A 71708-nucleotide genomic window follows, 5' to 3' on the forward strand; every position below is an offset into this window, starting at 1 on the left:
ACACATCATTATTTTCTCAGCTTCAGTCTCTCCTGCAATGTGGTCTGACAAGTTATCAATACTGTGTGAAATTCCTTCCAGAAGACCAGGTTCCCCCTCTAGCTGTCACCACATTTCAGCCATTTCCCAGCATGAGATCCCTCAGGAAATCTACTTGGGGACAGGACACATTGTTCCAATTGTCTGATAGCTGAAGGCATATGTCTGTCCCTCCTGGCTCCTGGTTATAGGAGGTTATAGCATGTATTTGTTGTCTGAAAGACTAAAGGATGCCCACCTGGGCTCTAATGGGTTGACAGCTCAGCACCACACCCTGTGCTGGCTTCCTCTGCCTGGTATTCCAGGAAGGCCCATTATCCGTGTCCTTGCTCCTGTGTCACCTGCGTTGTGAAAAATACAAACTGTTTTGGTGACTCATCTAAATGGAGCCCACCATCACAGGGGTAAGGTGAAAAGAGAAGGCACAGTCAGGATTCGCCCCCTACTGGCCAGTATGTAGCAATTCTTGACCTCTAATCTTGATTGCAGTTCTTTATTGAGACTCACAAAACTAAGAGATTTCATGAACCCGAGGGTTCAGCTTGCTGAAACCGCTCGGTGAGCTCTTTATAGATGCTGGATATACAGCAGGGCGCTCAGGACTTCAGGGCCTAACGTGGAAGTCAAGGTTGATCAAGATCATAAGGATATGGTCTGTACTTATCTTAATCTATACTTCTAATCAGTCCATCTGAAGACTTCAAACCTTCAAATAGCTAGCTATTTTGGAAAAAAAAGATTGTTAGTGCCAGTGGATCACAGAAAGATCTCAGCTATCCATTTATATTAATTGATGTTATTTTGGGGACCCAAGTACTTGTTCACATCTTTTACACACCCTTTCTGTCATCCCAACTTCTTTAAAATTGTCCATAATAATGGTAATAATGTTTCATTTTAGTTTTACTTTGTTTTGATTTATTTTATTTTTTACTCACTATGTACTCCTATCTGGTTAGAATTTGCTATGTAGACCAGACGTGCTGTGATTAAAGGTGTGCGCCACTACACCCAACTTATTTTGATATTTTGAGACAAGGTCTCATTATGTAGCCTAGGATGGCATCAAACTCCCAGTCTACCTGCTTGGATTTTAGGAAGGAGCAACCACTCTCAGCCTCATTTATTTTATAATTATATGTTTTCTGATCTCTTTATTATTAATGTGAAATACAAGGAATGAAAAATCAAAGTGGAAGAGTTACATTGTTCTCAATAGTTTTACATTTTGAGGCTTTACAATGTGTGTGTTTGGGACAATTGTAAAAGGCAGGGGTCCTTGTGCTCACAGATAGCACTAGGAAAACCAGGAATATTAAACTCTCAGGCTTTTCTCTTCAATGAAAAGGATTTACACGTGTTTCTGCCCAGAAAGCTGGGATTGAATGTAGTTAATAACCTGGTGATCTTTTGCTATCTGTAGAGCCAGGTGTCCCCCTGCCCCCACATACTGTTTATCCCAGACTTCTGAGCATTGTTTTTCGGTCAGTAGAACCCATCCTTATGAATAAGGTCCCAAGTACTTTGAAAATAGTTTACTATTATGTTTATTCCAGACCCTTCCTCCCTAGACCCTTGTCCTGAGCATTGCTTCTTAGTCAATAGAACCCATTCTTATGGAAGAGGGCACAGGTAATTTGCAAAAGGCATGTACTTTTCAAAGGAGTTTTGATGTAGTCTTGCCATAAGCTTTATAGTGGTAATTGTCATGAGGAAACTTTTTCCTAAAGTTGTACCATGTTTAAATATGTCAAAAACAAACTGCTCAAGGTCAAACTCTAGAAATTTGACCCAACATGGGCTGAGTTGTATTGAACCAGATTTCCTTCTTAACTCATGTGGATCTCCCTGCTGGCATTAACACTTGCAGATATCCCCACAGATAATTATTTTTTGTTTTGTTTTGTTTTTGCTAAAGGAATTTTGTGATTTGATAACTAACCAAAATTCTCTCCAAAAACTTGATGTTGCTAGGAATGGCCTGGGAGACAATTTTAAATTATGCCAACACTTCTATGTCAGAGGGTGGTGTCCTGGAAGACTATTTTAACTAGGTAAAGATGTGTTACATTTGTTTTCACTACAGAATATTACTTTAACTGTGTAAAGGTGTTACTTTTGTTTATGTTGTATTTGTTTAATGATGCAAGGTGTGTGTTTAATTGTGTAAAGATAGGTTGCATCTGCTTCACCTTGCCTACCTAAGGCACCTGATTGGTCTAATAAAGAGCTAAACAGTCAATAGCTAGGCAGAGAAGGGATAGCTGGGCTGCAAGGCAGAGAGAATAGGAGAAATCTAGGTTTGAAGAGAGAAAGAAGAATGAGAGAAGAGAGAAGAGAACAAGGGAGATGCTAGGGCCAGAAGCCAGTAAACTGCCAGCCACCCAGACACAGAGAAGTAGTGAAAGTTATACAGAAGAAAGTTACAAATCCCTAAGGCAAAAGGTCGATAATGTGCTTAATGTAGGTGAGCATTCAAAACTAATAATAAGTCTCTATGTCACAATTTGGGAACTGGTTGGTGGGCCAAAAGAAAAAGCCTGGTACAGGGTGGTATTATGGCTAATCATGGTTGTAAACTTGATTATATCTGGAATCATATAAAACGCGTGCAGCTGAGTATACCTGTGGTGGTTTATGGCCCCATAGCCCTCATATATTTGAATACTTGATCCCCAGTTGGTAGAAGAGTTTGGGAAAAGTTAGGAGGTGTGGCCTTAGTAGAGGAGGTGTGTCAATGGGGATGGACTTTGAGGTTTCAAAAACCCATGCCATTCCCAGTTAACACTTGTCTTAGGATTTCTGCTGCCATGAAGAAACACCATGACCACAGAAACTCTTATAGAGGCAAACATTTACCTGAGGGGGCGGCTTACAGTTCAGAGGTTCAGTTCATCATCAGGGAGGTGGCAGCATGCAGGCAGACATGGTGATGACTACAGCTTGATCAGAAGGCAAAAGGAAGTGGACTGTGACACAGGGCAGTATCTTGAGCATAGGAGACCTCAAAGCCTGCCCCCACAGTGTCACTTCCTCCAACAAGGCCACACCCACTCCAACAAAGCCGCACCTCCTAACAGTGCCAATCCCTTTGGGGATCATTCTCTTTCAAACCACCATGGCATGCAGACCCCTCCTCTATGTGTGTGCCTTATTGTTTCGATCTCAACATGTAAGCTCTCAGCTACTACTCCACTGATATTTCTGCCTGCCTGCTTCCACGACAGTCGTGGATTCTAACCTCCTGGAACCAGGAGCCCAAAATTAACTTTTATAAGTTGCTTTGGTCATGGTGTTTTGTCACAGCAGTAAAAAATAACTAAAACACCATCTGTAGGTGATTATTCTGGATTGAATCATTTGGGATAAGAAGATTCACCTGAACTCTGAACCACACTTTCATAAAAGAACAAGGAAGAAGGAAACATTGGCTTTTTTCCTGCCTGCTCTCACTCTCGCTGGCAAGTTCATTTATATTGATGCTGAGGCGTTCCTTCGCTAATATTTGTGTGTCTACTTTTCAGATGGCTGGCTCCTTCTCCCCTTGGGTTGTGGCTTCCCCTGGACCCCCTCCTCTGGCTGTTGCCACACTAGGTTAGCCACCTTGACAACCACTCAGACTTCTATCATTGTTGCAACTGCCACACACTCTTGATGGGGGATGTCCTGTATATGTGTTTCTCTTATTGGTTGATGACTAAAACACTGTTTGGCCAGTAGAGACGGGAATATAGGCAGGGCTGGGAGAAGAGGAGGATACTGGGGAGAGAAGCAGAGAGGCACCAGGAGGAGATGGCATGTAACCACCAAAGGAGTAACAGGTCCAGGCATTCTCTGGTAAGCCAAGACCAACAAAAATACATAGATTAGTAGTTATGGGTTAATAATTAAGAGAGAGCTAGCTAGTAAAAAGTCCAAGCCATCAGCCAACAGTTTTATAGTTAATATAGTGTCCATGTGTTTATTTGGGGCTGAAGGGTGGCAGGATCTGGTGGGACAAGAAATTCCAGTTACATACTCTCAGCTCCCAGATACATACAAGCAGCTGTACTTACCCACAAGCAGGCTGTGCACTGCCTGTGTTTCTGCCTAGCCATGATACACAGCGGCAGACAGCCTCACACTTCACTGTCATCATCAGCAGATCTGGTGAGACACCAGGGAATTCTTAAGAGGGAATTAGCTTAAAAGGGGGGCATCCCCCACTAAAAATGGGGAATATTATGATGCAGAGGGGTTAGGTCTCTGTATAGTTCCACAGCGGATGGTTTGAAAATGGAACAATTAAATAAAGGGATAATCAATTTAGCTAGGATTGATATGTCAGATATAATCATTATCATTTTGGGAATTCTTGTTTGAACCGTTAATAAGTTGTTTTATATCAGTAACAAACATGAGAAAATGACTGATAAGATAAAATACTTAGAAATAAATACTAATGAAACTAAGAAAAAAATTCATACACAGAGGAGTTTAGAGAAGAACCTACTGCACAATTGCATTATGAAACTGAAGAGGAGCAGCCCAAGGTTATTGGAAAACCAACCTTAATTTATCCAGTTACCATTCAAGAACAACTATAAGATGATAAATATCCCCAAGCATATTCAGAAGTTAACTGTGATCCTATAGAAATGTTAGATTTTAAGAGATTTAAGGAAGCAATTGTTTCATATGGTATGCATTCACCTTTTGTGAAGCAGATGTTAAATTCATGGGCCACTTGGAATAGAATTATTCCACAAGACTGGAAAGATTTAGTAACAGCAGTATTGGAAGTTGGTCCTCAGTTACAGCAGAGAACATGGTGGAAAGAGGAAGCTAGGGACACAGAACAATGAGGTAGGGCTAGAGGTTATGAGATTTCCCAAGGTCAAATGGCCATTATACTGATGTGGAAGGACAGATTACATTTGACAATCACACCTTGGTCCTATGCCAAGCTTTGAATGCTTGGGACAAGACTGAAGATTCAGGGAAGAGGACTGAGCCATTTACCAAAATTACATAAGGCCCAAATGAAGCCTTCACTGACTTTATAAAGATTGTCTTCAGCTGTAAATAGAATAATATCAGATCCAGAAGTTGGATGAAGATTAATTGAATCTTTGGCTTTTCAAAATGCTAATTCAGAATGTGATCAAGAGTGATAATGAGTCTCACTCTTATGATGATACTTGGATAGGAGAAGTGACTTCTAAAATTTCAAGCAAAATCAAAAGGTTAGATGCTTTAATTGTGGTCAACAGTTCATATGAAAAAAATTGTAGGCAAGGCATTCCCAGGAACAATGTTTTTTTTTTTTCTACAGATAATTCAAACAGAAGACCCCAGGCTTCTGGAATATACAGAAGGTGTAGGAAAGGTTGATATTGCACTAATGAATGCAAATCAATGAGGGACAAGCAAGGTAACCCATCAGCAAACACCATTAGAGGCCTCACACAGGTTCCCATGTAAATTTGGTTCAGTCATTCCCTGTCAGCATTGGGGAAACTTACTTCACTGGATGACAAAACAGCTTTAAAAGATAAAACAAAAATTTCAGGGGAAACCATAAAGCATTTTTTTTGCAAACCTCTAAAAATATCAAATTGCAAAGTTAAAAATACAAATAAATGACATTGTAATTGAGGGTTTGATAGACATAGGAACAGATATAACAATAATTGCACCAAAATCTTGGCATCCGAATTGGCCTCTTCAGGAGGTAAATGTTCAGCTTTCAGGGAATGGAACTTTAACTCAGGTAAAACAAAGCACAAGATGGATTGAGTGTATAGTACCAGAAGGAGAGATAGAAAAATTAATACCACATGTGACCATGTGACTAACATAACAATGAATTTATGGGGACATGGTTTGTTACAGCAATAGAATACCCAGATTAACATTCACAGCTGCTGATTTTTCAAATGCCCTACCTTTAAAATGGTAAACTGAGAAACCTGTTTGGGTGGAACAATGGCCTTTGACATCATAAAAATTACAGGCACTAGAACACCTGGTACAGGAGCAGCTAAATGAACAACATATTGAAGGATCAACCAGTCCTTGGAATTCTCCCATATTTATCATTAAAAAGAAATATGGAAACCAGAGAATGGTAAAGATCTGAGAACTATTAATAAGATGATTCAGCCAATGGGCCCCTCACTGTCTGGAATTCCCTTGCCTTCTCTACTACTTACATGATGGTCTATTATAGTGATTGATATAAAAGGTTGCCTTTTTACTATATATTTGCAAGAACAGGGTAGAGAAAAATTTGCCTTCATAGTGCCTACTTATAATGATTCCCAGCTTGTTAAAAGATATCAGTGGGAAATTCTTCCATAAGGAATGTTAACACAGCACTACCTTGTGTCAATATTTTGTACAATAGCCATTGGAAATAATTTGTATACCTCAATCTATAATTTACATGGATGATATGTTAATGACCGACTCAGATGGAGATACCTTAGAGAAAATGTTTGAAGAAGTAAATAAATTTTTGCCTTGTTGGGAATTACAAATTGCTCCTTAAAAAATACAAGGAGGAGATTCTATCAATTACTTAGAATATAAGATATGTTTACAAAAAATTCAACTACAGAAAGTAAAAATCATCAGAGATGAATTATGAACTCTTAATGATTTTCAAAAATTACTGGGAGATATTAGCTAACTACTTCTCACAATTGGATTGACAACTCAAGAACTAAGTAATTTATTTCAAACCTTACAAGGTGATAAGGACTTAAATAGTCCAAGATAATTATCAGCTGAGGCTGGGAGAGAACTGGTTTTGATAGAAAAGAAATTACAGGATGCACATGTGGATATGGTTCGGATCCACAGCCTGATTTTATTCTGGTCATTTTGCCTTCTACACATTTTCCTACAAGAATTCTAATGCAGGAAGAAGACAGTATCTTAGAATTGATACTTTTACGTCACAAACAGAGTAAAAACAAAAACAAAAACAAAAACAAAGACCCATGTAGAAAAGGTTTCTGAATTGTATTTGAAAGAAAAATTAATACTTTGCCATTTAGCTGGAATAGACACACAAGAAATTAGTGGTACCTTTTACTAATGCTGAAATTACCTCATTATGGGCAGAAAATGAACTTTAGCAAAAATCTTGCAGTAATTTTTTAGGAGAGATAAGCAACAAATATCACAAAAGCAAGAGACTTCAGTGTGGTTAAAGACTTTTCTCTGTCCTGCTGGTCCCCTTGGAGTAGTTTCTCTCCTGTTGTGGATCCCTGCAGCTGCTTATGAAATAATCACTCAGAGGCTAAGTTTAAATATAATTGCTTGGCCAAAGGCTCAGGCTTGTTACTGGCTAGTTCTTTCTTATAAATTACCCCATTTTAATAATCTGTGTATCACCATGTGGCTGTGGCTTACGGTAATGTTCTAGCATCTTACCCTTTGGCAGCTACATGGTGTCTCTCTGACTCTGTCTTCTTTCTTTCTTTCTTTCTTTCTTTCTTTCTTTCTTTCTTTCTTTCTTTCTTTCTTTCTTTCTCTCTGTTTGGATTTCCAGCCTAGCTATATTCTTCTTGGCCATTGGTCAAATCAGCTTTATTTATCATCTAATAAAAGCAACACATATTCTCAGCATATAGAAGGGCATCCCATATCACTTCAGTTTAAAAAGTGAACCATTTGGATGGCGAACACCAATTTCTGGAACCCCTACATTCTATACTGATACGAACAAATCAGGAAAGGTAAGTTATAAATCAGTAAATTTAAGTAAAGTGTCTCAAAGCCTTATGATTCTATGCAAAAGCCATGGATATATGGTGTTCTCATAGTATTATTAGATTTCACAAAGCTTCTTAATATAGTTACTGACTCTCAATATACAGAAAGAGTTGTTTTATTGAAGCCACTGAACTTATTTCAGATGACTCAGAATTAATTTTGTTATTTATTCAATTACAAGAAATAATCAGAAATAAAAAGTATCCCTTGTATATAGCACATATCAGATCCTATACAGGTCTACCAAGCCCTCTAGCACAAGATAGTGATGAAATTGATCAACTTTAGGTAGGAAATGTGCTTTGAAGCCTAAGAATTTCCTAAAAAAACATGTTAATAGCAAAAGGTTTGAAGAAAGATTTTTCTATCACTTGGCAACAAGCCAAGGAAATTATATGGAAAAATCCTACTTGTTCTTTGTATAACCAAAATTTACTACCTGTAGGAAGTAATCCAGAGTACTCAAGGAAATGAAATTTGGCAAATGAATGTGTTTCATTTTGCCGAATTTGGAAAGTTAAAATATGTACACTGTACTATGGACACATATTTAGGATTTTAATGGATAACTACTTTGAGTTCTGAAAATAGTGAGTCTGTAATTACACATTTATTTGAAATTATGATCATCATGGGTTTACTTGCACAACTTAAGACTGACAATGCTCCAGCATATGTCTCTAGTAAAATGAAACAGGTTTTATATATTATAACATAAAGCATATTGTAGGTATACCACACAATCCTACAGGACAAGCAGTTAAAGAAAGCTCTGATCATACCCTAAAATACATGTTTATTAAACCTAAAGGGGCTATAAAGACCACAAGTGATAGATTGCACAATGCCTTATTAACTTTGAATTTTTAAAATGTTAATAAAAAGGAATGACAGCTGTAACAGACATTGGATAATAGAGAAAAATTGGTGAATTAAATCAGCCTTTATCCTTTAAAGATGTGTTGACTTCAGAATGGAAACCAGAGGTTTTGCTTTTGTTTCCACAGTACAAGAAAAGCTATGGATACCTTCAAGGTTGATAAGGATTAGATTCAAACAGGAAAGACCTCTTAGCCGGGAGTTGGTGGCACACGCCTTTAATCCCAGCACTCAGGAGGCAGAGGCAGGCGGATCTCTGTGAGTTTGAGGTCAGCATGATCTACAGAACGAGTTCCAGGACAGCCTCCAAAACAATACAGAGAAACCCTGTCTCAAAAAAACAAAAACAAAAACAAAAACAAAAAAACACCACCACCACCAACAAAAACAAAACAAAAAAACCCAGGAAAGACCTCTTTATTAGAAGAGGAGGTAATTCACCCAAACAGCTTGGTCATTCAATCTAACTTACAAGGCTAACAAATGCTTTTCATTTGATCAGATATAACCTGCCAAAAAGGAAAGTCCCTAAAGTTAGAGTTGGGGCAGGGTTTTGTTTTCGTCTTTCCAGGAGAATAAAAGCATCCAACTAAGGAATCTGAAGACTACTGGACAAATGAGACATCTGAAGATAAAGATAAATCATCCAGAGAAAATGTCCTGTGAAAAAGAGTAAATTGGCCTAATGGTATAGCACATTTCCAACAGATAAAATTTCATAAATCTTCCCAAATGTTTGTTTCTACTGTTCTCTGTAGACATATAATGTAAATGGTCTCTTTGTAGTCCCAGTTCAATTAAAATTTAAAGCTGGTTTTTGGATTGGAGAATGGTTTTCTCCATCTCTAAACCCAAGCACGCTTGTAAAAGAAAATTCCAAAGTGTCTAAAGCCACCTTATATAGGGCAGAAGAAAAACCAAAATTAAGGAGCTATTCTATTGCTACTAATCTCATAATTCTTTGGTTTTATTGTGACTCTTTAAAACTTTTCTTAAGGTATAAATATTATCTTAAAATTTATAAGATTTATACATACACACACACACATTTAAACATTCTGTTTTGGTATTAGTAGCCACGTAGAGTACTAACTAATTCTAGAAAAAAGCTTCATCTAGCTTCTTGTACATGATTTCAGGTGTGAGTCTTTATCAGATAACTAGGAATTAACTTTATGAACTCTAGATATACTTAAATTGTGGTCCTTTAACCTCTCTGAGATCTACTGCATATGACATTTTAAATGTTTAAGTTTTCTGCAGTGAACTTTGAAGGCTCTAAAAGGATGATGGGGTCCCACAAAAATAATTCCACCTGGATTGTGGTAATACTTCTAAGCTGACAATCACCACCCAAAGATCAGTTTGGACTACAAACTGCTCAGGACAGTTTCAAGGTGGCTAGATGAGATGGTCCAGCCTCATGTACTACTTTCAGCCAAGACTTCAGATAAATCCTACACTTTCCTATTACACAGAGACTGGACAACAAATGATACAACTAGCACTCCCAGGACTTGACTATTATTTCAATTTTATCAGTGTCCCCTAGAGATGCCATCACCCCCCCAGACAACATAAAGCAATTAAGAAAACATGACACCCACATTCCCAAGTGGTAGCATGGGTGTCATTCAGTAGGTTATGAATATTTGTCACTGTTTAGGGGAGTTGGTTATAGTTGTTATTGGTAATGATCAGGAAAAAAATGAACAAAGGAGATTAGTTTCAGGGATATCATTCTGAAAAGAAAAAGGGGGATATAGAAATGATAAGAATAGCCTGTCATTGGTGGTGCACGCCTTTAATCCCTGCACTCAGGAGACAGAGGCAGGCGGATCTCTGTGAGTTTGAGGCCAGCCTGGTCTACAGAGCTAGTTCCAGGACAGTCTTCAAAAACAATACAGAGAAACCCTGTCTCAAAAAACAAAAAAAATTGATAAGATTATAGATTATTGAATCTACTTTTAAACCAAATAAGCAACTTCTAGCCTTTAATATTTTACATTGCTACAGGTTTTTGTATATTGATACACATTTGAAGTTGTTTTTTGTATATGTTTCTACTCTTACTTAAGATATTTTTGTATATTGTTACACAATTTTTGTTAGAACACACTGATGGGGGAAGTCCTTCTGTGTATATGTTTCTCTTATTGGTTGATGAATAAAACACTGTCTGGCCAATGAGGTGGGAAGATAAGCCAGACAAGGACGAGAAGAATTCTGGGAAAGGTAGGCAGAGAGACCTCCTGCCAGAACAGTCACTATGTGAGCCACCAAAGGAGTTAGAGGTCTGGACCCTTCTCAAGCACAGCAGGTCCAGCAGGGACAAGAGAAAAAGAACCTCATGTTACTATGTGCACATACATTTCTACTCTTGTTTAGGGTACTGCACTTATGCAGCTCATTTAATAATGTAATACATTATAATTTTATAATTACAATAATAATGTAATATAATGTAAATTTCTTGTCCTTGAAAGTTGTTATTACAAACTATTTAGGTTAATAAAGAAATGCAGGTTAGTAGTTAGTCACCTACTACAATCAAATTTGTAGTCATGTTAGGTATGTTTTCAAGGTCAAACATATTTTAGATAGACAGAGATCTACAGAATACAACATTTAAGATGGTTTAATAATATAAGGCATTTTATGGGAATGAGGCATGTCTGCTCCTGGCAGCACTTATCTACTTCAGAGAAGATGATGGGCATTGAAGAAACTCCATATGGACTCCCGATTTTGTTATTGATAAATAATAGATAAAAACTACAGGTATTAGAACCTATTTCTTCAGGATTCCAACTTATACTGAAGATCAGCTAAGCTATCCATCCTAGTGAACTGAACATCCTAGTGGAGCTGAAATATTGGATTCTTGGCCTTCCATTTGGAGATAGTCATTGATCAGTTAGCCAAACCACAGCCTGAAATCCACTCTAATCAATCCCCCTTTAATATATATGAATTTATTCTATCAGTTCTGTTGCTCTAGGGAACCTTGACTAATATAGGTAGATATAAAGTCATCTTGAAACTTGGAAGATGACTCAGTGGTTAAAGGTGATTGCTGCCCTTGCAGAGGACCAGAGTTTGGTTCCTAGAACCCATTCTAGGTAGATCACAACTATCTGTAACTCCTGTTTCAGGGTATCCAATGCCTTCTGTTTTTGTGTCTAAAACCAGGAGCTAACACTGAGCTGTTGTGAAGCAAATATTTATTTATACCTGAGCCAAACTTTCAGTTTCCCATAGTAGGAGAATGAAGTGGCCCAGAACAAGGCAGATTAGCCTCTTTATACCAGGAAAGCAACTGATTACAAAAGTGGAATTTTGCAGTTATTTGTATGATCATGGGAAAGGTACATGTTATAGATTTATGGTCAGATAGTTATTAGAACATACTATGAAATGTTTGGTGGCCAGTTGATTCTCAGAACATAATATTAAACAATGGAAACAATTTACGATATGAAATCACAAGGTTATAGAGGAAGAGCAAGTCAAAAAAACAAGTTGACCTTCAACTTGGGACATGATTAGAGACTAACATGTTTATTGAGGAAAGGAAAGAAAAATGGAGTCAACTGGCCATTAACATTCCCCACTCTTGTTAGGGATAGGTCTAAATGGCTAGAGATCATCATCTTTAAGAGGAATTTCTCTTAAGTATTCATAATTGGCTTCTCAGATCCATTACTTTAATGGAATTTAGTCGCTGGTTTACAGATTTTATAATTGCATTCAGAAGACATGGTCCGAAAGTGAGGGTGAAGAAAATACATAATAAAGGTCTTACCAAGGCACTAAGAAGGGTAGTTGACCTTTGGTACCAGGACAACAGAGACTCATACCAATTTAGGCTGCTTGAAATGACTGGTAATGTCATTTAATTCTCTGTTTAACTAGACTCAAACCTTTTCTGACTACTCCCTCATGATTAGCACAGAACAACATTATTCTTTGAGAGCCCTGTTGCATGGAGAGGAGGTCAAGTTGTCTTCAGTTCTGCAATATGCTCTCTGCCAGGGAGTTTGAAGAGGAAGTTGGGTAGAGAATGGATGTTTCCAACTCAGATAGATCTTGGTCAATCTGTTGGCTCTGGAGCAAGTATAGCAGTTCCCATTCCTACTGATCCTATTATTCCCAACGCAGCTACCAGGGGGACTGACACAGGAGATGCTTAGGTTGAACAAGTTCAGTGCAGAAATAGCAAATATTCTCAGCCTCTTTCTCCTGAATAGTAATACACTTGAGGAACCAAACCAACTAGAATGCAGAAATCAGAAGTCTCAGTAAAAATGAAGGAATCTAATAACCACCACCTTAATGGTACCCAGCCAGAAATTATCATCTAGTTAAGGTATCAATGATGCAAATCCAACAGCAATTAGCAGAAGCTGGAGGACCAAATGCCCTGTGATGACTGACATCAGAGTTACTACCTAGAAGGAGCCTGGAAAAGGACAGGGCACCAGTCAGATTTATTTTATCTAAGGTCATTTTGTGCAGTGTCTCTTTGAGTATAGCCAGATTATAATCCTGAATAGTTTGTATAGAAATAATATTATTTATTTATTTTTGAAACAGTTTCGTATAGCCTTGGCTGTCCTGGAACTCACTGGCCTTGAACACATAGAAATCCTCCTGTCTCTGCCTTCCAAATGCTGGGATTCAAGATGTGCGTCACTGCCACCTGACAACAATTTTTTAAAACTATATAATATCTCTTTGTTCTGCATAGAGCAGGTCAAGTGTCCAACCATAGTGTAATATATAATGAATTCTTGAGCATAGGATTTAGCTCCATTCCTCTGCCTGGTGCTCTTTTTCTCCTCAAAATTTATATTTTGTAATTTACCTTGCTCAGTTTGCTCCTCTTCATTACAAATCTTCCTTAGAGTTACCACTAATATCTACACAACAGTGTATCTACTAGGTTTGTTTTGAGATTTCTTCTGCCAATGGAATTAACCCAAAACTCTTCGCTTTTGAAGTCGACTGTCAATCTGAATGAAGCTTCAGAAAGGAAACCTCAAGCCTGCCCCCACAGTGACACACTTCCTCCGGCCAGGCTATACCTCCTAATAGTGGCACTCCCTTTGGGGGCCATTGTTACCAATGGTTCTTCCCACCAGCCTGGTCCCATAGCCGCCTCAGCCCCAATGAACACACATACGCTATATTAACTATGAAACTGTTGGCCGATGACTAGGGTTCCTTATTGGCTAGCTCTGTCTTAATAATTAACCTATAACTACTAATGTATGTATTTCTACATGATCTTATCTTACCAGAGAACGCCTATCGAATCCTCTCTTCCCGGATCACATGATGACTCCTCTGCCCACACCTTCCAAAATTCTCCTCATCTCCTAGACACACCTATCTTGCTGCCCTATTGGCTGACAGTGTTTTATTCATTAACCAATAGGATAAACATATACAGAACGACAACTCCATCAGGCCATTTTCTTTCAAACCACCACAGACGACAACCAGCCAATGTGGCAGTCTAAATGTGGTGGCAGGCATGCTTCTTTTATCCCAGGACAGAATCATGCCACACAGTTCCCTTAAGATTACCTATGCACAGACTTTTAATCACCAATCCAATGTTACAAGTTTTTAAGTTAATTTTTTGTTACAGATATTTCAGATTTTATAAGCCAATAATCCCTTTATCTGTTCTTCCTTTTTTACCGCTGTCTCAGCTCTTGACTCCAGACATAGAGACTTTAAAAGCATCCCTGGGTCTGCAAAAGGGTGAGCCATAACTCAGTTCCAGAGCTAGCCTTTTAGCAAAAGTAGAACAGCGTAAGACATCTTTAATATAATCCATACCCAATTGATATTTGAATCCCTGTTACAGTAGATTCAGTGTCCAGAAATCCCAGAGGTAAATTTGAAGCCCAGGCAACTGGCAGCAGAAGAAACAGCAAGCTTACACATTCGAGAAAAACCAGTCATATAAGAGAGACAGCAATATTACACAGTAAGTTCACACATTCAAGGAAAACTACTCAGAACACACTATATATCCACAAAACAGACAAACAAAACTAACTTTTGGTTCATTGGGCGGGGGGAGGGGACTGTAACATCAGCAGCCAAGGGACCTCATGACCTGCTGCAGTAAGTAGCTACAGTGTGTGCACTGGAGTTGAAGTTCCAGTGGAACACACACATTAGTGTTGCAACTGATGCTCACTGGAGCTGCAGCTGCACTAGCCGAAGCAGGGCCTGTTAGTATTCAGGCATCTGTACCGGCCTGTCCTTGGGGTTCTGACAGGACATGTCCTCAGCTGCAGCCACTAAGAGTACCACCTGTGCATATTCACTATGTTCCCTTTTAAAAAGGTCCTTGCCCACCTCCCGTCCTTCTCTCTCTTTCTCTCCCTCTCTCTATCTGTCCCCCCCCCGTCTCTCTTCCCCCTTTCCTCTGTCTCCACCTCTTCCCTTTCTCTTTTCTCCTGCTGCTCCTGTCTCTGGAGGCCAGTTTCCCCTCTTCCCTTTCCCCCTTTTATGATCCCTTTTCCTAATAAAAAAAACCCTCTAGTAGAACCCTGTGGCATGGTGTCTTTCTTTTGAGTACTGCTTTTCTTGAATTGCAGCAGGCCCACCCTCCTGATCCTGAATGGTGCTGGGGGTTTGTCTTCTTCAAAGCTGCCCATCACACTCCAAGCCTGGATCTGGGCATTGCATTCTGTGACATAATGGCATCAAAACCCATGTCCCAAAAGCCCCACCGTTTCCAGAGTGACCTAGTTACCAGCCATATGTCTATCTAGTCACCTGGAGTCAGAATTATATAATGATAGGTATAGCCTCATGACAAGAAACAGAGTCAAAATGAAAACAGAAAACACAACAATGAGCCTGGCGTTGGTGGCGCACGCCTTTAATCCCAGCACTCGGGAGGCAGAGGCAGGTGAATCTCTGTGAGTTCGAGGCCAGCCTGGTCTACAGAGTGAGTTCCAGGACAGCCTCCAGAGCCACAGAGAAACCTTGTCTCAAAAAACCAAAAAAAAAAAAAAAAAAGAAAGAAAGAAAAAAAAAAGAAAACACAGCAATGCCATTTAATAACTGGAGTCCTCTGCTTCAGAGGCTCACCAGTCTGACTAAGAGAAATTAGGCATTGGAACCTTGCTAAATGACTCCAAGGAGAGGGCTTCTCTGTGTTCTTTGGCTCCTTGAATCACCAGGTAGCCCTCAGGGATCCAGGGATGGTCAGAGGAGAAAATTGGGTGGCTCTGTCTGAACTCCATAAAACCAGCAACAGCTTGACCAAGCCCAAATTCCCCAAAACCAAATGAATATTAGACTCGGTACCCAAATGGTCTCAGAGGAAGTCTCCACCACCAGCCTACAAGGGGAAATATTACTTTGTCTAGTTTTCCACCTAGAATCTTGCTGACAGCCCAGAACATATGATGCATGCAAGATACAGACAAGACAGAGACATACTTTTTATCTTGCAATTCAGTGGAGAAAGGACTATAGTGAGGCTGAGTGAGGAACCTCTCTTAGTGGCCATCCCCTGGCCCTTCCTACCCCAGATGGTCCATTCACATCCTGTGGGTCCTCTAGATGTTTTGGTATCAAAAGCCGGAAGCTAACACCAAGATGTGGTGAAGCAAAGATTTATTTACAGCCAGGCCAAACTTTCAGTCTCCTGTAGTGGAAGAATAAAGTGGCCCAGATTCAAGGCAGAGTAGCCTCTTTATTCCAGGAAAGGAACTGATTACAAAAGTGGATTTTTGCAGTTATTTTTATGATGATGAGAAAAGTACATGTTATGGGCTTATGGTAAGATGATTACTGGAACATATCATGAAACATTGTATGGTCAGTCAATTCTTGGAGTGTATTATGACACAATGGAAACAATTTATGACATGTAAATCAAAAGGTTATAGAGGAAAAACAAGTCAAAAAACAAATTGACCTTCAGCTTGAGACATGATAAGAGACTTCATATGATTTCTTTTTTTTGTCTTATTAAAAGTTAAAACTCAGGAATAAATATTAGGAATAAACCTGAGATATCCAATGAGCAAAGGAGCCGTGAACAATACCTCTCCCTGAACACCTGCCTCTTCCCACTTCCAGAATGGAAAAGCACATGAAACCTCTTGGCTCCTCCTTCTTCTCCTCTGTGTGTAATTAGTTTCCCTCTGAGTCCACCAGGAAACTCTGTGGTCCACTCAGGCCAAACTAAATGTGGACTCTGCTCTCCAAACTGAGGTTGGACTTTATTGGTGGTCTTGGAGCAATCAACACAAACAAATCTCCCCCAACAGAGACTAACATTATGTTTAGCTAGGAAAACGAAGAAAAATAGGTCATCTGTCCCTGAACACCTTCTTCTGACCTCCATGGACTCCCACACATGTGGGCATATACTAACACAGACATAAATAAAATAAATCTTAAAAATAAAGGTCTTGAAAACTCCGATGGGTAGTCTCTAGTCCCTTGTCCTCTGGGACACTAAGACAGCCTGTTGAGATGGTCAAAGAATAAACTACTAAGGATTTCATTGGAAATCATGAGTGATGTCTGAACTGGCATCAAGAGACATGGGCGTGTGGGGATGGGAGAGAGCAGGTAGGCTAATGGAAATTCATGGGAGGACATATTGGTACAAGGGTGGACATTAGTTCACAGGTGAAAATTAGTGAGCTACATTCAGTTGTGTTATATGAAGGTGACTTCATGGGGAGCAGGTATCTGACCAAGGCAGACAGATGATCTGGAGAACTGTAGCAGCATCTGAGAAGAAATGAGCTGTCAGTCAAATCTACACTCTAAAATGTATAGGGATCACACACACACACATACTCACAAACACACACACATGATTTTAAGATCCTTGAGCAGCAGCTGGCCCTCATACTTCCTTTTAGTTCAGCTTTCCACTAGGGTTTGGATTATCTTAAATTTTATTTGGAAATATAAAAAGGGGTATGTTTGTGCCCTGGCTTTGGAATTGAATTGACACCCTTAATCATTACTCCCTTTTTTTGTTAACGCTATTGACCCTCACAACTGACTCATTGGAGGTCACCTGGCAAGGGAATCATGGTTGGTCCTCTTTCAGCCCCTGTTGCTATAGTCTTCTGTTTACCAGTAGTGGCTTCCAGATCCTGGAAGCCTCTACTTCCCAGGCTTTCTTTGCTGAGGTCATGCTCCCAAAAGACACATCTCTGAAATGGCCAGTGGTGCCAGCCTGAGTGCCTCCCTGATGGCATCATGCAGGCACCCTTGTTCTCTTGTCCTGGCAGAGAAGAAGTTCAGTTTCATAGGGCTATCTCTTTCTCCTCTCAAGGCCTGTCCTGCCTGTCCTGCCTGCTTGCCGGGCTCCATGGCTGAGACTTTCAAAATAGATGTCTCCCTGCTCCCTCACCCCCAGACATAGTTTCTCTGTGTAGCTTTGGCTGTACTGGAACTCACTTTATAGACCAGGCCTGCCTCTGCCTCCCGAGTGCTGGGATAAAAGGCATGTACCACCACTACCCAGTCAAAATTAATGTCATTAGGTCCTTTAGAGGGGTCATTGTCCCTGATTCTTGCTTCTACAAAATCCCTGCCTAGATCACATTACAAAAGGATGCCTGTCCAAGGGTGGTGCAGACCTGTAATCCCAACGCCTAGAAGTAAGAAACAGGAGAATTAGGAGTTTTAGGTCTTCCTTGGTGTCTTAGTCAGTGTTCTGTTGGTGTGAAGAGACATCATGACCATGGCAGCTCTTACAAAGAAAAGCATTTAATTGGGGCTGGCTTGCAGCTTCAGAGGTTTTGGTCTATTGTCATCATGGTGGGAAGCATGGCAGCATGCCAGCAGACATGGTGCTGGAGCAGCAGCTTGAGAACTCTACAACTGAATCCACAGGCAGCAGGAAGAGACTTCTGGACCTGGCTGAGCCTTTGAAACCTCAAAGCCCATCCCCCAGTGACACACTTCCTCATACATGGCCACACTTGCTCCAACAAGGCCATACTTCCTAATCCCTGTCCGTAGTACCATTACCTGATGACCAAGCATGCAAATATATGAGCCAATGGAGACCATTCCATTGGCTATATAGCAAGTTTGAAGTTTGTCTGGGCTACAGGACACACACACACACACACACACACACACACACACACACACCATGGGGGTTGATAGAGTCTTGTCTAGCATGCATAAAGCCCTGGGTTCAATCCCAAGCATTGTATCAACTGGGCATGATGACACACACCTGTAATCTCAGCATTTGGGAGGGGAAACCTTGGTGTGGTAGCTAATCTTGGTTATCAACTTGACACCTGGGAAGAGAGCCTCAGTTGAGGAATTGTCCTTATCAGATTGACTTGTGGGCATGTCTGTAGGATATTTTTTTATTTTATTGCTAATGTGGGAGATGTGGGAGAGCCCAGCCCACTGTGGGCAGTGTCATCCCTAGGCAAGTCTGCCTGGATATTTAAGAAAGATAGCTGAGCATGACCTAGGGAGAAGCTAGTAAGGAGCTCCTTTGTGGTTGTTTTCCTTTCTTTTTCTTCCTTTTTTTTTTTAAAGACTGATGGGGGAAGTCCTGTACATTTGTTAATAAAGCACTGCTGGCCAATAGGAATCTAGATAGGTGGGACTAGGAGTCCAGGAGGATTCTGGGAAGGAGAAACACAGGAATTCAAGATGTAACCGCCATGGGGTAGGAAGCCCGGAAGGTCTCCGGTAAGAGAAATACATAGATTAACAATTAGGGGGTAAATACTTAAGTCAGAGCCAGCCAGTAAGAAACAAGCAAGGCCAACAGCTTCATAATTAATATAGCCTCCTGTGTGTTTATTTGGGACTGAGAGGAGATGTTGGGGAAGTCCTGTTATTTGCCTGTTATTTGTCAATAAAGTACTGTTGAGCCAATAGGAATCTAGATAGGTGGGACTAGAAGTCCAGGAGAACTCTGGGAAGGAGAAACACAGGGAGTCGAGATGTAACACCATGGGGTAGGAAGCCCGGAAACTTCTCCGGTAAGAGACATACTTAGATTAACAATTATGGGGTAAATACTTAAGTCGGAGCCAGCCAGTAAGAAACAAGCAAGGCCAACAGCTTCATAATTAACTCCTGTGTGTTTATTTGGGACTGATGCGGCTCTGGAACCAGGCTGGCAGGAAGGCTTCTCTCAAAGAAAAAGCTTCCTTTTACAAAAGACAGAGTTTCTCTGTGTAGTCCTGGCTGTCCTGGAACTCACTCTGTAGACCGGACTGGCCTCAAACTCCAGAGACTCGCCTGCCTCTGCCTCACTGAATGCTGGGATTAAAGGCATGAACCACTGCCACCTGGCACTTTGAGGCTGTTAACTTCAAGCTCTTGACTTCAGTTCTTGCCTTGGCTTCCTTTGACAACAGCTTTAACTTATAAGATGAAATAACCGCCGGGCGGTGGTGGCACATGCCTTTAATCCCAGCACTCGGGAGGCAGAGGCAGACGGATCTCTGTGAGTTTGAGGCCAGGCTGGACTGACAGCCTCAAAAACAATACAGAGAAACCCTGTCTCGAAAAACCAAAAAAAAAAAAAAAAAAAAAAAAAGATGAAATAACCCTTTCCTCCTTCAGGTTGACTTTTTTTTTTATCATAATGTGTGTCATAGCAACAGAAAACAAACTACATCACAGGGGTATCATATATTTAAGGTCCTCCATAGCTACACAGGGAATTTGAGGCCAGCCTGGGGTACATGAGACATTGCCCTCACTCAAATGTTCTCTTCTAGACTTGAGAGGGAAGGCTGCAGGCAGGGATGGGCAGTCAACAGGAAGAGAAGAAAAGGTGTTGCTCCTTGCCTGGAGCCTGCCTGGAACTGCAGTTGAGCTGCAAAGCTGAAGGATCAACATATGGGGCAGCAAGATGGCTCAGGGGATAAAGGCACTTGCTGCTAAGTCTGACCACCTGAGTCTGATCCCTGTACCACATTAGGCACAGCAGCATCCAGTGCTTGCCTAGATATGGGCTCCTCCTCCCCCTCCTCCCCTTTTTCCTTCTCCCCTCCCTCTCCTGCTTCCCTCCTTCTCCTTCCCTCCTCCTCCTCCTCCCCTTCTCCTCCTTCCCTCCCTCTCCTTCTTCTCTCCCCCTCCCTCCCCCTCCTCCTTCTGTTTTGTCCCTTTCTCCTTCCTCGGTGGCACTGGGACAACACAGGCACTATGGCACTCTGCTCTCAGTTACTGACCACCATGGGTAAGTCATTCCCCAAGATGAAATGTGACTTCCTAGAGAGCCAGGGATGCTTATTATAATTAACCTGGGGAGAACTGAGGCTCTTAAAGGTTAAGAATGTAACTGATTACTGAGTGAGGAAGCTGGTACCGGCGCCCAGCCCACAGGACTGTCAGCCAATTAATTTTTGCCATCACCCCTTGCGCACTGGGGCTGAGCAGTGTGGGCCAGTGAAGAGAAGAGGCGTGGCAGGACTGGGAGAGGCTCGGCTTACACTTGGAATCCTTTGGGATCCTGAAGGCAGCTATGGAGCACGGGTGCATCTGGGTGATGGGGGAAAGACTTGGGAGGGGGTGCAGATTACAAAGGAGTTTTCAAGCTGGAGAAAACAATTGAGAGTAACCGGCATGCTCCCCTGCTCTCCCCTCTCTAGGTCATTTGTCCTAACCCAAGATGGCCAGGTGAGAGTCCAAGTTACAGTCTTTGCTCTCAGCACTTTCAGAGCTGGGGGCAAACAGTAGGGAATGGAGACTATTAAATATTTACAGACTAGTAGAACTTGGAGTTTGTTTGCTGGCAGCCCCAGGGCTGAATCTGGCTTAAAGACAGATTTGTTGGGTCTGGCTAGTTCTTTTAAAACATTTAAAAATATTTTTAAATGGAGAAATCTCACGGAACAGATTTCTTGTCTTTCTTGGAAACTAGAAATCTCTCACAACACTGGGCCATGTTTCCCTTGGCAGCAACTGAGTACCAGCTTCTTGTCACCCCAACCTGTGGTAGCTGGCACTGCCTCTCATCCACCTGACTGGCCTCTGTGGCCTTGACATTGTCCCCATGGCATGCTGCTGGCCCTCAGGATTCGAACTCTAGGCCCCTGAAGGATACAGGAAAATGCTCACCCTTTTGAGTAAAGGTATTAGAGATACCAACCGGAGGTGGCCGGGTGCTCAGAAAAAGAGGGTGGGCACCAGAGTCAGGACACAGTTTCTCTAGAGAAATAAACACCTGTGTTTGTTTGTGAAAGGGTCTCACGTAGCCCAGGTAGGCCTGCAGCTTGCTATGTAGCTGAGGATGGGTTTGAACTTCTGCCCCCCCTTCCTCCCCCTCCTGACTTCTGGGAATACAGATATACAACACTGTGCTCAGTTTCGTGTGATTCTGAAAGCAGGGCTTCCTGTACTCTGAGCAACACTATGCTCTGAACTACATCAAAAGCCCCCATCTTACCATACTAGGCACAGCAGCACCGCAAGCTTGACTGGATATGGGCTCCCCTGCCTAGCCCAGTTGACCCTGTGGTTAAGAGGAAGGGAGGATGGTGAGTCAGAGTTCCATGGGGATCTGTGATGACTGCAGAGGTGAGCCCACAAGGAGAGGTTTCGATGGAGTGGGAAGGAAGAATGAGTGGATTGTAGAGGAACGGGCAGGCCCTGGGAGTCCAGCTGGGCACGTTGTAGGCGACTCTTTCCAGATATTTGCTAAAGAAGGGTGTTAAACTGATCATTGAGGAGGGTCATCTCTTTTGGGTTTGCACTTCTCGTCAAATAACGAGAGAGAGAAGGCAGTTGAGAGACAAGGCAAATAGAGAGAAAGAGAGAAGGATTAGGTGTAGAATTTCTCTCGAGGATAGAAAAAGAGGTCTTCCTTAGCAATGGGTCTGAAAGAAAAATGCAGCTTCCATGAGGGCTGCCAGGTCACCGGGGCAAAACTCTGGTCATAACACTCAAGGATGGCAAGGGCATGTTCTAGAAACTTCTAAAGGATACTCTTTCTTTTGATTGTCCTTTTTTTCTTTAAGATAAGTTCTTGAGTCTATGGCCCTGCCTGCTGCTTCAGCTGGGATTACAGACAGGAGCTACTGTGCCTAGTTTAGAAGGTGCTTTCCCCTGCCTCTGCACAGCCCTGGAGGTGGCTTCCATTTGCATCTGGAACTCTACCCCACTGGTCCAAGCTGCTGGGTCCCAGCACCTGTGGCTGCCTTACCTCCTACTGGGTACAGCGTGGGCACCCTGGAGTCTGTCTGCCACTCTATCCCGGGATCCTGTCCTCCTCCTCCCTCTGCTTAGCATTCTCCCCTAGGGCTGAAACAGCTCTTCTCAGTTGCTACTGGTTCATCCTGTGCACAGGAGTATCAGAAGTCCTAGGATTGGGGACATGCCCAATCACACATATGCATACATGAAGGAATTCTTAAATTTTGTTAAAGTCAACAAAGTTTAATTGGAGAAGCTGAGATCTTTATACCTCTACTGCTATTACTGTTGTGTTTATTTTGGATTATGTATCGAAGGAGGCTCATTATTTTTTCCATGCTCAGGGATTCCCAGAGCTAAATGCAGCCCTGCTCTCACACCCTGAATCAGAGCAACTTCAGAACTGGGAGGATGTGGCAGGAGGCACAGGGCCAGCCACAGGCAGAGCAGAGCAGGAAGGGCGTGCCACGAGGGAGTGTGTACCTGCCTGAGCTTTTGCTTCGCTCTCAGAAAGTTCAAAATGTGCTGGAACTGGGGAAGAAAGGTATTTTGCCCTAGTGACTAAGACATGTTCGAGCATTTTCTCTCAGGCTCCTGCACATCCCGAAATAAACTGCTGGCCCGGATCTTGGCTGCTGGCATGTGATTACATTTGTATAATGTTACAGAATGGCAAGCAAGCAGGTGGGTCACACTCACAGGGGTTTGTAGGGAGTGCTCCACCCACAATGGAGTTCCTGGCTAAGCTCATGGGCTGGGGCAAAAGGACAAACACCATAGGCAAACGCCACGGCAGTAACAAGTGTATTCACTAGGCTAAGGAAAATACCTAAAACAACTGTGTGTGTGTGTGTGTGTGTGTGTGTGAGAGAGAGAGAGAGAGAGAGAGAGAGAGAGAGAGAGAGAGAGAGAGAGAGAGAGAGAGAGAGAGAGAGAGAGAGAGAGAGAGAGAGAGACTAGAACTGCCCCTAGGGCCCTGCACATGATAAGCAGGGCCTTGTGGCCATTGAGTGCATCTGTGAACTCAGACAGGGACAACACTTCAAATAAGGAAGTGTTGAGATGGACCTGCCTCCCTTTAGGGATTTAGTCCTACAAAGGGAATTAGTGAAGATGTCTAAAGAGCTAGAAAACAATCAGGTGATGCAATTAGGCCAAAGGACAAGAAAGCAGGAGAAAGAGCATAAGGCCCACTGGAGGAGGGATCTATAATGAACTGGGCCTCAGGAGGGACAAAAGAGAATATGGGGTACAGGGTAGGAACGGCTGAAGGAGAGGGTGGGAGCAAAGAGGTGGGAAGGAGATGCAGCAAACCTTGGAACCGCACTCAAGGATGCCGGGAGCTCACATCCAGACTGCCCGTGGCTTTCAGTGTAGATGCCATCACTAAAAGATGCTCGACTTAGTACCAGTCACATCCCAGACAACCTATGTCATAAGCTGTAGAGACAGGCTCAGTGGTTAAGAGCACCCGTACCTGGCAGCTCACAACTGTGTGTGTGTGTGGTGAGATGGGGCGTGGAAGGCTAAGATGTCTTGTTTGCATCTGTATTTTATATGTATGGGTGTTTGCTGACATTCATGTATGCATGTGTATGTGCACTCGTGAGTGCGTGTATCTGATTCCCTGGAACTGGAATGAGTCATCACACATGCAGGTGTTGGGAATCAAAGCTGGGTCCTCTTGAAGAGCAGCCCATGCTGTTAGTCTCTAAGCCATTTCTCTAGCCCCCAAATAAATACTTAAAAAGAAAATGTGTTTACTTCATCTAGCCTTCTGAACATTCTGGCTTAACAATACAATACTACAGAGCACTGCGGGGCTGGCCATTTTCTTCGTGTGATGGTGTGGCTGACTGGAGCTGTGGCTCACTGCCCAGCGTTGCGTCGCCGCCAGCGTTAACACCGAATTTGTACCACAGATCACTAAGGCAGGAAAAGATCCAAATGCAATATCTGAAGTATAGCTTCTACTCAGTGCACCCTGCATTCCTACACTGAGTCAGGTTGTGGTAAGCTGAAGACCATCTGCAGTCGGGGATACCAGCTGAATCTGGGAGACAGGAGAGAATCCCACAGGATTTTAAAAGGTTATACTGAAAAACCAAATGCTCTGAGTTTGGAAGAAGTAAGAGATTCTCAAACTTCAGTGGCTCCTTGGCAGTCCTTTGCTGCTTGGTCACTGTGGTGATTAATCTTGTTAGCTTCATGGGTTTAGTCACCATGAAAACATACCTCTGTGCACTCCTGTGAGAGTTTCTAGATTCTTTTGATTGAAGTAGGAAGACCTACACTAAATCTTGGTGGCAGCATTCTCTGGCATGGATTCTGGAACTGAAAACACAGCCTTGAGCTGAGCATAGTCACTCGTTTTTTTTTCCTGCTTCCTGATTGTAGACACAAAGTGATCGGCCACCTCAAGATTGTGCTACCAAGTCTTCTCCACCAAGAAGGACTGTATGCTGCATGTGTGAGCTAGAGTCAACACTCCCTTCCTTAATTTGCTTGTGTCAGGTATTTTGTCACAGCAGTGAGAAAAGTGACTAATCCAGCCACCGTAGTCCACTGGGCACTAGTCCATGAGATGCGAAGGCGTGGATCTCTATACAAATTCCACCTGCTCCTGGCTGCATGGCCGGCATTGGTTCCATCTATTGAATGAGGATGCTAATTACAATTAACCTTGTCATCTGCCAGGTGCCACTTTCTGTTCTTTGCCTGTTTGAATTCATTTAATCATTTCCCTATTTGTAGATGAGGAATCTGGGGATGGAAAGACTCTCTGTAACTGGTCACTGTCTCAAAACTGTGTGCACACTGAAGCTGTGATTTGGACTTGGAGCTGCTTTAGCCTGTGCTCTTAACTACAGCGCTCTCTGGCTGGTACTGGGGTTCAGGAAAAGGAACCAAAGTCCCCTGATACCGGATACACAGCAGTGCTACTTGTCCCCCCAACTCCTAAGGGGTCAAGACAACTCTGTTTCCTTGCAGCCAGCAGTATGCTTGGTCTCCTTGCAAGATCCAGGACTAGGACAACCTTTAACTTGATGTCTACACTATATCAGGTTTGGATGGGCCCAAGACTGAGACTGACTCACAATGATTAATGGGTATGTATCTGTGTATGTATGTATATATGCATGTATGTATGTATGTATGTACATATGTATGTATGTATATACAAGTCAGTAAAAACTCAAGGGGCCTCAGTGTCTGGGTGGTGTCCTTTTCTGTCTTTAGTTCATTTACAAACACGGTCAGACTAGGACTCTAGCTCAGTGGACACAGCACATTTGAGGCTTCTGGTTTGATCTCCAGTCCTGGGAGGTGGATGGGGGGAGGCACTCAGCAGGCTTCATTCTCTGTTTATGTTTGAGTTTCTAGAGTCACTAGCACATTGGCTTGTCCTCCCCCAAGTGAGTTCACTCAGGAATGAAGCTGGCAGAATCCCATCAGAATGACTTCAGCCTTTCTCAGCAGGCTAAGAGTGGCAAGTACAGCAGTGTGTATTTTTGTGTAGCATCGTCAGGCCCCAATATTAAACTCGGGATAGTCATGAGCAACTCAGCTTGGGGCTCTTAAGTTCGCATACTCGTATGTTCCAATGTCTCAGGCCCCCTCTTCCTTTTCATCCTCATTTGGCAAGCGGGGGTGGGGTGGGGAGACAGAAAACTGAGCACATTTCCACACACGGGGTGAGGGTGAAGGTGACTACGGTCTTTCCCAAACTTTGATTTTACTTTTTTTCTTTTCTGATTATAAGCACATTTCTCCCTTCCTTTTCCTCCTTCCAAGCCCTCCCATATACCCATTTGCTCTTTCAAATTCATGACCCCTCTTTTCATTGTTATTGCATATATAAAACCTGCTTGGTCTGTTTAATGTTATTGGATAACCAACTGGTGTGCTCTTCCCTGGGGAAGATTATTTCTGCCATTCTCAGAATTCCTTGGTTGCTTTTAGTTCTTTGTGTTGAGGCATCAAGAGCTTTGCCCTGTCGACTTTGGCATGTTTATTAGTGTTGTACTTGTTCAGCTCGTGTAGGCAGTCTTGTTGGTGGGACTTTATGGATGTAGTTTCTGAGATTACTAGGTATGGTGGTTGATGAAGGGTGAACACTACACTTATCTGTGGGTATAAGGAAAAATGTTTAAAATGCAGTTAATGATTATGCAAGTTTAGTGAAGCAATTGTAGAGTTTCTGTCAATAACCATGACATCATTAGCGGTGAGTAGCTGGGTAGGTTTCCAGTACCAGGCAGGGTTTTTCTTCTGTTGAGCAGGTCTTAAATCCAATTAGAGAGCTGTTGGTCACCACAAGATGCGTGCCACTACTACAGCTTTAGGGTTATTGTGTCATGCTGGTCACTGATATGGTTCATAGGCATCATGGTTGGGTAGGGCTATTGGTTGCCTCCCTCCTTTGGAAGTTTGCATGATACCATGAGAGCCAGTCCCCTGGGATGGCCATTCAGGTCAGTTCCAGCTTAGGAGTCTCTGGGCCCTGTGTCTGAAGCGAGTGGTGTCTTCAGCAATAGGGACTCACCTTCTACCTCTGGGGACAACCAAGGAAAACAGCAATATGCTGTATGTTTGGGGAATCTCTTGGGTAGCTGAATTTATTTTGAGACAGGTCTCTCTCTCTAGCCTTGGCAGTCCTGGAACTTGTTATGTAGACCAGGCTATCCCCAAACTCACAGATTCAGCTGCTTTTACCTCCTGAATGCACCACCATGACCACCTAATTTTATTACATCATATGTGTATGCATGTGTATCATGGCCTGTGTCCTCTGGGGTCAGAGGACAACTTGTAGGAGTCAGTTTCCTCCTTTACCATTGGTCCCAGAGATGGAACTCAGGCTCTTAGACTTGGTGGCAGGTGCTTTTACACACCAAGCCATCTCTACAGTCCCTCTGGAGCTTTAACTTCATGGGCACAGAAATAATCTGATCCTAAAGGCTTCTAGGAAGCTAATCTGAGGAGAGAAACCTGGTCCTGCCCAGCTCGGTGACTCAGAAGTATCAAATCAAGATACTTTCATGATTCTCCGAGCACATTTCCAATCTCCAGTGACCTGGACTCCACACAGCCCTTTGTTAACAGTGAGAATAGGCTTCCTGGTGCACTTGTACAACATCTCAGTCCCATGGTGATGCCTGAGGCCAGGTGAGTAGAAACACTGATGTGGCATTTGACTGTTGACAGTGTGATCTGAAGGAGCACAGGAAGCATATTCCACCACCTGAGTCGACCGTCCTGAGTCCTCCCATGTTCCAGCTAGAGAGAGAGAGAGAGAGAGACCAAGACTTGTTCTCTCAGGGGTCAGGCAAATCCCAGAACTAACTTATAAATTCATCTATCATTTGACTAAAGTCAGTAACAATCTTTCTCTGTGTTTTCATATATGTGTACATAACCCTGTGAAGAGGCCAAGAGGTCAACATGGGATGTTGCTTCAAGTGTTCTCTATCTCATTTATGAGACAGGGTTTCTCATTGAGCCTGGAGCTCACTGGTTCAGCAGGACGGCTGGTCTCTGTAAGCATTCTGGCACTGGGGAGCCAAAGAATACTGAGTGTTACAGCTCAGGTGGAAAGGTATTCCAGCACTCAGTGGTCAAGGAATACCAAAGGTCACAGTAAGCATAGCATCTTACAGCCCTGCTTCAGGGAAAGGTTTCCCCAGTGTAGCAGCTCTGCTCTGGCAGGAGAGGGTTTCCTGGGCGAAGTTGTTACAGTTTGACTCCAGTCCCCCAGAGAGCAGAGTGTAACAACTTCACTTACCAGGGGAAGGTTTCCCTGGGTGAAAAGTGTTACAGCCCTGCTCCCTTCTGCTCTGGGTCGTCTCTGCTCAGGCAAAAGATCTTCACCCAAACCTCATTCAAGAGATTTATTGGGAGGGAAGAATTCAGGAGAGTGGCAGCCTAAACAGCCACAGGGTTTATTTAGGGATTCATAGGGGGTGGAGTTTTTCCAGGGTGGGGATTGGTCAGATTTCACTGGTGGCTAGATCTGCTTGAGGATTGGTTAGTTTTCTGTACAGGTTTAGGGTTAGATTTGGCTCTGGTTTCAGGGCCAAAGTGTGTTTCTTTCACTGGTCCTTTTAGCCTTTTGGCTCTAGTTTTAGGGTCAGGGTGCATTTCTTTCACTGGCTCTGATTCCAGGGACAAAGTGTGTCTCTTTGGCTCTGCTCAGGGTGTGTCTCTTTGGCTGGCCCCCTTTCCCTACAGTCTCTGCCTCCCTAGCACTGGGATCATATGATAGGCCAGTGGGACTGCCTGTGCCAAACGTTTTATATGTTCACCCACTGAGCTCCATCCCCAGTCCTGAAACAACCTTGACGGTATTTATTTGCCACTCTCACAACTTTTAGAAACCACAAAAACCATCTTGAGAGTTACATAATTATTTTATTCCCCCCCCAAATGTAACATTAAAGTCTTTCCAACATACAGATATTCCTATGGCTCCTTGCACATCTCATTTTGGCTAAAGTTAGATATTTCAGTAATGAGATGAAGATTATCCATCAAAATGTCAACATGTCTCAAAAATGGGTTTCATATTCCTGTAACTCTCTGCCTCTCCCCCCCAAATCCCTTCAGTCCAGAGTTACAGGAAGATAGCTCACGGCCATGGCTAACTCACCGTACTCATGCACAGAAAGGGTTCTCAAACAAGCAGCAGGGTTAGATTTCTGAAACAGGCAACTTCTTTATTTATACAGATAATACAGAAGAAAAGCTCCCTTTGTTAGTGCTTTCTCTCTTCCCCAAGTAACTGCATACCAAGCGGCTATGAATAATAAGAACCAACTGACTGCAAGTCCCGCAGTGCATGCAACTTAAAAGTCTCTACAGCACACTGTCAGTCCCAAGGCTCCACGTGGACCCTAGGGAGTCGCTGGATTGACAGCTGAGTCTGCTGTGCTGCTGGGATTTGGAGGCGAGGCTGCTTTGGCTTCTGGCTGTTGGCCTTCAGTTTGTGGATCTTCGTTTCCAGGACTTTTCTTACCCTTGTCAGCTGCCACGGCACCCATGCCCATGATTTCCTGCAGTGGCTGCTCCGACTCAAGGTTGCTGGGCTGGAGTTCATAGACCTGTACTTGACCTGGGACATCGATTGCTTTCTGCTCAAGTTTTTCCAAGATGGTCTGAACCTTCCTGACGCCATCTCTCCTGGCCTGACGCACATCAGCGCGCCCTTCGGGGTCTACAGAATCCAGGGCCAGCAGCTCTTTGGTCAGATACTCTTCGATCATCAGGTACTTTTTGTCAGTCTTCTTGCCTTCAAAGTTGTCTACAGCCTGCTCCAGGCCTTGCACCTTCTCCAGGATGGCTTCCACTTTCAGCACCCCAGGATGTTTAGGTGGGGCTTCGGCTTCTGGTTTGGGGGCTGCAGCTTCTGCAGGGGCAGGGCTTGGGGCTGCCTTCTGTTCTGCAGCCACATTCTTGGGGGAAGAAGGAACAGCTGGAGGGGCAGGGCTGGGAGAAGGACAAGGAATTGGGGCAGAGGAGACCTTTACTTCCACCTTCTCAGCAGCAGGCGGTGGCTTCTGGGAAACAGGCTTGGAGTCTGCCTCCTTGCGGATCACCTGAATGGGAATGTGTCCTGGAGGGAGATCTGGGCCTGGCTTACTTTCTGCTTTGTTTTCAGGTTGGGTGACAGGTGGAGGCTCTCGGTGGGTCATGGGCTGCTGGAAAAGAAGACACAAACTTTTAGTAGCTGTCTGGAGCAATGATTTGTAGCTAGTACCAAGCAGGAAGAAAACTGGAAATAGCTTTTTTATTGAGTATGTGTATGCAGGCACTTGTGCTACGTGGGTGTTGGAGGACAACTCGCAGAGTTCTCTCCTCCTACCATTCAGGGAGTTCCGGGAACTGAACTCACCAGGCTTGCACACTGCACAGCAAGCTCCTCTTTACCCACTAAGCCTAGAAAATGACTTCCATAAAAAAGACTTTTTAAATTTGTTTCTATTTATGCGTATGTGATCTGTACGTGTCATGTGCCCTTACAGGCCAGAAGAGGGACTCAGATCTCCTGGAACTGGAATTATGGGCATTTATGGGGTGCCCTACCTGGGTGCTAGGAAACTCAGATCTCCTGGAGCTGGAATTACAGGCAGTTATGGGGAGCTGTACCTGGGTGCTGGGAAACAAGTGCTCTTAACTGCTGAGCCAGCTCTTTAGGTCCATAATGAGATTGTTTTTAAGGTCAGCCAATAGCCAAACAACAACTGGGTATTAATCATAGTGACCAAATTATCTGCTAAGCCTCCAATGGTCAGTTTGTTTTCTGTAGATGACATTCCTATGGCAAGGAAAAGCAAGCCACTGTGATTCTCAAAAGTGAAACAGCACTCTGGCTGCTCAGGGGTTTGCTCAGAGTATTTTCTGAGTGACTCCAACTATGCCCTCGGCCAGAGACACTGCCTAAGGTCCAGCCTATCCCTGCTGTACTCTCACGGGTGATCTTTCAAAAGCCTGTTCCAGCCCAGTGGATTCTGCTCAGACCAGTTTTTATTCGTTTTGCTTTTTTTGAGAATAAGCAAGATGCTCAAAATAGTTAACCCTGGAAGAATTTGGCCCCTGCATGCTGAAGCTCTGTGATGACACAATAGCTACTCTGGCATCTGGCTGCTCGGTCCTTCCAGGGTCTGGAGGTCATGGTCATATTTTTAAAATATGAACTATGCTCCAAATGGAAACTGAGTAGGGCTCTACTAGCATCTAAATGAATACCTGGACTCTAAAATCCTCTCATGCCCTGGATTAATCAACTGGGGAGAAAAGTTGCACTATTCTCATCCCAAGTAAAAATATTGATTCTACCTTAATGTTCAGGTAAGTCAAATTCTTTTTTTTTTTTAAGATTTATTTACTTATTACATATACAGTGTTCTGCCAGAAGAGGGCACCAGATTGAATTGTAGATGGTTGTGAGCCACCATGTGGTTGCTGGGAATTGAACTCAAGACCTCTGGAAGAGCAGTCAGTGCTCTTAACCTCTGAGCCATCTCTCCAGCCCCCATAAGTCAAATTCTTGAAAGCTCTAAAAGTGGTTCTTTGAAAGGCTACCAAGATCATGGTCAACAGAGGTCAACCTAGGGTTAAATGCTCCCCACTGACTACGGGAAACACAAGGCAAGCCTGAGGGAAATTCTCACCACAAATGGGCTCTTTCCTAGGATAACCGAATCCAAGTGTGGATCCTAAGTGGCATGGCTATCTCACTGGCAAGCTCCTTTTCCTCCAAATGCCTCTTGTCCTATGTCAGCCCGCACCCTCATCATGCCTCCACACAGCCACCCTCCACTTTGGGTTTTAAAAGCAATGGAAGGCTGGGTAACGAGAAACACTTCAGAAAGGGCGTCCTGAGCAATTCAGAAATGTCAAGGTCATGAACATCGAGAGGCTGGGGAACAGTTCCAGAGACTAAAGAGAAGTGACGTTTGCAATCCTGGATCAGATCCCAAAAGGGAAAGTGCTGGTAAGGAAATTTAAAGTGGATAGCATAGTGGATACTGCTACTGTAATAATATTACATGTCTGGGAACTGGCCATTCTGTGGTTGTGTTCCTTACGGAATTATTTGCCAAAGTATTCAGAAGGAAAAGGGCATGATATTTGCAAATACTTCTCGTGCAGTTATAAAGTAGATGATACAGAAAAATAAGTGACAGAAAGTGAAAACACCAAGCATTAATGGGGGGTCATGGGGTACTGGGGTGTAACTCAGTTGCCAAGTGTTTGGCTAGTATGTAAAAGGCTCTGGGGTTCATACCAACACATGAACCTAACACAGTGGTACACACTGTAACCCCAGCACATGAACCCAACACACACCGTAACCCTAGCACCAGGGAAACAGAAACAGTAAGATCAGAAGTTCCAAGTCACCATCAGTTATACAGCAACTTTGGAGCCAGCCTGGGTTGCATGAGAGACTTGTTAACAAAACAGAGTAGTAAGCATGGACTTCTCTCTGTATGAGTCTCACAAGTCTTCTAGAGGCTGAACTTACTTCCAAATAAAAAAGCTAAAGACAGGCTGGATGACTCAGGAGGCCAAATATCTGCTGCACACATGTGAGAACCAGACTGGATCCCCAGGGCCCACAAAATAGCTCGAATGGGTGTGGTGGGCCACCTGTAACCTGTAATCCCAGGGCTCAGGAGGGAGAGAGAAGGTAACCCCCCCAAAACATGCTGGCTCGCTAGACTAGTTGTACTGGTAAGCTCTGTGATCAAGTGAGAGGCCTTGCCTCAGTATAGAAGGTGGAGAGTGGACCACACCTCACAGCAACCGTAGGCCTCCACAAGGACGTGTCTACATACACAAAACATGTATCATACCTATGCATGCAATCACACCACACACATGCAGAAGCAGCAAAAGATGACGGTTTTCTGTTTCAGGGACTTGGATAGTATCACTGCTTGTAGGCGATTTCCTTTTAAAACTGGTAATAATTCAGCTGCTCATGTTGCAGCCAGAGGAGGCCAAGGACACCGAGTGTCCCGCCTCTAAGCAGCAGACTGTTCAGTTTCAATAACATCTCTCCCCAGCTTCCTGGGAGGACGAGCAGGGTTGCACCCCCGCTATCCAGACCAGGATGGCTTTCTACCACTGCCCGCCAGGGCATCAGTCAAGCACCACAGCACCCTACTGTAGGGAGAGAATGTGTCAGACATGGCCCCTTTTGTCAGGCTCAAGCTTAAGAGATAAGAGGCCCATTCGGTATGCACGAAATCACCAGGTGCTGGGCCCTAAGGGAAGAAAGGAGTTGGCTTCAGAGAACAGACTAGCCGGGCCAACCCCTTGGAGGGCAGGGGCACGGGGGACTGTGCAGGTGTTTTATGGATCCGGTCTAGCCTGAGCAAACTCCCAGAGTGATCAAGAGAATGTATACTAGAAAAAGGAAAATGGTGTACCTCTTAAAGGGGAGAGCACACTGTGGTTGGAGTGCGAAGGGGGCATGGGGAGACCAGGAAAGGTGTGGTGAGCATTAAGGAACAAGACCCTAGGAGTCGAGAGTGACAACCCTGAGTGACAGCATTACCCAGCTCTCTCCTCTGCCCCTGGAGTGGCTGCGATGAGAAGCGACCAGGTGAGCAAAAGCTGTGAAAAGTACCGACGGTGCAATGGCCCTGTGCTTTCGTAAAGGACCAGCAACTTCTAGAATTCTGCTTTCTCTAGCTGTGCCTACGCTGACTAGGCAGCACTCTGAAATAGCCCACGGCACCTGCAGAACCCCTTAGCCTGCTACAGCTCTGAATTTCCGCCAGCCATACCTGAGGCCTGTCCACCACAGTGTGCACACGGATGGGCGATGGGGAGTGAACCGGTGTGCCACTTCTGGCTGGAGAGCCTTCCCGGCTGGATGCACCTCGGACCGGTGACCTGAATGGGGAGGCTGCCCGAAGAGGCCTGGGCTCCCAGTCATCCCCCTGGATCTTGTGGTACACAGGCTGGTGGGTCTGGTATTCACCCTGCTGAGCTGGGTAGTGGGTCTTCTGGGCTTGGTGGAAGGAGGGCTGGGCTGCCGGCCGGGTGATGTTCTGTTCATGTATCACGGGGATGGGTATGTAGCCCCGAGGGAGCTGGTGGCTACCCAGACTGCTCCTGCCGGAGGAGGGCAGGCTGGCTGAGGAGGACGAGGATGAGCAGTCAGAGGCAGCTGGAGACTGAGACCGCTGCAAGAAACACAGAGCAGAGCATGGTACCATTAATGACCCTGCTGTCCTGGCACTCCAAATTTCCATCAGGCCCCGCCTGGCCAGGACAACACACTTCGCAAAGCCCTCCCACTATTTCCATTTTCAACAGTTCTCTGAGCTTCACCTGAATTATGGCAAAAGGATAGCCCGCCTGCCTGCCTCACTGGGCTGCTTTAGGGATTACTGAATATGTCAGTGCCCACGCCTCGGCAGGCAGCTTTGTGCACAGGAAGGGCGTGGCCCACTCTCTGGTTGTTATGTTTCTTCACTTCCTCCTAACCACTCACTGGAGAATGCAGTGGAGCATCTGGGAGCTGCCTGTGTCTGGGTGCAGACCAGGTCCCTTTCTCTTCTAATCTACCTTTCAGTCATCTAGAAAGTGAAGAAGCTGGTGGCTCTTCAGGTAGCTCACCACTAAAATTTTCTAAGATCTCTGACCAATGTGCTGGGTTGACTTACATACTGCAAAAGCTTTACAAACCTAGCAACTGCATCTCCCAGGAAGGAGACCTCCAGTAAGACTTTCCACCCCGGGCTGGTGAAGACAGCAGATGCAGGTGTGGAGATGCCATCAGGATGCTGATACAAGCAGGAAATGGGGGCTTATACCCAAGAACAATGCCAAGGCTCCAGGGGATGAGCTGCTTAGGAACCCTACCAGGTCTGCTGGCCGCAAGTCTCAGCACAGAGCGGATGAGCTATACTCTTTTGAGCTTCAGGGCTCAAGCCCAAGTCTAAAGCTGTTGCCCTTCTGACTTAAGCTGTGTTTCCTTTAGTGGCACACTCTGAAGACGGAGAGGCTGACCTGACTTCATGCCCAGCCTAGGTCCAAATGGTTGGTGTGTATCTGGAAGGACCGAAGAGAATAACTTAGGGCTCTCAAAAACAGAGCCCAGTGTGAATAGAGAGCACTGAGCCAGGAGGCCAGGCAGCTGCTCCTAGCTCTCTTGCCTCTACCTCTATGCATTTTGACCATGCAGCTGCCATCTGGGCACCAATTCTTTTACTACATAGCAAGCCGGACCACCTGAAAAACACAGGTGTAAGACAGGGAAAACTATGAAGCTGCCACACTGTCTCTGCAATGAAGACACATTGAGGCGGCAGGCAGGCAGGGCCGGAGCCCTGTGCACTACCAGGTATCTGGCCCAGCAGGAGCCAGGTCTCTTACCTCAGGTCCATGGGCAGCCGGGGGCTGAGCTGCTGCCGCTGTGGGCACCTGTGCACACTGCTTATCTGGCTGGGTGGTTTCTGTCACACTGCCACGCAAAGGGGACTGGGACCTCTGAGGAGCGGCCGCTGCTGCCTCGGTCCGAAATCGCTGCACCCCAGGCTGGGAGTAGGCATGGAAAAGGTGTGGCTGCCGATTTTCAGAACCTTCATGGAGGACAGGAATGGGAATGTAGCCTGGTCGGAGCTGGGGGTATGCGGAGTGGCCTTCCCTAGTGGGCAGCAGCCTAGAGCCTTCGCGAGAAGGGCCATTGGCAGAGGATGCAGTTTCCTAAGATAAAGTAAGAAGAAACAAAGACTGGTTAGAAACAGCACCTGAGAGGGAACGGTGGTGCTGAAGGCCCTGATCCTCGAGTGACTTGAGCCTCACAGGCCAGACGGGCTAACTGAGCACAAGGTGCCAGACTGTTCCACTGGCTCTGCTTTTTTTTTTTTCTAGATTCCCAGAGACTGCTATGTGACCAACAGTTTAAGATTTAGGGGTACTGGGAATGGTGGTGCATGTCTTTAAGCCCAGGCCTTGAAAGGCAGAGTGAGAAGATCTCTGACTTTGAGGCCATCCTGGTCTACATAGTGAATTGCAGGCTAGCCAGGGCTATATAATTAAACCTGTCTAAGAAGAAAAAATAAAAATAAAAACCATGAATCACATCTGGAAGTCAAAATATGAGTTTAGAGAACAAGAGGGTGTTATGATAACCAGTGTTATCATAAAGCGAAAGGAACCCTGGCGTATTCCATGGCAGGTGAGGTTGACAGAGGCAAGGACAAACACGCCGGGCAGACAGAGCTTAAGTGAGAAGTTTTATTAGATGGGGAAGCGGGGAGAAGGAAAGAACAGAGGTAAAAAAGACAGAAAGAGGACAGAAGAGAAGAGGGAGACAGGACAAGTCCTGTCTGCCCCAGGGGGAACAGCAGGAAAGGGTGGGAAAGAGCGTAAGTGAGTGGGAAGGGATCTTTCTTTTAAAGAGGTCCTTTGCATTGCATGCAGACTACGCAATCATGGAACCCTGGGCTGACCAGGATACTGCCTGAGTGCATCTGCCAGGTGACGGGCAGGTCAACATAATGCCTGAATCCTTACAAGGGGTCTCACTGTCCCACAGTGGGGAGACAAGTTTTTTTCTGGGTGACAGCAAGGCAGCAGTGTAGGACAGCAGACAGCAGCTAACTAACTGCCCCTGCCAATCTTCAGAGGCTGAAACCAGGAGGTTATCCCAGGAAGACTCAGCTCTAACTACTAGAGTGCATCAAAACTTTTCAGCTTCCAATAAAGCTGTCACGTTTCCCAACCACACAGTTTGTATTTGATCCAAACACAGAACGTAACTTAAAAGGCTTTCTGGAGAAGCATGTATGATTGTGTACTGTGCGGGCATTTCAGGGGCTAGCTCCTTGGAAATATTTTTAGAACAAGCCTCAAGAAAGGGAGATGCACAGGCATGCAGAAGCACTGCAAGAAGAGAACAAAACCCGGGGATTAATTGTCCAGTCTCACAAGGCCAACTCATGCGAGTCTGACTGACTAGACGTTAGAGCAAGGCTACGGAACTTTTTCTCCTAGCCCATCTGTGCATTTCCTTGTAAAATCCAGTTACTGCAAAAGAACAGCTGAGCCAGGTCAACCACAAGCCCTCCTTCCTAGGCCACCATGGTGGCTATCTGGTCAGGTTTCCAGCTCTGCCCCACCTCCAGGCCTCCCCAGGAGATAGATGTCTGACCACCCTTGGCTTGTGAGAACCCTGCTCGGTGAGCTTGGTCAGAGTCCCCTTTGCCTTTGAGCAGCTTTCTCCTTTGAGTGATTTCTACCCACACGCCCACCCCGTGCCTTGTCTGTGCTCACTGAACTCATCTCTCCTCACAGCAGCATCTATCTCAGTGGTCCCAATACATTCTCCTTGTCGTGCTCTAACAAGTATCACAGAACACTTCCTCCTTTGGTACAGTAAATCCTGTTTGGGCCAAGAGCAGTTGGGGGTCCTTCTCATGTCCTCTCACAAAGTTGTCCCTTTAGAGGCCTGGCTATTTTGGGACCCTTGAGAAGGCCAAGTTCCAGATGTACAGAGCTCTGGGGAAGATCTTATTTCAGACACTGAGGCCGGCCAGCCACACCTCTCTCTAACCAGCGGCTGTGCCACAACTTAGCCTCCAACCGTCTCCTAAACAGAAGAGTCCTTCCACAGCACAGAGGAGCTGGGCTTCGTCACTTGCACATAGCCAAGTAGGTCATTATCTGGGAGTCAGCCTTCCTCAGCGAGGTAGTTCTTTCTCTGACTAGAAAACAAACGTCAAAAGCTGGGAATCGGAGCTCACAGTGTAATTTCTACAGCTGCAGAACTGGGCAAAAGCTAAGGACGGTTGATTTGCATTTTGAATGAAAAGGCCATTAATTCTGCTATGTTTTATATGTATGTACAGGTCTGGACACCAGGTGGCTGGCCCTGGAATGTGGCCTTTTCGAGCTCACCCACGGCCTCTCACCTGCTGAGACCTTGCCCCTGGAGGGCCTCCAAACTACAGAAAAGGCAAGGGTGTCACTGTGTCCTTGGGGAGAGGGGCAGACAGGCACTTGGTACTCTCAGATTAGAATACCCACGTGCTCAGGACACCAGCATTATTTTAGCCTGCTTAACTCTCAGGTCACCCAAGAGCTGGGAGCAGATCCAGGCCTCACAGACAGAAACCAATTCTGGCCATGAGGCAGGCACCATTGGGAGCCGCCAGGGCACAGCCAATAATCATGCTATAACACATTTTCTGAGCAATGTGCTCACTCACTGGGACAGGCACCTTTCTTTGCAGTTGAAGTCAGATTTTGCATGGACCTGTCATATGCTTTGGGGGACTGTCTGTGACATTGTTTCTTCTGGCATGAACAGAGCCTCAGCCACTACCTACTCCTCAGAGCCAGGCAGCTTAGCAAGCCTGAGCTAGCCTCATCTAAAACTTTTAGTGGACATCAAGCCACCACTCAGATGAGCCCCAGGGGTCATCAAACAAGATATGACCATTGCAAGTAAGGATTTCTAAGACAAGCAAAAGGGCTGGGGATGTATTTCACTTGATAGAGTGCTGGCCTAGCAGGCAGGAAATCCTGGATTCGATCCCAAGAGTCATATAAAACCAGGCACAGTGGTGCACACTTATAATCCCAGCACTTGGGAGGTAGAGGCAGGAGGATCACAAGTTCAAGGTCATCTCCAGCTACATACTGAGTTTGAGGTCAGCCTGAAGTTCATGAGAGCCTGTTCAAAAACCAGATACGTGAATGCATGAAACAAAAGGAACGATGTCTACCTGAAAAAGCAGTGGTGGCTGAGGTATAAGGAACACTTGGGGCTTTTCCACAGTGGAGGCTGGTCTAGCTAGGAGCCAAGCTCATTCTCACCACCATTAGTCAACAGTTCAGTGAGCAAGGAGGTTCCCTTTCCCCTGTAAGCCTTCATTTCCTTTTCTATAAAGCAAAGCAGGCAACAAGCGCCCTGCAGAACTATGGTGAGATTGTTTGTTTGTGACAGGCCCTTACACGTAGCCCAAGCCGCCAGGGTACGGGGATTACAGGTGTGATGCCAGGCCTCACTTTCTGACCCCCCCCCATGTTTAAATGTTTTAGTGTTTTCCTTGCATGAATGTGTACCATGTGTGCATAGTACCCTCAGAGGCCAGAAAAAAACACTGGATCACCAGGGACTGAAGTTACAGACAGTTGAGGGCTGCCATGTGGATTCTGGGAATCAACTACCAGTACTCTGGAAGAACACCCAGTGCTCTTAACTGCTGAGACATCCCTCCAGGCCTGAGTTATTTTGTTTTTTTAAAGACTGAAATTCACTCAGGCTGGCCTTGAACTCAGATCAGATTGCCTTTGCTGGGATTAAAGGTGTGTACCACCACACCTGGCCTTTAACAAATGTATAGTGGTTAGGATTCGGCGCTCTCACTGCCACACCCTGGGGTTCGATTCCCAGTCAGGAAAGCCCTCTCTTCTAGCCGGGCGTTGGTGGTACACGCCTTTAATCCCAGCATTTGAGAGGCAGAGGTAAGCAGATCTCTGTGAGTTCGAGGCCAGCCTGGTCTACAGATCGAGTGCCAGGATAGGCTCCAAAGCCACAGAGAAACCCTGCCTCAAAAAACCAAAAACAAACAAACAAACAAAAAATTGAATATGTGGGAGGCCAGAAGGTGGCATCAGATCCCCTGGAGCTGTGGTTACAGGCAGTTAGGTGCTGGGAATGGGATGTGGGTCCTCTGCGAAAGCAGTAGGTAGTCATAACTGCCGAGCCATCTCTGCAGCCCAGAGGGATGAGCAGAAGGCCCAGAACAGATCACGGTTCCCTCCCTAAAGAGGCACAAGAGGCCACACGTGAAGCATTGAAGGGCAAAGCTAACTGATGGTGACAGAAATCTCCATGTGGTCACCTATGAAAGCAACTTGGAAGGTTCTGGGAGGAACCTTGAGTTAAAACATTCTCTGCATCTGGGTGGTGTATATGTATACGGACCCCACCAAACACTATACTTTCCTGCAGCCCCTCACTGCCCACTCCTGTCACAGCTCACTCACCCCACCAGCCCTATGCCCTTCACAGACAGCCTGATTGTGGGGGCTTCTCCTAGGCACAGCCCCTGTATCAAAGGCACTGAAGACATTGCATCTTGTGCAGCTCACCTGTGCTCTGACCTCAACTGGAAAGGCAAAGGGAGAGGAAGAGGAAGCCCCATTCAGCTCACACAGGGACCTAGGCAGGTGAGGCAATATGTACCCTGAGTCTTTCCAGAGGTGTTAGGTCTGGACCCAGGGAGGAAGGGCTGTGGTAACCACAGGCAGATAAGCAGAGGCTAAACTGTGGAAGACAAGACAGGAGGGAGAGGGTTATCAGCAGACACCTCAACAAGACAGGAGGAGCCAAGAAGGAGAAATGAAGGTGTGTAAAAAAGGAGAAACTAAGGCATAACGTGACGTGTAGGAAGAAGTCAGAGGTGAATGAGGAGTGGGGGACACAGGGCAGGGGTGGGTGGGAGGCATAAAGGGTTAGGGAAGTGAGCAGGGGGTAGGGAGCCCTCCGTAGCTGGAAGGACATGAGAAAAAGCAGGAACCTCCACCAGGACTCTGGCCTTGAGCTTGGAGTCCACTGGAAGTGGCACTGCTGACTGGACTAGCCTGGCCCAAGGCCGCTTTTCCTTGCAGTCCTGAGCCTCCTGGGTCTGAATGAGTTAGTCACCCACACTTCCATTTGATAGAAACCCATCACCATCAAGAATGCTGTGCCCTAAAGAAGTTCCAGGCTCCCCTCTCAGAGTCTCAATAGCAAAAGTCTGTTTTCATTAAGAAAAAAGCACTGCCTAGAAGAGATGCAGAGTTCATTCTAACCTGTGATGTTCTCATGACAACGTGTGTATGTGTGTGTGTAAAGAGAACGTGTAATATTTGTAATTCAACTTGAATACCATTTATATACATCTCCGATTCACTCAGAGCTATTCTCAAGTTTAAGCTCATGTCCACAGGTGACTCAGGGTCACACCAGCATCTTTCAGGGAAGACTCACCACCTCTACCATCCTGACTGCAATGGGGACCCCAGAAATCCTACCCATCGTGTGTCATCACACAATAAGGGCTGGGCATAAACACAGCTACCAAGCAGATGCCTGCAAATCTTCACCTCTTCCTGGTGACCTCCCTGCAGCCCAGCTCATTACCCCTATCTTTGGTGAAGACATCAGGAAGACATGGTAACTCTGATTAGGAAATGAGCCTTGGGGCTGACTTTCACTTACTTTACTGCATTGATTTATAAATGAAGGAGCTATTTTACTCTGTTGTTTGTATATTGCAAATATTAAAATCCCGAGGCTGTCTTAAGGTACAAAACAACTCCATGAGATGGTCAGGAAAAAAAATCAAGAATAAAAAATATTAAATGCGCCAAAATGTGCCCTTTTAGGCATAAGACATTACTATTAGAGAAAGCCTGAAGACAGGCTCTGAGCTTGGTGAGTGATAGACTTGTCTACAGGTCTGCAATAAGTGCAAAAATACAAAAGGGACAAAATACTGACAAAAAGACTGCTGATTGGCTGCTTCCTGCCCCACCCATGTGTTACATGAGCAGCCTGCACCCCCTCCTTAGACCCCAGTTTTTCTTATCTATAAAATTCAGAGACGACCCAGAAATATTCTATACCAGAAATATTCTATAACGTATTGGTTCGCAGTCTGAAGCGAGCACCCAGGAAAAATAAAAATAAGAGGCATGTACCAGAAATTGCTGGAACTCATCTATGTCCATATCACTACAAGCATGCCTTAATTTGTCAGAAATCGCTGGAACTCAAAGTACCCCCAAATTTCATATCCCAAATTAAGACAAGGCGAACCCCATCCCACCCCCATATATTAGAAGCAGCAGGGTTGGGAGAACAGCTCTCAGGCACATTTTAGGTGGGTACTCAGCAAACCATGAGCTGGCACATTCAGTTTCACAGGGCAGAATGAAGAGCAGACTTCCACTCAACTGCAGCTGGTGCCCTTTGAAGCCGGAAATGAGCCTCCAACCTGGCTCTTAATGAAGTGGGCTTGCCACCTAAAACCACAGTTCCCATTACTATGGTAACAGTAGCAATGGCGGCTACCAGCACTTCCAACTCCAGCCCTGGAATTTTAAGTAGAACACCAATTCTATTAACTGGGTTTTTAGGCCAGAAGAGCTTTCACTCAGGTCAGCTGTTGAGTTTTACTAACAATACTTTAAACTTCTAACACCAATATAAAACACAGATGTTTGAAAGAGACTGTGGAGCTCCTGTGGAGCCAGGGCCCGGGCAGAAACTAGCAGCTTGGCTCACTCCTCTCAGGTACCTACAACAAAACTTTCACCTGAGCTTCAGTGACCCATCACAGCCTTTGGTCTGGTCCAATAAGTCACATAAATGACTTATTATGGATGTGATACCCAAGCAGCCATGCATTCTGGGAGCCAAGCTCAAAACTCTTGCTCCCGAGTTGTGACACTGGATCTCTCCGCTTCTGGAGGACTTAAGAGATTCTGGGCAAATTCGGGATCAGAAGCCCGACACACATGTCACTCAAGTCTATTCACAGCACTTCTGAGGAGACAGAGTTTGTTCTGGGACTCCTGGTGAGACAAAAGGTCCAGTGCTGAGGACATGGCTCAGGAGAACACATACCGCCACTGAAGAGGACCAGGGTTAGGTTCCCAGCACCCACATCGGTGTCTCACAATAGCCCGTAATTCCAGTTCTAAGGGGTCCAATGGCCTCCTGTGGCCTCTGCCAACGAATGCACTCACATGCACAAATCCACTCACAACACATACACAATTAACAACAAAAATAATTACGAAAAAGTCTTGAAAATAAAAGATAATAGGTCTGTGTTGACCACAAAACTGTGAGTCATAGGTCATGAGTCACAAGTGATCAGAGGCCTGCTCTGATATTCCTGTTATTCAAACAGTAACACTTTATCAGTCAGACATAGTGGCATAGGCCTTTAATCCTAGCACTCAGGAGGCAGAGGCATGGATCTCTGAGTTTGGGGTCAGCCTGGTCCACAAAGTGAGTTCCAGGAAGCCAGGGCTGTTACACAGAGAAACCCTGTCTGTAAAAACAAAAACAAAACAAAAAAAGATACACTTTATCCTGGGATTAATAAGAGGGATGTCCCTATGTGTTTTAGGAGATGAAATCTGTACTGCTTGTCTTTGCAGCTGTGTCCAAATAAATAAGACTAAATGTGAATGAGCCCTGGCCTATATAAGCTGCCACCCTGGGTTCCAAGCCTTCCCGGTAGCTCATTAGCCTTGGACAGAACAGCCATAAAATTTCCTTACCTTCAGGGGGTTCTAAAGGTTTTTGTTGTGTTTTAAATAGGTTCTTAGTGTAGTTTAGATTGGCCTTGAACTTGCTATATATCTGAAGATGGTCTTGAACTCATGTTCTTATATAGGGATTATTGGCATGTGCCACCTCAACTGGATGTTATTGAAAGACATTAGTGGAACAAGGCATGAGAAAGCCTTTATAAACACTGAGCTACACCCTGTGCTGAGCTACAATCATGTCTCATCATTTCATAGTTATTGATGGACTACGGTTGGGTCTATCATTGCAAAGTCCAGTTCCTTAGTGGCTCTTAGCAGATTGGTAATAAATCTGTTAGAGCTAGAAGCCTTTTTATCTCAGTCTAAAGATACTAGTTAGCAAGAATGCCAGGTCTACTCTGAGAACTAACTTGGAAGTAAACAGGGCCAAATAAATACCCTAAAAACCTGAGCCCTGAGCTCTTCTTTCAAAGATGCTAGTCATCTACTTGGGGGAGGAGGCTTACAGACAGAAAACCTCACTGCTGAGAGCTTGGTCACACATCCAGAGACCGAGGGGAGGAAAGCCAGGTCAGGTCAGGCCAGGGTACATAAAGGTTGGCTTAGGAGCAGAGCATCTGCTGCCACCACTGATGGGAGAAGTCGTTCTGTGTATGTCTCTCTTATTGGTTAATGAATAAAACACTGTTGGCCAATAGGGAAGCAAGATAGGCGGGACTAGGAGAGGAGGATTCTGGGAAATGTAGTCAAGAGTGGAGAGTTGCCATGTGATCCCAGGAAGAGAGGGTGCAAGTCTGGCACTCTGGGCAAGATAAGACCGTATAAAAATATATATTAGTAATTATGGGTTAATAATTAAGTCAGAGCTAGCCATTAAGAAACCATAACAAACGGCCAACAGCTTCATAATTAATATAGTGTCTCCTGTGTTATTTGGGGTCCGAGACAGCAGCGGGACCCAGGCAGCTGGCGGGAAAGAGTACACGTTACACACCGCCATCTCAACATCCTCACTGTATTCGTCAGAAGAGCCCACACATGGTCTGAGGATAAGTGTAACTATTATCAACCGCTGGACAGGGTGCTGGGACCCACAACCAGCTCCAGCCTCCCCACTTCCCCAAGCCCTGGAACCTTCCTCCGGTTTTCCACCTGGCAGATAAAGGAATGGGAGGGCTCCCACGTCACACGGGAAGCACAGCTGTGTGGAGAACCCAATCAAGAGGCACTCAGCTCCTACACTCACAGCTTCAGGGAAAAATCAAGTACTTACTTCCTCTTGGGGAAAAAAGAAAAAGAAAGGCCACCTGCTTTAATCAATGCAGGTGGAAAACTACCTGAATCTCCACTCTGGGAAACAAACTGAATTTAAAAAGGTCAAGAGGGGCGTCCTTGTGCCTGCAGCATTTCCACAGCCTTCCCAAGAAGGCAAACACAAAACGGTCACAGGGCCTTTCATCTGCATCAACATTCTCAGCCACTCAACCCCTGCCCTGGACCAGGCTCCTGGTTCCTGCCTGGCATTGTTTTCAGAACGCAGGGACAACTTCTAAAGGAATCAGGATGGAATGATAAAGTGTTCAGTGCAGCACAGTGCAGTGTCCCCTCTCTTGTCTGTCCCGGGTACAGAGACAACAAACCCTGGGAGTTCAGAGGCCTGATGGAGGCCCCAGAAGGTGCCTGAGCCTTCTTCTGATCCCCTACTGTGTTCCAAATTACCGTGTACCTGAACACAACCCTCACTGGCGCACAGGAAGCCCAGGTCAGGGTTCTGAGGTCTGTCTAGACACCAGCCGAGGGAGAATCAGCTACATTTAGGACAAGCGTGTGAGAGACAAGACTTCAGGCCTGTCTGTTGTCTGAAAGACCCATGTGCGGCCAGGTCTGCTACATGGGAGGGTCAGCTTATGTCATCTACAAAGACCTTCCTACTTCATGGTAAATATCTCTAGGAACAATATGCAGGCTTCAGCTCTAGCTTTGAAGGAAGCAACTTCCACGCACTATCTCCTTTGATTCTCTCAACCCTGTTAAGAGGGGTCCCCTGACAGAAGGACCAGGCTAATGGAGGACGTGCAGTTTGCTTGAGACCTTCAGAACTCAGGGTTGTCTGGCGTTAAGGCTGGGCACACAACTTTTTCCTGGTCACCTGCCTGCCACTCCTGGATGCTTTGTGTTGACATTTGTGTGTAATCTCTACAAACCCTTCATCGTCCCACTCCTTGTGGATGGAGGCTTGGTTTGGGTGCTCTCCAAGTCAGGGAGCGCCCGCTGTGCTGAGTCATTGACCCAGCCAGGGCAGGATCAGCAAGCAAAAACTTCGGGCTCCATTCTGAGTCACCCTGGCTCTAAGACTTTACCATCACCAGGCACAGGGGTGCTACAGAGGAGGACAACCCACCTGTACCTCACAGATGAAGGGACCTTGCTTGGATGCAAGGCCTGATGAGTTAACCTGGAAGGATGAACCAACCTCAATGCCTTTTCTGCACTGAGCTGCCTTCTAATTCTCCTACCATCTGACTTTTTAAAACTATCCATTCTTTATTTATTCATTCAGTGTCCAAGAAAGACACTTCTAAATAACCAAGGAGAAAGTCGTTCCTACACTTCTACTTTGGTGAATAGAATACTGAAGAAGTTCCTTTGGAATAGGAAGAATTGCTTTCCAATAAAGTGCTAAGGCATTTTCAGTAGGAAGTCTCAATTTGAGGGACACAGCCCTGTGCTGGGAACTTGGGAAAACTGATGGGTTTAAGGGCTCCTCCTGGTGCGACGGGCAGCAATCTGTGATTCTAGGTGGTTCTGGACAGACACTAAAGAACTTTGCATAATATGTGGTGTCTGATCTTCCTGCCAGCCACAAGAAAAAATAATTAGATTGCTTTGCCAGAGCCACCAGGGCTCTCTGTTCCGGATCTGCAGTGTCTGACCTCCCTACAGACCTGAAGAAGATGCTGTGTCACGGGTGGGAACAAAACAGCTCCTCCAGACCTCAAAGGACAGACTCAGGGAGTCAGCACTGACCTCTGCACAGATCAGTGACTAAAGGGACAGACCTCTGGGGGACATCAGGAACCTAGGGACAACAGGGTTGTGCTGGGGGAGTGCCAAACACTTTGTGCTTATACTTCTGTTGAGGCATTGCCCTGTGCCCACAGATTCGGCTACGCAAGGAGAGGCTGAGATGCCACAGACTCTGCCTGGAACGCTCAGCAGGGTTGTGAGCCAAAAAGGCGAAGCAAGAGAGTCCAGCACTTACAAAAAGATCCCAGTCAGAGCCGTGTGGAGTCTCTCTAGAACAGGGACAGCTTCTGGCCCAGAGAGGTGAGGCAAGTAAGGAAATGTGCCTGACACTTCTACAGGCCCAGGAGCAGGAATGACAGGCCAGCCTTTCTATGGAGCCACAGGCTAGGCACATCCCTCTGCGTCATGGAACAGTTTCCGCCTCAGTGTCTGGAGCATTTAAAGAGACAAGGTTTTTAAAAGCACAAATCCATATCCGACACACATACACCACACTGCCTGGCTTCCCCCCAAAACTACCAAGGCCCCAAAGATACATTTCATAGAAATAAGTGAGGACTTTGTAACATCGACTATCATACACACACACAGACACACACACAAACACACACACACAGACACACACACAGACAAACACACAGACAAACACACACACACAGCCACACACACAGACAAACACACACACAGAAAAACACACACAGACAAACACACACACAGACAAACACACACACGTCACAAGTGTCAGGCGATGGACAAAGTTCAGCTTATGAACATGTGTGAAGTGAGGAGATCTTGTGCCTGGCTAGGAGTCCCTAAGGTCCGAGGCAGCAGTAGATTTATGTGGTGACTTCTCACAGTGCAAAGCCTGGGGGAAGGGGCTGGAGAACAGCAAGAGGGAGGGGGGGAGGGGGGACATGAGGACTGTCATCAGTGCCCATCACTACTAAAGAGTTGGAGGGATGGCTCAGTGGTTAAGAGTACTGGCTGCTTTTTCAGAGGATTTGGGTTCAATTCCCAGCACCCACATGGCAGCTCACAACTATTGGTAATACCAGTTCCAGGGAATCTGACACCCTCACGCAGACATACATACAGGAAAACGCCATGCATCATTTGCTGGGCAGTGGTGGCGTACTCCTTTAATCCCAGAACTTGGGAGGCAGAGGCAGGCAGATCTCTGTGAGTTTGACACCAGCCTGGTCTACAAGAGCTAGTTCCAGAACAGCCTCCAAAACCACAGAGAAACCCTGCCTCAAAACCCTACCCCACCCCCCCAAAAAATAGTTTACAAGAGCCTTTTTCAGGTCTCTTTCTTCACAAGGCCTCTCATATATTTAGGACCAAATTAAAACATGAAGAAAAAAAAAGAACATGTTTAGATTATGTATGGTTTCCTATTTTGGATGGAAGACACCAGAACAAAAGTTTTAAAGGCCGATAAACAGTAATAAACACGTAGAGGGTTTATATAAAGAAACCATGTGCCGTTCCAGAAACAGAGACAGCTCTAATCAAGACTCATGGGTGGTATGAAGTTTTCTGACTCACCACCAGCCACAACAGCATCCAACATTTTAAGCTTTCTCAGCCCTGGCTAACATCAAATGCTGCCACAGTTCTCTTGTGTACAGACTCTAACCCTCATAAAGGACAAATCTACTTCACAAAATGGGGGACAAGCTGTGTCCTGGGAGGTACCGTCAGTTCTTGCGCTGTTCTTCAGAGGGAAAACGAAGGTCTTGGATGAACATCCTCCTAAGGCATGTGGCCGGACTCCCGATCCACTCCTACCAAACCACTTTCCAGCGCAGCTTGCTGGAAAGGGGAGGGGGAAAATCAGCCACTCATTTTCTGACTCTGCTAGGAGGTGCATGGTGGCTTGTGATCGATGTGGAAAGAGCAAAATGACCTCATCTTAGAGACCAGGAGGCTCTGCTGAGCCTGAAGGAAAATAAATGGGTCTTTCCACTTCAATCGTAACTCAAAAACCATTTCCAATTTTCTGCGAACTCACAGGACTAAGTACAATCTGCCAAAGTGGAAGGCAGATGCTGGAAGGCAGAAAGGAGGCAAAAGCTCCAGGCCTGGGGTGGAGGGAGGTCTCCTCACACTGCCACTGCTGCCCTGCCACTATGTGGAGGGCTATCTAGGCTCCCTAGGCATATCACCTCCAGCAGTCAAATACCAGGAGTGTTGGCAGGCCAGCTGTGAAGCAGAAGGCTCCCCCGTGCCAAATGGGATCAGGGGCCACTTCGGCTTTCAAAACCAAGGTGGCAGAATCAGAATCGCCAGAAAGCCCTCTGAACTTACTTCTGGGTGCCATTCTGGGCAATTCAGATTCAACATAGGTTGGAGCAGAATGGGTCAAGTAATGACAATGTGCATTCTTTTTATTTATTTATTTATTTTTTGGTTTTTTGAGACAGGGTTTCTGTGTGGCTTTGGAGGCTGTTCTGGAACTAGCTCTTGTAGACCAGGCTGGTGTCAAACTCACAAAGATCCGCCTGCCTCTTGCCTCCCGAGTGCTAGGATTAAAAGCGGGCGTCACCACAGCCCTGCTGAATGTGAATTCTTTTTAAAGATTTATTATTTTTATTTTATTTGCAAGTGTCTACATAAATGTCTGTGGAACTGGAGTGAGCCATGCAATGTGCGTGCTGGAAATCCAGCCCAGGTCCTCTGCAAGAGCAGCAAGTGCAATTAACTACTGAACCATCTGTCTGGGCCTTAGTGTACAGTCTTAAAATGCTCCCCTGGAGGGCATCAAGATAGCTTGGCACCTACCAGCAAGCCTGAGTTCCATCCCAAGAACCCACATGGCACACAATTCCATCAAGTTGTCCTCTCACCTCTACACAGACACCATGATGTGTGGGCCACACAAAAACAAAACTAAACTGAATTTAAAAAAACAAAACAAGTCTTTGGAGACTGCAAGGTTGATGAATCCCCAGATCCACAGAAGTGAACAGCCCTGTTCCATTAGGGAGGACAGTCTGTCTAAGTAAGGGACCAGAACTCTTGGAGTGCTTGCTCGGCACCTGTTCAATTGTGGAGGAGAGATGCTGAGGAAGGACTCATATGTATCTCCAAATCACAAAGTGAAATCTAACCTCTCTACAGAAAACGGGGCTTTGGCGGGCGTGGACCTCCCCGACTAGTGGGAAAGTGTTCAGAAAAATAAGACAGAGGCACAATGTGGCTGCTTGGCTGCAGACATTATTGCCTCAAGCTGGAACAGGCCACGGAACCCTCCTTGATCTGTTTGCTATAAAAACAGGGGTAGGAGATTTGCTGTAACCACTTCAGAGAAAGCAAAAGTCAACCCTGAGAAGTCTCATCAGCCAAAGCCAATGAAGACGAGTCCTCCACGGAAAGAGGAAAACACTAGCCATTTGTGTTGCTGATGCAGTTAAGCTGTCTTCTCAGGGTTGACTTTTGTTTTCTCGGAAGTGGTTATAGCAAATCTCCTGTTTCCCAACGCAGTGAAGGGATCTGCATTGACTAATAAGCATCTCCCACCCAAGGTGAGTACACTCTGAGGGGCTCTTAGTGACTCCCAGATAGGCCTTTGTCTTTCCCCTTATGCTTCAAGAAACCTATTTCAGGGGCTGGGGAGATGGCTCGGCAGTTAGGAGTGTCTTCTGTTCTCCAAGAGGACCCAGATTCTCAGCATTCATAGGTTGGCTCAAAGCCACCTATAACTCCAGCTCCAGGGAACCCAACACACTTTTGGGCTCCACACGCACAGGCATACATAGACATAAAAATAAAGAAATCAATTTCTAATATAAAATATTAAAGGCTTTCCCATTTTGCAGCCTACAGTAAGGTGGACTTGTAGGTGTAACTGCCCCAGTCACACAGATGTTCTGTGACCATCTGTGACTAAAGCATGGGTTTGAAAGGTAAGCCCAGACTCAAGCAAGCACAGCTTGAGGGACTTGGCTCCCAGGTGGAAATGCTCATTTTCTCCGCATGCTTTGTACCATGCTGACAAGTCTACCTCAAAGTAATTAATTTGGTAAAGGAAATCCTCCCTTCTCCTGAGTTAGTCACAACCCACCATCAAAATCCTGGCAAGCATAGTGGAGTCAGTATGCTCCAGTTCCATAAAAATTGACAGCCACTTCCAACTTCTTACTGGTCAGTCAGCTTGGCCCTCTCTTTGCTATTGGTGCTAGGTGGGTGACCTTCAACAACACACTAGAATTCTCTGCATTTCCTTATACACAAGGAAGTAGACACCATTAAGGACCTTTCAAGTTAAAAATTACAATGGGGAAATTTTCCAGTTTTTTCAAGCCTAAGGCATCAGATTTAGTATTTTGTACTTTGGTTAAAAACAATGGTTTGATTTTTATCTGGCACAGATTTTTTAGAAAACCCAGTCTAAAGCATTTACCTAGCAGCTACAGCAAGATCCCAACTTGTAAACTGGGTGGTGGTGCCTTTGATCCCAGCACTTGGGAGGCAGAAGCAGATGGATCTCTGTAAGTCTGAAGCCACCCTGGTCTATGGAAGTAAGTGCCAGAACAGCCAGAGCTACACCACAGAGAAACCCTGTCTCAAAAAACCTAAATAAATAAATAAATAAATAAATGGATAATCCCACTTGCTGGTTGAGTATCAGCATGGACATGCTTAAACTTGTGATTCTTCTTGTAGTTACAGGAAGGAGATCTCAAAATACAGTCTCTTGAGGACTCCCCATGCAGTCTAAAGTCAGCTAGTTTCTAACGAGAACATTTTACCCAGTAATGGGTGGAACACACACACACACACACAAAGATACATGCAATTATGACCACCCAGTTACAGCCAGGAATAAACATACAATTAATTCCTTGTAAACTGCTGAGTTTGTGGCTCTCTGCTGGATAACAGGGCTGCAGTAACAGTTATCAGAAAGAGTCTGTCTGGCCTCTCAAGGGCCTGGGTTCAATGCCCAGCACCACATGCATAAAAATGAAGGTAGAATTTCTAAAGCATTTCAAATGTGGTGAGTTTTTGAAAATTCCAAGCCGGGCGTTGGTGGCACACGCCTTTAATCCCAGCACTCGGGAGGCAGAGGCAGGCGGATCACTGTGAGTTCAAGGCCAGCCTGGTCTACAGAGTGAGTTCCAGGACAGCCTCCAAAACAATACAGAGAAACCCTGTCTCGAAAAACCAAAAAAAAAAAAAAAAAAATTCCAAATAATGTGTCAACTCTTAATTGCTTTTATTTTCTTCACATAGCAATAAGGTTTTTGAGACAGATCCGCCTGCCTCTGCCTCCCGAGTGCTGGGATTAAAGGCCTGCATCATCATGTCATGCCCAGGTTAGAGTCTTTAAGTGTACTTATTTTACCAAACTTTTCATTTGGAAAAGACCAAACTTATATAAATTATTACTGATTTGTATGCTAAGTATGACTTTTGTTAATGACATATTTTAAAATCCTATCTAAAATTTGTATTTTTAAGCATTTTGTTCAAAAAAATTGTCTTTCCAAGGACAGGGTCTAATTTTGCAGCACAGGTTGCTTTCATTCCAAATTTAAGTATTTTTTTGAGACAAATCTGGTTATGTAGCCCATGCTGGCCTTGAATTCAAGATCCCTCCCACCTCAGCCTCCTGAGTGTTGGGGTGACAGGCCTGTAAGACCATGCCAAGCTTCCTTTCAAATTCATATTTTCAAAATTTCTTGCTCTTGATGTTGAAGTACACATGCCTGAGGTACATAAATGAAACATACACCTGCTGTGTTCACAAGACTCCTCAGCTGTTTCGAGTTTTTTAATTGGATAATGACAAGGAAGAATTACGCCATTAAAAATATATTCTCTTTCTCTCCAGTGTGAAGCAATGGCTAAGTATGCGAGGCACTGTCAGATCTCTAGTTTTGAAACTGTCAGAAAGAGTATCCTTAAAAAAGAGAGAAAGACGAGTAGCAACATCAGCGTCCCCTAAACCGAAAGCTGTTCCAATCAATAACACAAGTTTAATTTTAGATATAGGGGGAAATAATTACTCCAGCCTACTGAGTCACTCTTATGCCTGAGATCCAGCAACGTCAAGACAAAAGTAAGCTCGGAACTCGAAGGTGAAATCCCCAAAGGACTCCACCTCAGCAGCCCTCCAAGCCGGACCGGGTGCCACCAGCACCGGAGGGAGTAGAGGGTCTCAGTACGCGAGGCGGCCGGACAGAAAGGCGGCGGCCGGGCCGGGCCTGGGCCTCAGCCACTCATCCGGCCGGTCGCCCCTCCCGGGGACCGGGCGCACCGCAGCCCCGGCCGCCGGCCCTTCGTCCTTTGCCCTTCGCAAGAAGCTGTTGAAAACGACCCGATGTCGCTTTGCGGGTCGCACCTCGCTGGCTACCCTCCAAGGCCACCCCTCCTCCCCGAGGCTCCCCCAGGGCCCGACGCCTGTCCGGGGAGGATACGGGAAGGGACTTTCCTGGCGCAGCAGGGCGCCGGGTGGGGTGACCGGGCCGCTTCACCGTCGAGGTGGGACCGCGAGTTCGACTCACCTTGGGGCCCTCGGGAGGCACGCGCGGGTCGTTCCACGTCGTGGTGCGACTGTTGTGGTCCACGAAGAAGGGCCAGCCGGTCTGCGGGTCGATCTTGATCTCCCAGCCCGGGGGCAGGGGGTCTCGGTCACTGGCTCCGTTGCCGGACGCCATCTGCATCACCGGAGACTGAGTTGCGGCGCTCATGCTGGGTCGGGGTCCGCCCGGGGCGCGGAGCTAGGGCGCGGATCACGAGGTCGTGGAGTGCGGGCACCTCTGCGTCGCCGACGTGTCCGGGAAGCCGGCGCCGGGCACCTTTATGAATTAAAGGACCGGGTGACGTGGCCGGAGAGGGGTGGAAGTGTCTGGAAATAGCCTCCTTGCTGCCAAAGGGGAAGGAGGAGATAAAGGCAAGGCAGCAACTGGCCTGCTAGAAACTTCTGGTCCCATCCAGAGAACTTGGCGGTCGCCGGGGGTTGGATGTGGAGCTCCGCCCTGAGTCATCGGCTATAATCGCGGCAGGGCGGGACCGTGGGCGGGATCGGAGGCGGGGATTTGTCACCGGTCCCTCCTCTTCTTCCTCCCCTCCTGTCCCTCCCAGCAGCTGTCGCGTGTGCGTCCCGGGGCCTGGGTGCCTCACGAAGGATGGGCGCGCACCGGTGTGCTTGTGCTCCCAAGGCGGTTTTGATCTCCGAAGTCCCCGCCACTCCTTCGGGCTGCGTGGGGTGTCCCGGGCCTGGCAGTCCGGGGGCCGGGTGACTGTGGCCCAGCCTCCGTGGAGGGACTAAATCATCTTTAAGCTGGAAAAGTCTCCCCCACCCCCACGCCCAAGTACGCTAATACTCCGGGACATTGGCGTCCTGCAGTGACGTTTTAATAACTTTCTCTCAAGGACTTTAAGACTGCTCCCGAGGAGTTCTGGAATGCTGATCTGACGTCACACACACACACACACACACACACACACACACACACACACACACACACACACACACACCACCAACAACAAAAGTACTGTTGAAACTCACCTGCCTGCTTTGGAAACCTGAAGAACAAAAGCATGACGTGGTTTATGCTCTTGGCCTTCTCTTCCAGCGACTAGCCTTAAAATTTATATTCTCTGGGATTTGGGGTGATTTTGTTGTTTGTTTTTGTTTTTAATGGTAAAGGTGGACTCTGATTCGGAAAGTAAGGATGGAACCAAACCCTGCAATTTTGTTTGTTTAAATGGCAATAAACTCCTAATGCTATTGCCTTCCTAGTTCCCAGAGCACTCCAGAGAGAGAATGTTTGGGGGGATACACTTCAGGTTTTCAGGCATGTAGACTTACTCTTTTACTTCAGAAACACCTTGAACTAATTAATACTCAGTCCAGTTTCCCAACTCAGATTCAGAGAATGTTCGGGAACCTTCAATGATACCACCATCTCTGGCCACTTCTTCCCCACTGCCTTACCAACCTTGAAGTTCCAAAGCCTCAGTATAAGTATTGGCATGACTGGCCTTCAGGTACTGCCTCTGTCACCAAAGACACCTGGGACTGATGAGTAAGCCCAAATATGGGTGTACCGATTTAACATCTGGTAATCATATAGAAAGTTCTAGACTCTTTAGTTTCACTAGCCAGTGTCTGCCTTTGGCTTCTTTATACCTGAATCCACCCTGCACATGACTGGGTGCAGAGTCCATCTTCCATAAAAGAATAAAGATCAATGTTCATTGACTACTGAATGACAAATGAGTCTTTTTAAAGACATGGTCTATCTGTGTAGCCCAGGCTGCCATTTAACTCTCACTGTAGAGCAGGCTGGTCTCTAATTTACAGACATCTGCCTGTCTCTGCCTCCCAAGTGCTAGGATTAAAGATGTGTGCACCACCATGCCTGGCTATGTCCATTTTTTAAAAAGAAAGATTTATTTATTTTACATGTCTGAGTGCTTTTGCCTGCTTGTGTGTATGTACACCATGTGTGTACAGTGCCTGCAGAGGCAGGAAGAGGGTGTTGGATCCCCTGAAACTGTAGCTGCAGATGGTTTCAAGCTTCCTTGTAGGAATTGGACCTGGTCCTCTACGAGGCCAGCAAATGCTTTTGGCTGCAGAGTCGTCTCTCCAGCACCGCACACATACCTTGTCCTTGAAATGCCCTCTCATTCTCACCATCCAATCACAACTTCCTAAATATTCCTCCACTCGGTGCCTCTTGTCTCTCTTCAGTCCCACCAACCTGTCCAGGTCATCCTACTCTCTGTCCTCACACAGACGCTTAATGGGCTTCCCAGCCTCTGATCTTGTCTCTAAGCCTCTGGCCCACATAGCAGCCCGAGAGGCCTTTCCAAATACCCAAGTTGGCTCTCCTAGGTCTGGTGCACAAAGAGGTCTTCCTGTCTTTCCCTGGTGCGTACTGCAGTCAGTCCTGCGGAACTGTGTGCCTTCCACACACTGCTCCCTGCACCAGGATAGCCCCTCTATCCACTCAGACTTCCCCCTCATTGGCCCCAATTTGGCTTTTCCCCGTATTGCCTTTGGCACCACGCTCCTTCACCCGGCCTCACCAGAGTCGCATGGCCTCCCAGATCCTGCCCCACCCTACCAATTGCTTTCCATTGCAAACACTTGTTTGTGTGGTTTACTTATGGGCTGAGTTTTTGAGAGCAGGATCTTGATCACCACCGTGTCCCCATCCTCGGGCACAGTGTAGTAAATAACAGTTATTAAGGCAACTACAGTTGTAATGGCTACCGCTTGTCGGGCAATTACTGTGTGTCACGCCCTATGTTAATGACTTTACCTGTGGTGGAAGCTGCGATATGCTGCTTAGATCTCCTTCCAGGAGTAAAGGGTTGGTTCTACCCTCTGCTAAGAACGCTGCAAGAAGAGATGAAGGCCTGTCCCATTTCTCTGCCAGTAGTGCCAAAAGAACACAAACTTGTTTGTTTTGAGATAGGGCCTCTAGCTGTTCTGGAACATGATATGTAGACCAGGCTCATATTTAGCCTCAGACCTGTGGCAATCCCACTGCCCCTGCCTCCGGAGTGATGGGACTAAAGGCGTACACCACCATGCGCAGTGAGTCGGATTTTTTTTTTTTTTGGTTTTTTGAGACAGGGTTTCTCTGTATTGTTTTGGAGGCTGTCCTGGAACTAGCTCTTGTAGACCAGGCTGGCCTCGAACTCACAGAGATCCGCCTGCCTCTGCCTCCCGAGTGCTGGGATTAAAGGCGTGTGCCACCAACGCCCGGCGAGTTGGGAATTTTTATTAAAACCTTTTGTGGATGAGGAAATAGACTTAGAGATGTTGAGTAACTTGCTTACCCTCATGTAGATCAGTCTTATCTTTGGGACTAGCCTAAGTGAAGAAAGCCACCTTGTCCAAGGCCAACATTCCTTTTGAGACAGCCTGTATCCCATGCACTGACCCACTTAGGGTCATTCTACCCAGTCCCTAGATTGGCCCCCAGGACAGGGCTAATGGGCCATCTCAACTCCTGCACTCTCTGAATTTGGCTACTGCTTTCTTTGGAACTGCACCACGGCTAAGCCTGTGTCTGTGCTGCCCCTAAGCGGATTCCTGACTGGCTCCTGCTCAGTAACCTTCACGTCACAGTCTCCTTCCTAAGGATCCCAAGTTGGGCCAGACCTGGCAACAGAGGCCTTCAACCCCAGATTCTTAGGCTGAGGCAGGACAGGGACAGTGCTTCATGGCTAGGCAGAGCATGATTTCCTTTTCACAGATGAGGCAGTTTGGGTTTGGAGATGCTTACATGGAGCTTTGATTGGTGGAGGTGGGATCTGATTTTCAGCAATTAACTCAAGCCCACTCTGTACCTAAGGTAAATTAGTCAATGGCACAATCTCACTAGTGGGGGGGGGTGTAAAAAGCTGTAATTGAGAAGCAGAGCTATGTGTACATGACTTTTCTCAATGCCAAGACAATGAGCAGCAGGCTGCTACTGTGGAAGAGTCTAAATCAGCCTATCAATGATGAGTCCCAGTTGGCCCACTCATATTTAATGTCACAGACGGGGCTCAAGCCCAGCTATGATTTTTAAATGAAAAAGTCACCCAAAAGATTTCAGTGCCTGGATGATTTCATACATTTCTAATGGAACATGAGCTGGCATTAAGAACAGCCAGTTCTCTCACATCTATGCAGAACATTGATCATTTCAAACCATGTTTGTTTGCCTGTGATATTATCTGAAATGAGTGCATGCAGCCAGGCAAGCCTTCTCCAGCCACTCCCTCCCAGGGGCCCCTTCCACAGTGAGCAGCCTAATGGAGGAAGGCAAGGGCATCTGAAGAATGCCTCGGTGGGAGACAGCAGGCAGAAGGTGTTGGTGCGGGGGGGGTGTCTGGTCTGGTTATGCTATGAAGACTCATGATAAGTTCTATAAATACACCCTGGTGGAGGGGAAGGGGGAAAATCAATATGGTTTAACTCAAGTCCTTCAGACTGTTGCTCTAATGCTGCATCTGTTTGTCATTAAAAATTGAAGCCTATGTGTGCTCCAGTACAGCTGCCCTGCACTCTCTGGCCTCCTGTGGCAGGTATATCCTGTAACAAACATCTGGCTTTTAATCATAGACCATTCTAGGGTGCTAGTTCACTCTCTGAATTCTACCCTGAAAAAAAAAGTCAGGAACCAAGGAACTGGGTGCTGTAACTATAAATGCTGGGGTTTCTTTTTCAGTTTGTGGGGATTTGGTTTGGTTTTGTTAGAGACGGGATCTCACTTTGTAGCCTCGTCTATCCTGGAGCTCTCTGTGTAGACCAGGCTAACCTCAGATACAGACATCCGCCTACTTTGGCCTCCTGAGTGCTGAGATTAAAGGTGGTCACCACCATGTGGGCTACCACCATGTGGGCTCCAGATTCATTTTTATGTGAATGTGTCTGCTTTGGTGCAGGCCAGAAAAAGGCATCCTCTTGGAACTGGAGCTACAGGTAGCTGTGAGAAAAGGCATCCTCTTGGAACTGGAGCTACAGGTAGCTGTGAGCCAACAAATGTGGGTGCCAGGAACGGAGTTTGAGTCCTCTGGAAAAGCACTTTTAACCACTGAGCCATCTGTTTCTTGAGAAGGGAAACAGGAAGAGGGAGTAAGCAGTCTTGATATCTGGGTATTGCCCAGAAGAGAGGCAGGGCTTGGGGTTTAGAGGGGTCAAATTGCCTAGGGAGTCACACAGTGCCATGGGCCTGATCTCCAGTTAAGCTGGGCCTGGCAGACGAGAACGGAGTGCACTGCTGTAGGGTGGTGGTGTGACTCTGGTGTTGGCAGGGAGGTTAGGGTTTATCTGAAGTGTGGTCAGCAGCTCAAGGGCAGGAAGAAGACTTCCCAGCTGGCTTTAACAGACAATACATCAAGGCAGAGTGCCATATTGTATGCCTAAAATCTGCTGGTGATGTGGGAAGGTGGCTCAGTGGTAGGAGTGCCCACTGCTCTTCCAGAGGACCTGAGTTTGGTTCCTAGCACCTACATTGAGGTCTCATGATCTCATGTAACTCCAGTTCTAGGAGATCCAATACCCTTTCCTGTCTACACAAATACGTATACCGCACGCGCGCGCACACACACACACACACACACACAGAAATCTTTTTTTAAAAAATCTACAAGAAGCTAAGTCAGGAGGATAATTTATGTCCACCTAGGCAACAGGAAAAACCCTGACTTCAAAATACACCCCCCCAACTGCTGCTATCTCCTAACTAACTGCCTCCCCTAACTGCCTCCCCTAACTGCCTCCCTTAACTGCCTCCCTTAACTGCCTCTCCTAACTACCTTCCTTGACTACCTCCTCTACCAGGGGCATTAAATACAACATAGCCCAACCTGTTCCCCTTACTCCTATTTCCCAACCTTAAAAATGTTGAGGAAACACATTAAATTCTGTGTTGGTTACTTTTCTCACTGCTGTGACAAAATCCCTGGCAAAATCAGCCTTAAGGAAGGGTCTGGCTAGCTGGAAGTTTGAAGGTGCAGTCCATCACAGCAGGGAAGGCATGGCAGCCTATCAAGAGGCGGCGGGTCATCACCCCCCCCCAGCAGCAGCGGAGCACCCCATCCTCAGCAGCAGCGGAGTACCCCATCCTCGGCAGCAGCGAAGCACCCACCCCATCCTCGGCAGCAGCGGAGCACCCCATCCTCGGCAGCAGCGAAGCACCCCATCCTCGGCAGCACCCCATCCTCGGCAGCAGCGGAGCACCCCATCCTCGGCAGCAGCGAAGCACCCCATCCTCGGCAGCAGCGGAGCACCCCATCCTCGGCAGCAGCGGAGCACCCCATCCTCGGCAGCAGCGAAGCACCCCACCCTCGGCAGCAGCGGAGCACCCCATCCTCGGCAGCAGCGGAGCACCCCATCCTCGGCAGCACCCCATCCTCGGCAGCAGCGGAGCACCCCATCCTTGGCAGGAGCCCATCCTCGGCAGCAGCGGAGCACCCCATCCTCGGCAGCAGCGAAGCACCCCATCCTCGGCAGCAGCGGAACACCCCATCCTCGGCAGCAGCGGAACACCCCATCCTCAGCCAGGAAGCAGAGACGGATGCCACTGCTTGTTCACTCTGTTTCTGCAGTCCAGGACCCCAGCCTATGATGCTGCTCACATTCAGAGCGGACCTTTCCTTCTCAGTTAATCCTTTCAGGAAACTCCCTCCTAGACACACCCAGAGGTGTGTGGCTCTAAATCCAATGGTGCTGACAATGACCTTCACAGACACTGTGTTGTCAGGGCTCAACTCATTTATCGTGCCTAGCAGCCCTAGGAGCCATGGCTGCCATTAAGCCCACTGGAGGAATGAGAAGCAGGTGCAGCTCACTGGGGATTACATCCCTAAGAGTCAGAATTTGAAAGCAGATGTCTGTGGTTCCATGGCCTGCACATGTACAGCACACACCGCTGTGCTCATCTCCTTCCTGTGTGAAGCTTCATGGGCTGCCATCTGCTCCCCACCCAATTTCGAGGCCACCTGCAAATGTGACCATATCAAGGAGGTTGCACTGAATTAAGATGGACCCAAATCCAATGACTGGCATCCTTCTAAGAAAGAAATGTGGACACAGAGAAAGGCAGACCCATGGGAAGAGTACCACGTGATACCCAACACCAGAATGATGGTTGACAAGCCAGGAGCTCCAAGGACAGCTTCAACCATCAGTGAAGATACAAGAAGCAAGCAGGATTCTTTCCTAGAACCTGAGAGAGAGAGAACACACACACACACACACACACACACACACACAGTTTTGCCAACTCATTAGTTTTACACTTCTGGCCTCCTGCACTGTGAGGTCTATTGCTGTAAGAGCTGGAACTGCTAATCCTTTATTAGGGCTGCCCTAGAGAATAAAGACAGCACCCAGCAGCCACACCACAGATCTTTATTGCCTGACTTCAGAGTGACACTCAGCACTGTCACTCCTGTCATCACGGAGGAGTCCCCTGTAATGCACAGTCACACACTGTTCCTCATCAAGCACAGAAATCCGTGAGGTCATGGACACCCCACTGGCACCCCTGGAATTTTCGGGCTCATGAGATGCAAAGACAGGTCCTAATGCATGCACGGCAAACACCTCACCCACTGCGCCAGCTCCCCACCCCACTGTACTCGTGCCACTGAACAGCATCCTGGGAAATGTTTTGCGTTGGCCATACATATCTCCCTTCCTCAATTCCCAGGTGAATGGAGTCGCCGAACAGTGACTCCTAATCTTTTTCCATTTAGTCCTTTGGAAATGCAACACTTGAACGTGTTGCCAATAATTTACTCTTTTCTTCTATCCCTTCAGGGACTCAGACCTTAGATCTGTTTTCTGCTGTTAGCCTGACTAAACACAAATGGGCTACCATTTTTATCAGTGCCCCCCCAAACCCAGTAAATAGTTATAAGGATATAGGAAGGAAGTGGAAAATGTAAGCTTCTCAGCAGGCTTTGGAGGCCTGGCATTGTGACTCTGAAGATGACTGGATTGTGGGCTCTGCACCTGGCCAATGCTCATGAACTAACATGATTGGGCAGCTAAGAACCAGAGAGATGCACTGTCTCACAGCTCTGAAAGATAGAAGCCCAAGACCATCAAAGTCGGGGCCCGGAGAGATGGCTCAGATATCAAGAGCCCTGGCTGCTCTTCCGGAGGACAGGGGTTCCACTTCCAGCACTCACATGGGGACTCGCAACCGTCTGTAACTCTAGTCTGGAGAACTCTGACTCCTATTTCTGAACTCTGTGTGATGGGAGATGTCCTTCTGTATGCTGTGAATATATGTTTCTCTTATTGGTTGATGAATAAAACTGCTTCAGCCAATGGACAGGCAGGATGTAGTTACACAGGAAGTATAGGCAGGGCTACCAGACTAGGAGAAGGCTGGGAAGAGAAACACAGAGAGTGAGTCACCAGAGAGACGCCATGGAGCTCCTGGGAAGGTAGGATGCCCAGGCATTCTCCAGTGAGATTAGACCACGTGGAAATACTTAGATTAATAGTTATGGGTTAATAATTAAGATATAGCTAGCCAGTAAGAAGCCTAAACTATCGGTCAAATATCTTATAATTAATACAAACCTCTGTGTGTTTATTGGGGACTGAATGGCTGTGGGACCAGGTGGGACAGAAACTTCCATCCACATACACGCTGGTACAATTTGTTAAAGGAGGGAGAAAAACTTCTATTAACACTCTGTGGGCACAAAGCATGTATATGGTCCACAAATATATGTGCAGGCAAAAGATGTATACACAGAAAAACAAATAAATCTTTAAAAAGATATTTAACTGGGCAGTGATAGTGTACACTTTTAATTCCAGTACTCGGGAGGCAGAGGAAGGTGGGTCTCTTATGAGTTAGAAGCCAGCCTGGTCTACAGAGTGAGTTCCAGAACAGCCAGGGCTATTAAATAGAGAAACACAGCCAAGAAAAAACAACAAAAAATAAATATAAATCGATGTTCAAAAGAAAAAGTTCAAGTTGGTTATATTGGCACACACCTTTAATCCCAGCACTTAGGAGGCAGAGACAGCCTGGTCTACAGAGGGAGTTCCAGGACAGCCAGAGCCACAAAGTGAGACCTTGTCTGGGGGAGAGATGGTCAAAATATCAGGCAGGTTGGTCACTTCTAAGGGCCAGGGAGGTAAAAATCTGTCCTGTTCCTCTCTCCTTTCTGGGTGTCTTAGTCACAGTTCTATTTCTGTGATGAGACACCATGGCCAAGGCAACTCTTACAAAAGAAAGAATTTAATTGGGGACTAGCTTCCAGTTTCAGAGGGTTAGTCTGTTATCATGGTGGGAAGGTACTGGAGCAGTAGTTGAGGGCTTTACATCCTGATCCACAGTCAGCAGGTACTCCCAGTGACACACCCCTTCAACAGGGACACAGCTCCCAATCTTAAAGAGTGTCACTCCCTGAACCACAGTGGACATCACACCAAACTCTGCCTTTGTTTTTCTCCTCTTCCTCTGTTGTGGGATATTTGTACACTGTGTGAAGGTGTATTGCTGTGATTGGTGTGATTAAAAAGCGGAATGGCCTCTTCTAGTGCCATCCATTTGCAGCATTTGCAAGTTAACCAATGAAAGCATACCAGTTACTCTGGCATCAACCACACACATGTGTATATGTGCTGTGTGTGCATGCGTGTATGCATATATATAAATGTATATATATGTATATATGTATATATATATATGCTTGTGCTGGTCAAAGGTTGGCATCAGGTGTCTTGCCTTTCACCTTATTTTTGAGCTAAGGTCTGTCATCTGTCGGCTGGACTGGGTGCCCAGCAAATCCCTAAGGTCTACCCGTCTCTGTCTTCCTAGCACACACTGGCACTCCTGGGGGTTTGTTTTCATGCTTGTGTAGCCATCTCCCCAACCTCCACTTCATTCTTTTCTCTCAACAATTTCCCTGTGAAGCGTTCTGTATCGGCTGCACAGACCTACCTCACTCCTACAGGTTCTTGTAGAGCACCTGTTTATTTATTTAACTCTGCTCATTTATATTCTCACCAGTTAGTAGACATTTCCAGTCTTCTGCAATGTGTAGCCCTATGAGTGGGATTTTGCATGAATGTGCAAAACAGGTCAACCAACCAATACCTGAAAGTACAAGTGCTTTGTCGTCTGGCCAGTGCACACTAAGATGTCAGATATTTTGCTAAGTCCCTCTCCAAGAAGGTCAGCCTTGGTGAACAGAGCTGAGTGCCTGTCTCAGGATTTTGCTGGATGGTGCTAATTAAACACAGTCTTGGCTAAGCTGCCACTTCCCGGTACTTTTTATTTGAGTTGTTCCCCTGCTGGGTGCTGTTGAGCGTCTTTTCCCATTTGGATTCCTCTGCTGAACAGTCTGTCCCTACTCTTTGCCCATTTTTCTTTTAGGATTCAGAAGGAAGGGAACAGATTTTTACAGATGCAGAGCAGGGAAGAGAATAAGGCCACACCAGACAGCCGCGGAGCACATGAAGATGGGGACTGTCACTGAAAAATAGCCCAAGGCATTCCACCTCTGTTCCAGTTGCCTGGGGTTTCTTTCCCCTCCTGCTCAATCAACGGCCAGCTCTAGAACCAAGGAGGAAAGCCTGGAAATTAAATTCTGGATTTAGAATTGCAAATTCAAGCTGGGAATTGAATTGTCTGAGAAACCACTAGGCCCCTTCTCCAAGCCTGGTTTATCTCTAGGGGCTGATGTCAGCTTGCTGGAGATAGAAGGAAAGAAAGTCCTCTGGATCCATTCAATAGGCTTGGGAGAAAGCTGAAGACTAAAGGAGACACAAATGTTATAAAGAGCAGGTCAGAGAGCAGAGCCAGGATTTCTCCCTGGGCCACAGCATTCCTTTCTGTTTTTCTTTCCTCTCTTTCCCCCTGGTTAGGGCTGGGCTAAGTTCCAACCCACAGGGACAGACATTTCTGTCTGAATCTGTTCTTAAGACGGTTTCCAGGCTGGGGAAAGCACCAGGGTTGTGCTGTTGTGCAAAGTGGGATTGAAGCAGGTACCAGTGCCCCTCCTATTGTTCCAGAAGGTGTGTACAGTTGCTTCCTCAGTGTCCCAGTCTTCTAGACTCTTTATGGATTTACCCAATACCTCAGTAGTCCCGAGCTAGATCAGGGCACACAGAGGCTGTTCTGTCTTTCAAGATGGCATACTCAAGCTGGTTAATTTTATACCTCAACTGAGTTGTACCACCAGTGCTTGGGGGTTTGGGCAAATGTTGTTCGGGATGATTCTGTGAAGATTTCTTGTTTGGTCGGTTTTTGAAGGAAATTATTGCTTAAATTCATAGATTTTGGGGCTGAGAACGTAACACAGTGGTACTTGTTTAGCATGTACAAGGCCCTGGGTTCAATCCTTAGCACTACCATAAGTGCCCAGGTAGAGAGCAAAGGTTGCCTCCTATAACAAAAGTGGGTTCCATTCCACTCACTGAGGGCCTTAAAGAGGATACAGACTGGCCTTCCTGAGCAGGAGGGGCTGCCAGCAGACTGTCTTTGGATGCTTTCCTAGGTCTTCAGTCCAATGCCCTACACTGCAAATTCCATAAACCTCTCTGTCTCTGTCTCTGTCTCTGTCTCTGTCTCTCTCTCTCTCTCTCTCTATGTCTCTCTCTCTGTTTCTCTCTGTCTCTCTGTGTCTGTGTCTGTCTGTCTCTCTCTCTGTGTCTGTCTCTGTCTCTCTCTCTGCTTCTGTGGGAAACCTTAACTAATTAGAAATGAGTTGTGTGATCATCAGTGGTTGTAATTGGAGTATTTAGGGGGGAAAGCGTGGGCTCACACGGCTCTAAAAGAGAGAAGATATGACACCCAGGCCAGCACATCAATTTTAGAGACATGATAATGCAGAGCAGAGAAAGGATATTGATCCAGATTGAGCCTGTTGGGAAGAAGAAGACAGATGTAAAGGGTCCAGTGAGCTGGAGTTCATCTTCTGGGTACCGACATGAAGTTTAGATTTCAGTAGAGGAAGGATGGGGTGGAAGTGGGTGTGGGAGAGGAGTCCGCAGCTAGCCAATCCTGGTCAGGCTGGGGTCTGGTTGAGCATTGTGTTAGTTCCGCAAGGTGGTCTGAAGAAGTCCTTGTCACTGTCATCAACTGAGGGACACAGTCTGGTTCTTAGTAGATGGTCACTCCTGCGTCAGGGTGCAGCTTCACCATCATGGGTAAGTGCCCTCATCTGGGGGAAGGGAACATCTTTCCTGTGAAATTTGTTCTTCCCAGAACCTAAGGTGACTGCAGGATAGGACAATGACTTATCTTGTGCCTTCTGCTTTGAGGAAGGATGAAATAAGTTAGAGTGATTACAGGGACAAGCAGAGGACACACAGTAAAGGAGACAGACAAATAATAGGGAAAGACACAGCAAGTTTTTATCTCTCATTTAAGCTGTGTGGCAGGCCCAAGTAAAGAATCAATTTTTTTTTCTTGCAAAAACACTTTCTGAGTGCCTGTTTCAGGGCCATATCTGACAGTGTCAGGATGAGGGATGCCAATCAGAGAGACACCTCCAACCAGGGAAGCCTCTGGAGGGAGATGGAAATGAATGAGTAGGGTCTGAATCAAGGTCAGGTTTGAACATGTTGGAGAAGAAGAAAGGGCCTTCTGAGTGGGAAACACATTTACAGGGGCAAACGTGTAGAGCCAGATTCAAGAAGGAGCCAGTCAAGGGGCCACAGGTGCTCCCAGTACTCATGCCTCCCTCCTGGCAGCTATTATGGCTGCAACTGGACTCTACTAGGAGTATGTGTATAACGCAAACCTCCATAAACAGGGGTCCTTTGCAGGCGTGCACCCCTGTGGCTAACTCCATTCCTTTCTTAGGAAAACTGGTGCTGAATAAGTGTTATGGGATTAGTGAATTATAATCTGTGGCACAGTTAGTCCCTTACCCTGTCCCCAAAAGTGTCAGGACTTTGGCGATGATGGCTGGGAGGACTACTTTGTCCTTATGTTCCAAAATAGACACTTTTAAACAATCCAGACAACACATAAAGCTGCCAAACAAACATTGGTGTTTCCAGTGCCCAGAGAGCAGGGATGAAGGAAAGAAGTCACTCACACCAACTGTAAAATAGGGTTCTTTGTTATCGTCATGGTACCCGATCATCTTCCTTGCTCTTGAACCAAGACCCTCACATCCATTGAGCATCCAGGCTCATTAATCAGTGTGTAGGGTCTAAATACAAGCAGATAGCATAGGGCAGCCCTGCCTTTGAGGCCTGTCCCCAGGGATGAGAGAATTTTCTAGAAGCAAAGCTTTAAAGGTTCTGCTGGGCCGGGCGTTGGTGGCGCACGCCTTTAATCCCAGCACTCGGGAGGCAGAGCCAGGCGGATCTCTGTGAGTTCGAGGCCAGCCTGGTCTACAAAGTGAGTTCCAGGACAGCCTCCAAAGCTACAGAGAAACCCTGTCTCGAAAAACCAAAAAAAAAAAAAAAAAAAAAGGTTCTGCTGTTTCTGGGCCACATCTTGGCTATTGGACACATACTCTTGTGTTGCGCTTGAAAACACTTAAAGAAAAATAAAAAAGTTAGTCTCTTCCCCCAAATGGTGGTGAAGGCAAACAAAACAATTACTTAGAACGTTTCTCCAAAGCCGTTCCCTGTTTTCTAGAAAAATAGGGTATGACATTTTGAAGAGCTTCTTTTCATGGCTTCATCTAGGTCTGTCTGGAATTTCCTCCTTAGTTTAATGAGATGTTTCAGCTTGTTGTTTGTTTCTGAAGATCACATTCTTCTACTGGGGAGCAGCTATTCACCCCAACAGGCCAAACTGGTTTAGTTTGCTCTCTTTTCAGGGATAAAAAGAAGCTTTGTATTTTGCAAGTGAGAAAGAAATTTATTTATTTTTTTACATTCCAGTCCCAGTTTCCCCTCCCTCCTCTGCTCTTGTTCCCCTCACTCCTCCTCCTCCTCCCATCTCCACAGAGAGGGTAAGGCCTCCCATAGGAAGCTTACTAAGTCTGTCCATCATCTTGTTGAGGCAGGACCAAAGCACCTTTCCACCCCCACCTCCCTGTGTCTAGGCTGAGCAAGGTTATCTCTCCATATAGAATGGGCTCCACTAAGCCACTTTGTGCATTAGTGTTAGATCTTGGACCCACTGCCATTGGCCTCATATATTGTCCCAGTTGCACCATTGTCACATATATTAAGAGAGTCTAGTTCAATCTTATGCTGGTTCCCCATTTGTCAGACCTGAGTCAGTGATCTCTCACTAGCTCGGACCAGTTGATTCTGTGGGTTTCCCTATCATGGTCTTAACTCGTTTGTTCATATTTTCGCTCCTCCCTCACTTCGATTGTACTCCAGGAGCTCAGGGCATTGATTAGTTGTGGATTTCTGCCTCTGCTTCCATTTCTGGAAGGGGGTTCTAGCTTCTCTGGGGTTGTGGATTGCAGGCTGGGTATCTTTTGCTTTATATATGGTATCCACTTATGAGTGAGCACGTACTGTATTTGCTTTTCTGGTTTTGGGTTGCCTCACTCAGCATGATTTTTTTTCTAGTTCTGTCCACTTGCCTGTGAATTTTAGGATGACCTTGTTTCTTACTGTTAAGTAGAACTCCATTGTATAAATATACCACATTTTTTAATCCATTATTCAGTTGAGAGGCATCTAGGTTGTTTCCAAGATCTGGCTATTAACAAATAATGTTGCTATGAACATAGTTGAGCAAATGTCCTTGTGGTGTGAATGTGCCTCCTTTGGGTATATGCCCAACAATGGTATTACAGGGTCTTGAGGTAAGTTGATCCCTAATTTTCTGAGAAATCACCATATTGATTTCCACAGTAGCTATACAAGTTTGCACTCCCACCGGCAGTGGAGGAGTGTTCCCCTTTCTCCACATCCTCTCCAGCATAAACTGTCATTGATGTTTTTGGTCTTAGCCATTCTGATCTATGTAAGATAGAATCTCAGAGTGGTTTTGATTTGCATTTCCTGATGACTAAGGATGTTGAGCATTTCCTTAAGTGTCTTTCTGCCATTTAAGATTGTTCTGTTGAGGATTCTGTTTAGATCTGTATCCCACTTTTTAATTGGATTATTTGGTAGTTTGACCTTCTTGATGTTTTATGTTAAATTATAAGTGCATAAATAGTATAGAAAGGCCATAATTATTTGAAGATATATTTTTTAAATGTCAACTATATAAAGGAAGCATTTCTGATATGTCTTTTTCTCTTTATTCTTTTAGTTTTAGAGTTTAAAATTTGTATGTATTTTATTTTATGTGTATATCTGTGGGTGCATGAATGGCATGACATATATGTGGGCATCAGAGGACAACATGTAAGAGTCAGTTCTCTCATAGCCGGGTGGTGGTGGTAGTACACATCCTTAGTCCCAGCACTCGGGAGAGAGAGGCAGGTGGATCTCTGTGAGCTTGAGGCCAGCCTGGTCTACAGATTGAGTTCCGGGATATCCAGGGCTACATTCAACTGTTTTTCAAGAAACAAAGCAAAACAACAAAGAGTCAGTTTTCTCTTTCTACTATGTGGATCCAGGGATGGAACTCAGCTGGTCAGGTTTGGTAGCAGGCACCTTTACCTGCTGATCCATCTCATCAGTCCACCTTAGTTTTTCAAGTCAGGGTTTCATTGTGTAGTCCAAAGCTGGTCTAGAATTGGACAAATATAAGATGGCCTTCAACTCATGGTCTTCCTGTTGCAGGTTCTTCAGGGCTGGGATTACAGGTATGCACCCTATATCTGACTTCACCCAACAAGTTTTGTTCTGGCCTTTCTTTTTCTTTACTTTTTCCTTCCTTCCTTAATTCCTTCTTTTCTCTTTCTTTCTTTCTTTCTTTTTTTGGGGGAGTACTGGGGATGAATCCTAGGCCTTGCCTGTGCTAGGGCAGTGCTTTGGGACTATGTTCCATCCCCAGCTCATTTCTTTACATTCTGTAGGATTGATCTTATTGTATTCATGCCTGAAGTTTACCCTCAACCCATTAGGATTTTCTAAAGTTTTTCTGATTAAATATATTCAAGGCCCTCACATTCTCCATCTGTTTTAGTTAGGGTTTCTACTGCTGTGAAGAGACACCATGACCATGGCCACTCTTACAAAGGAAAATATTTAATTGGGGGTGGCTTGCAGGTTCAGAGATTTAGTCCATTATCATCATGGTGGGACATGGTGGCATGCAGGTGAACATGGTGCTGGAAAAGGAGTTGAGAGTTCTACATCTTGATCTGCAAGGCAACAAAAGCAACTGTGTGCCACACCGGGCAGTAGCTTTAACATAGGGAACCTCGAAGCCCACTCTCACAGTGACATACTTCAACAATGTCATACCGACTCCAACAAAACCACACCTCCTAATAGTGCCACTCCCTATGGGCTTCTTCAAAACCACCATACCACCCAACTGTCTTGTCTTGTTCTTTTGACTGCTGGATGCCAAGCCCTATTCCCACTGGAGCAGAGAGTGTCTGCACTGTGTGTAACCCATGTGAGAACTATACCCTTTGAAAGAGGCCTTCTGGCTCCAGAGTGGAAATCTATACACTCTCCTGGGCATTGGTCACCAGGTTGGCAAGGCCAGGAAAACGTTTGCTAGTCCGTGGCAACTTACTATTTGTTTCAAACGGTAGACAGGATGGTCGATTCGATGTGAGAAATACCAATAATGGTGGTTCTTCATTTATATAAAGGTCCTGCCTGTTTGCAACTGTCATTCAAATAGAACAAAAGGACCCTCAGCCAATTATTATTGGCAATACAATATCACTCTATCCTCCTAAGTACCTAGGAACTGGGCATCATCTTTATGTTTGACTTATAGAGAACACAAACTCAGAGAGGTTAAGGAAATCACCCAAGGGGCTGGAGAGATTGCTCAGTGGTTAAGAGCACTTGCAGAGGACCTGGGTTTGGTTCCCAGCACTCACATGGTGGCTCACAGACACCATTAACTCCAGCTCCAGGGGCCCTGTTGCTCTCTTCTAGCTTCCGTGGCCAGCAGGTGCACACATGTATACATACATGCAAACAAATAGTAAACAAATCTTTTTTGTTGTTGTTGTTTTTGAGACAGCGTTTCTATGTTTAACAACTCTACCTGCCCTGGAATTCGCTCTGTAGACCAGGCTGGCCTCAGACTCACAGAGATCCACCTGCTTCTGCCTCCCAAATGCTGGGATTAAATAAATAAATCTTTAGAAGAGAAGATTACCCAGTGCCTCACAGTTGGCGAATGGAGAACGGGGGCTTACACATCAGGGCTTACTGCTCACCTACCAGAGAAAGAACCAAATAGAGCCAAGGCATATTTCAAAGCAAAAAGTCACAGAACTTGGTGACAGATGGGGTGGCCTCTTTCGTAAGACCAATTAATTAGCTCAATTTGTTATCACTGTGATAGCTAATGCCAAATACAGAGTCATTAAGTATGGCTCCATGATAGCCCAGTTGCAAATCATTTATACCAAAGTATAATAATAGGAAGAACTTTTATGAAGCCTTCTGTCTTAAGATTTATTTTATTTTTGTTTAATCTGTATGTATGTGTATGTGGCTCTTTCTCTGTCTCTCTGTCTCTGTCTCTGTGTGTGTGTGTGTGTGAGAGAGAGAGAGAGCGAGAGTGTGGAGTGTGTGTGTGTGTGAGTGAGAGAGTGTGGAGTGTGTGTGAGTGAGTGTGTGTGTGTGAGAGAGAGAGAGAGAGAGCGAGAGTGTGGAGTGTGTGTGTGTGAGTGAGAGAGTGTGGAGTGTGTGTGTGTGAGTGAGTGTGTGTGTGAGTGTGTGTGTGAGAGTGTGTTAGTGTGAGTGAGTGTGTGTGTGTGTGTGTGTGTGTGTGTGTGTGTAGCTGCGGATCAGGATGTAGCTCTCCATTATTTCTCCAGCGTGCCTTGCCTGCCATCATGCTCCCCATCATGACTGATAATGGACTGATCCTTTGAAACTATATGCCAACCCCCAGTTAAATGCTTTCTCTTATAAGGGTTACCTTGGTAATGATGTCTCTTCACAGCAATAGAACCGTTACTAAGTCAGTTGGCAAAGTGTCTAATTGGCTCTAGGACATGTAAACAAGACAGTCTACAGGCAGGCACACTCAGACTTCACTCTATTATGTGTGAATTCCAGTCTGCCGGGACATAATTATTGATGTCCTGAACTGCACAAAGGGGTCCCTTGTCCGAAGTGGGCAGGAGGCTGCAGAAGCTTGAGGAGTTGTTTGGTGACAAGCCCATGAGCAGACTTTTCTTAGGCTTCCAGCAAAGTCTCTTCATTATGTAGATGTGACCTTTTGGTGTTTAATAAAGTAGCTTTGCTTAATACAGATGCCTGCGGAGTCAGGTTGTAGAGATCGCTGTTAACAGAAACCAGCAGAGAAGTGGTTATTGTTTCTTGCAAGTTAGGTGACCCTCTGGGATGGAGACTAGAGCAATCCAGAAAGTCATACCTTGTCCCCTGTGAGCATGACACTGCAGGGAAGGGTGCTTTTGTGTGTCTTGGGTCTAAGACTGTCTTAGGCCCGCTTCCATTTTCTGGGTTGCCGTTGGGTTAGCCACACACTGGAATCACATGCAAT

The 71708-nt window shown here is 45.7% G+C and overlaps 1 protein-coding gene and 1 long non-coding RNA gene across 3 annotated transcripts in view; both read right to left on the reverse strand.

Annotated features, from left to right (window-relative positions):
- Positions 1-29257: 29257 nt before the first annotated feature.
- On the reverse strand, positions 29258-54017 carry Bag3 (BAG cochaperone 3). Of its 2 annotated transcripts, none has more exons than XM_040753324.1 (4): positions 53205-54017; positions 35761-36090; positions 34164-34565; positions 29258-30560 (listed from the first exon to the last, which is right to left on the reverse strand). In XM_040753324.1, the coding sequence occupies exons 1-4, from the start codon at positions 53388-53390 to the stop codon at positions 29760-29762; spliced, it is 1719 nt and encodes a 572-aa protein (XP_040609258.1). In that variant the 5' UTR covers positions 53391-54017; the 3' UTR covers positions 29258-29759. The 2 variants fall into 2 exon arrangements, with proteins under 2 accessions (XP_040609258.1, XP_040609247.1); XM_040753313.1 differs by having other exon boundaries at positions 29258-30563; positions 53205-54015.
- A 17238-nt stretch (positions 54018-71255) lies between these two features.
- The window catches only part of LOC121134601, a 2534-nt gene continuing 2081 nt past the window's right edge, over positions 71256-71708 (reverse strand). Inside the window, exons 2-3 of the long non-coding RNA XR_005871703.1 lie at positions 71580-71691; positions 71256-71486 (exon numbers count right to left, since the gene is read on the reverse strand). This is a non-coding gene — a long non-coding RNA (uncharacterized LOC121134601). The remainder of the gene's footprint in view (positions 71487-71579; positions 71692-71708) is intronic.

The sequence above is a fragment of the Mesocricetus auratus genome, unplaced genomic scaffold (assembly GCF_017639785.1).
Source record: "Mesocricetus auratus isolate SY011 unplaced genomic scaffold, BCM_Maur_2.0 Super-Scaffold_4256, whole genome shotgun sequence".
NCBI lineage: Eukaryota > Metazoa > Chordata > Mammalia > Rodentia > Cricetidae > Mesocricetus > Mesocricetus auratus.

Bases quoted from the DNA above. Each gene is read 5' to 3' on its own strand.
- Bag3 (XM_040753313.1), bottom strand. From the start codon at position 53,390: ATGAGCGCCGCAACTCAGTCTCCGGTGATGCAGATGGCGTCCGGCAAC. The intron at 34,566-35,760 runs GTAAGAGACCTG...TGTTTCTTGCAG, and splicing joins CGGCTGCCCATGGACCTGAG to CGGTCTCAGTCTCCAGCTGC. The intron at 30,564-34,163 runs GTATGGCTGGCG...CTTCTTTTCCAG, and splicing joins CTGTGGTGGACAGGCCTCAG to CAGCCCATGACCCACCGAGA.